The sequence below is a fragment of the Vicugna pacos genome, chromosome 9, assembly GCF_048564905.1.
Source record: "Vicugna pacos chromosome 9, VicPac4, whole genome shotgun sequence".
In the NCBI taxonomy this organism is placed as follows: Eukaryota; Metazoa; Chordata; class Mammalia; order Artiodactyla; family Camelidae; genus Vicugna; species Vicugna pacos.
Window position 1 is genome coordinate 25,680,767 of NC_132995.1, and position 65,853 is coordinate 25,746,619.

The 65,853-nt window shown below is 42.3% G+C and overlaps 1 long non-coding RNA gene across 1 annotated transcript; it reads right to left on the reverse strand.

The window, feature by feature from the left end:
• Positions 1-14,338: 14,338 nt before the first annotated feature.
• LOC140698453 (uncharacterized) lies at positions 14,339-25,865 on the reverse strand. Its single transcript, XR_012076241.1, has 3 exons — positions 25,796-25,865; positions 17,674-17,791; positions 14,339-14,404 (listed from the first exon to the last, which is right to left on the reverse strand). It is a non-coding gene; the product is annotated as an uncharacterized lncRNA (long non-coding RNA).
• Between the last annotated feature and the right edge of the window lie 39,988 nt (positions 25,866-65,853).

Below are 65,853 nucleotides of genomic sequence, written 5' to 3' on the forward strand. Positions count from 1 at the left end.
AGTGCTTTGAAAATGGAAGGGAAAAGGGAACCCAAAGTAGATGTTCAAAAAAGTCCATAGTTATCTTCTTTCTTCTCTGATGGGAGAGGGGGAAATTTAAATCACAGGAGAATCAAATCACTGTTTTCCCACCTTGGGACTTCCCACTGGAGATCATCGTAGGTTGGATGGACAGGTCCCACTTCCTTTTTCACCCTTAAGAAAAAGTAGCGTCTGTGTCTTTCATTTCTATTCACAAATATCTGGGGAAATAAACTCTATCCTGATGTTACTGTCCGAACTCCGTCTCCCACCCTCATTCATATGTTGAAGTCCTAACCCCCAGTAGCTCAGAATGTGACTGTATTTGAAGACAGGGTCTTCAGAGAGGTGATTAAGTCAAAACGAACTCATTAGGGTGCATACTATTCCAATATGACTCATGTCCTTATAGGAAGAGGAAATTTGGACGCATATGCACAGAGAGAAGACGTGGGGAAAAGACAGCTACCTCCAAGACAAGGAGAGAGATCTCAGAGAGACTCAGGTCTCATCCTGCCGACACCTTGACCTCAAACTTCTACAGCCCAGGACTGTGAGAAAATACATTTGTGCTGTTTAAGCCACCAGGCTGTGGTGCTTCGTTACGGCAACCCTAACAAGCAAATATGCCTGATTTAAGGGTTAAAGACTCTTTTGACCAAACCCTAAACTTAACTGTTTGCCTTTTCTTGAGAGATGATCAGGAAGCTTAAAGATTTCCCATGTAGATGAGTTCATTAGTGTCTCTCTCTCTCTCTTTTTTTTTTTTAGATTCTACATATGAGTGTTAGCATATGGTATTTTTCTTTCTCTTTCTGGCTTCCTTCACGTAGAACGATGATCTCCAGATCCATCCCTGTTGCTGCAAATGGCATTATTTTATTCTGTTTTATGGCTGAGTAGTATTCCATTGTATAAATATATCCCAACTTCCTTGTCCAGCCCTCTGTCAATGGACATTTAGGTTGTTTCTCCATCTTGGCTATTGTACATAGTGCTGTCATGAACATTGGGGTGCATGTATATTTTCAAATAAGAGTTCCCTTTGGATATATTCCCAGGAGTGGGATTGCTGGATCATATGCTAAGTCTATTTTTAGGTTTTTGAGGAATCTCCAAACTGTTTTCCATAATGGCTGCATGTGTATGTACATGTATGTCTGAAATATTATGCTGTACACCAGAAATTGACACATTGGAACTGACTATACTTCAATTTAAAAAAAAAGATTTCCCATGTAGTCCTACAACGAAAGACACCCTTCACACCCAGTCGTGTTGGAAAAGAGAGTAAGAAAGGGTAACAAATTATCAGGAAACATTTGTGACTTTCTGTTTAGACAGTGTTTTCAAGATAATTTCCTCCTAATAGCCTCACTGAAGGAAATATTTATAGATATTCCCCGAGTGGGCAAACCCGTGGGACATCTTTGGCAGTGTTTGGACATCTTTGCAGCTCCATGGTAATGTTTCATTTTCCTCCAACAATCACCTCATCTACTTTTCTTTAGGAAATGTTTGCTGAGGGAGAGAAAAAAAGTCTTCCTCCTGGAACTAAAATGATTTAGTGTTTGGGATGCAAGCCTATTAAATGTGACTCTAAGAATAGAGTTAACCTTGGAAATGCTTTTATTTCAAATAGAACACAGCCCTAGGGCGAGAGGGTGACTTACCGCCCCCAGAAATGCTATGCTGGTCTATATCCTGTTCATTCATTCAACAAATATTTATTGGGTTCCTTCGCACATACCAGGCCCTGTGTTAGCTGAGCACTATTCAGTGGCAGGTAATGTGGTGTCCACGGGGAAAAGAGATGACTAAGTGGACAATTATAATCCTGTGTGATGGGGGCTACAGTGGAGGAAATCATAGCGTCTGGACGATGAAGGGAGAATTTTGGAGGAAGTGATGTCTCAGCTGACCTTAAGGATTGGTAGGAGTTAGCAGGTTAAGAGGGACGGGGAGAGCATGGCAGATAGAGCTATGCAAATAAGCAGGCTCGTTCGGAGAACTCAGGGAGGAGCCCAGTGGCCGAATGTGATGTGCTCACATCCCATCCTGGATGCCGAGTGGGGAGAATCTCTGTGTTCAAGGTCAAGTCTGAATTTCTAGTAAAAAACCTTATGTATCTAAGGGAATGGCCGAGATACTTATCTTCTTTCTTCTAATTTTTAAAAGTCTTCTCTACCCCTCATCATTTTCAGTCTGGAGCCTGGGGCTCCCTGCTGCTTTCGCTGCACTTTGGAACTTTGGGTACAGATGGTTTCAAGTCACCAAGCTGTATCAATAATGGAGTCGACCTCAGAAAGAAACAATTTTCCAAGATGAAGCTGAGCTTCATTTCATTGTCTCCCATTCATCCTTCACCTTGTAAGACTCTGAAACAAGGATTTTCCTTACCAAGGAACAGCCTGTGGTTAAGAATTCTCATCGTTTTCCTTCTTCTTTTCTATGCCCAAGGCGGTTTCCTATGAAAGCGTGTGCACAAAGGAAAACGGACATCTTGCTGCCTAACTCAGAGGCCGTGGGTTTTATTCCTAACATTCAAAAAGAACCAAGCGCAGTGGGGTTCCCGAGAGCCAGCGCATGAAGCTCCAAAAGCATCCGAGGGTAGAGGTACCGCGTGTTAATATTAATAGGCTATAGCTGGCTCTCTAGAGGAATTTTCAAAGGGCTCGTTTCCCTGCCTCCTTTCTCTTCCCTAGCCCTCACTGATTATTTTTTTTTTAAAGTTTGGATTGCTTAAATCAAATATAGAAAAAGCAAATTCATTTCTGGGAGGACAGTTTGCATTTCTCAAATTTTTCAGGTCCTCCTGGATTGGTGTTGCCACGAGGGCACGTTCCAGCATTTCTTTTCTTGCTTCTTCTCTGTGGGAAGAGTCTGTGTGAAGGGCAGATAGAGTCGGAGAGTCAGACTGGGCGTTTCGTGAGGAGGTGGGCATGTCCCCACAAGGTCCCTTTGCAATGTGGAAGGAGAGGGTTTCTCCCAGATTAGATCTGATGTCGAAGGTCTATCAGAAATCTCAGAGTATTCGCCACTGAGGCCCCAATGTTTCTGAGACTGCTGTTTGAATTCTTTACATTCTGGGTCTTCTACATTATTTAAGACCAGAGCATAGCTTATGTAATGTGGTGAAATAAATCACAGAGGGGCCACAACTTTGTAGAGAAAATTCAGAGTGTATTCAGAAAAAGCTGAGCGATTCCTACAGGGCAAGGTTTTTGAGGGACGTCCAAATCGCAAGATTGTCTGAGCTTCCTGCAAGATAAGCTCAGAGATTCAATATATTGTCATTCGACGAACATTTATTGAGCACTTATTTTGTGCAATAGTTTGCAGGTGATTTAACTACCTACTCAGAAAATTCAAGAGAATAAGCCAAGTAACTATGAATTCTCAAAAGTGTTTAGTAGCAACACGGCCAAGTACCAAAGTCACGAACGTGTTAATTAATGATTCTATATATCGTTAATAACCAATTAGGAACATAAAGCGGATAGGATCCCAGCCACAGCGCAAGAACAAAGCTGAAAGAAGCACGAGACCTGTGACATAAAAGAAAAGCACTAACCTTCAGTGGACAGAAATGCTGCAGCATTGGCCTGTTTACTTGCCCTTTGGCTAGACCCTCAGTGCCTTCAGGGCAGGACTCAAGCCGCCCTGCTTACTACTGCATCCCCAGTTCTGATCGCAGCGCCTGCTCTGGTGTGTGGCGGTCCCCGTGAACAGTTGGTGAATGAAAAAATTGGAGGAGGGGACCCAGAGCCCTGGGGGAAGGGTTTCGGGAAAGCGGAGCTTGAACAATACCTGCCAGACATCAAGATGGGAAAGCCCTCTTGGGACGGAACGACTGGAAACTCATTGCTGACTTTGGAAAGTAGTTTCAGGGAAGTGCCGGGGTCGGGGAGGCAGATGTCAGGCTGCAGTGGGATGAGCAGTGAGCAGTGAGTGAAAGACGCTTTTTGATTCTCCATAGGGGAAGGTTAGGTGGTGGGTTATATAAGCCGTGTATCAGGAAAGGAGGCTTTCGAATGATGGGAGAGATTCCAACATGCTTATAGGCTAAAGGAAAAGGGCTTGCCGAGAGGGAGAGACTGAATATAGGTGCAAGAGAGGGGGTGGCTGAGAGAGGGAGAAACGCTGGGAAGTGGGGCAGGGTGAGACGCAGGGCACTGGCAGGGAGATGCGTGTCTGCGAACATTTGCCGTGTCTGGGATGCTCTGCTTCTACCCAGTCCTCCCGCGCTGGAGGGAAGCTCCACCGAGTGTGGTCTTGGAGGAGACAGTGCTCTGCCCAGGCTGCGGAAGCTGAGGGCCACGCATTTCCTCTTCCCTCCAGCTGGCTCCCAGCACCTGAGCTCGGCAATCAGACCCTCCCAGCTGACTTTGTATCTCGGCAGCAGGACACACATCTGTGTGGTCCGTTAAGACTCTTTCATGGCAGTGATGGCTGCATCCTGCCAGAAAATCGTGTGCTTCCTCTTTTTGGTCCTCAGGACCTGCCCTAAGTAGAAAGAAGCTTCTCTTGGTTCTGGGAGTGCTCATTTTCCTTTTAGTAATTTTGTTTTCTTTCTGTTTTCTTGATCTGTTGCTGTTGGTGGTTGTTTCTGGTTAAGCTAGTACCCATTTCTGTTACCTGCACCCAAGTATCCTTAGCAGAAGAAGGAGGAGGCAGGTGTTGTTGGGACTGGAAAGGGGATGTTCTGTGGACCACGGAGTCTAGCTGGTGAGGGGTAGGATCAGGAAGTGGGGAGAGGCTCATGCCAGGCTCTGACTCCTGTTCACCCTGGTCGACCTCTGTCATGTGAAACTGAATAGATTAATGGAACCCATAAGAATTGTTTTTAACCAGTGTTTTCCAACCTTCAGTCCTTTATATACCACCTTCCCAATGTTTGCCATGTCCACACAGCACCCTATGTGTAAATGCATTTTTATGTGCTACCATAGAATATTTTCTTTAAATTGATTAGATTTTCGTTTAACTACATTGATTTAAAAAAATCATGATTTCAAGTGCAAAAAATCATTTGCTTTAATTAAAAATAGATACAATAAAACAAAATACTGTCATTAAATTCTAGATGGATATTAATGCATGATGAGGGTTCTCATCTAGAACTCTTCCGTTGTTTAAAAAAAAAGATTAGCAAATGTTGTAGTGGTTAAGGACATGTGAACACCTACCTAGACTTCCCTTTGGACTTAACCAGAGACACTGAAGCAGCAGCAAGCTGGGAGTGACTTTCTTACTCTGTGATTTAATGTTATTTAAGGTGGAGTCAGTGTACCCTTAAATTATCTCACATCTCATCACTGGGGTGCATTTCCTGCTACGGGAAAGCAGGGTGAAGCAATATGGTAAGTGCATGGAGGATGCCAAAGGGAGGCACCAGAGCGTTCGTGCTGCAGGAGTATCAGGGAAGGCTTTGGGGAGGAGGTAGAGCCTGAATTCTGAAAGACAGAGAGGAGAGCAGAGGTCATTTCCAGCAGGAAAACACAGAAATATGGGGGTGAAAGTTAACAGTAGGGTTATGGGACAACGATGGACAGCCTGGCTAGAGGGCAGAGTTTGTGCTGGACCTGAGCTCACAAAAGGCTGTTACCCCTTCCCATCCCCCACTCCACCCTTTGTGGGCAGGATCTTTGACTTTGTCCTCTCTTATTGTGACTTATCTCTGTAGCCTGCCCCTGCCCTTCGCTAGGTCTCGGCAGCCTGCGGGCCCTCCGCTGGCTTCCCGCCGTGCGGGGCTGACTCCACTCTCTGGGTCGGCACAGCAAGTCCCAAGCTGCCGGGAATGAGACTGCATGAATTTTGCGATCTCTGTGCCCAACATGCACTGTTAATAATTCCTCAGTAATGAAAGCGACTCCTTTTGTAAAGGCATAAATAGGTGGACTTTCAAAAGACATTTCATGTCACTATTATAAATGCAAAACCAGCATCAGTTGCTATAAACATGAGACACCACTCTAAGATAAACGCATGAATGTTAAACAATGCTTTCCAAGTGCCATGTAAAATCCCTGGTGAGGCGTTTATCCCGCCTCAGGAAAGCACTGGGCTAGACCTATTTTTGCTGGAAAGGGGAGAAGCTTTGAACCTCACAGCCTAGGAAGGGGCTTAGGAAGGATCTAGGCAGTGATTTGAGAGAATTTTTTTTTTTCTACCACTGAAGCCCTTTTGCCACCCCACCCTTTATATTTTAAGCTGAAATGATACATAAAGCAGCAAAAAGCAGGGCTGCTTTGGCTGAACCCTTTCACAGACCCTCCCTTGTTCCCTGGGGAAACCGAACCTCCCCAGATACCCAATCCGGAAACCTCTCCGCAAGTCCCTTCCTCCTTTGGTCCCCTGCCTGCCTTTCCCCAGGGAGCAGGGTGACCGTCCTCCCGGCCCCATCAGCAGCCCACAACAGGCGCATGTGGGTCCCAGGCCACGCTCTGGGGGCGGGGTGGGGGGCTGTGGAGAGCCAACTCTGCTCAGTGACGCCAGTGCACCCCCACATCGGATAGCACCCCAGGCCTTCATCAAACGTTGACTGCTGTGGGTGAGAAGCTTGCAAATAACACCCAGGAGCCGCCAGCATCCTTTCAGAGGCACATCAGGCCGAGTCTCTGTTCTCTTTGATGCCAAGCACTGGGGAGGCTTTAAAGAGCGGCTGCTGCCTTTCTCTGCGTGCGCACTCAGGCCTCGCTGCATCTTACCCTCCCCACAGCCTCCCTGACGCTCCTTTCCTGAATATCATTTCATTCTCTTTCAGCAGCACACAAAAGCTTAATGCAGAGTTCATTCTGTGAGCCTGACCTTTCGCTTCCCCCTTTGGCTGTGGCTCAAACACCACTTGCAAAAAATGTACATCTCAGCCGGGCCGAGGGCAATTTATTCTCCCCCTTCCCAAGGTCCTGCTTGGCTCTGAGCCACTGTCCAGCTCTGTGCGAGGGCTCAAAGCTCATCAGGCCTTGGAGAAGCTACTGGTTGGGCTGAAACTCATCGCCTGGGCAAAGTCTTCAGAGGCAAACCTAGCCCGATCCAACGGGGAGTAAGACCCCAGTTCCAGTCCTGCCACTCACTGCAAGACCACTTGGAAGCTCGGATTGACCTCCCTTATAGAGAAACAACTGCTCTTGGCAAATTGGCACGGGGTTGTGGTGAGGGCCAAATGGGGAAGGAGCCTTGTCAACCTGAAAATGCTGTGACAGCGAGGGCTCTTTTCGTTAGGCACTTGGAAGCCCTTCCCAAGGGGTTGAGCAGTTTCATCTCTGGTGGGGAAGGGGGATGTTTTGAAAATTGGCTGATTCTCCCCTCTCTCCAGACCTCCAAATGCCAGCAGGTGATTTTTGTGGAGGTAGGAGGTAATGTTTATGCAAATTGTGTCCTGATTAGATGCAGAAAGAAAAAAAAGGTAATGATTGTTGACTGCTTTTGGAAAGTTCATTTTCATCTGAGGGTTTTGTTTGCACATGAGATACACACAGGGTGATTTCCATCACTTGCTTCACCCTGTCTTATTTGCCTTAATGTAATTGTCTGTTCAGATCCACTGATGGTGAAAATTGCATTTGTCCTTATCAGTGAAGATATTCTAAAAATGAGAAGTTCAAAGAAGGCAGAGGCTTTAATACAGGGAAAGTGTGTTTATTTTCTTAGCTCTTTTGAAAGAGTCTGATCCCCTGGAACAGGATAATCTCTTTGCAGAACACCTAAATGGACGGATCGCCGTAACCCCTAATCAGGGAAGTTGCTAAAAAAGCGGCCTGATTCAGAGCTTCCCCGTCAGTTCAGCAGGGTTCTTGGGTAACCTTGGAAAATCTGGGAATGTTCTGAGAAATTCACAGTGTGTGCCCTGCCTTGAATGCAGACGTAACTCCGAGCTCTTCCTTTACCGGGATGCTCGTGGTCGGGAATGTCCCTCAGCTGGGGGGGCAGATAGGAAGACACAGAGTTTAGATGTGGGGAAGGGGGAAGCCCCTCGGTTTCCCAACCCCTTCCACACCCGTGGCCTCATCTGACCTTGACACAAATGAGTAGGGTGGGCAGGACAGGGAGTGTGACTCTCCTCTGGCCAAGGAGGCCCCATGGCTAGTTAGTGCCCACCTGGAGCTGCTTTCTCAATGCCTCCCATCTGGGTGTGGGTTTCCCTGAACAGGCTGCAGCTGCCACGAGAGAGGCGCGCTCGCCCGTCTGGCTCCCCTGGCACCGAGAGCATGCAGGCGCGCAGTGGGCACCACCGTTACCTTTTGAATGAGCGCACATCTGGCCCTCATCCCCTGACCATGGTCTCTGTAGAAGAACTGCAAGGTGGTTTGTGGGTACTTGGAGAATCATTTTTCTTAACACTGTCATTTTATTGTTCACATGGCAACTGTTAATCCTTTCTTTTTTAAAAAGCTGTTGAAAGGCTGTGACAGCAGAGTGTTCCCAGGGTAAGAGCTATTAGAGAGGTACCAACTGATGGTTGCCACTCGCCCCTGAGTGGGTGTCATCTCTGTATGGTGGGTGGAAAAGAGGGGAGAAAAGTCATCCTTCCAGAAGCCCCTGATCTAAGGCGGCCACGCCTGAGGTGGGCTCACCTGCAGGAGGTGGTAAGGGCACCAAACTATCAGTGGAAAGACAACTGAAGCCAGCAGAACTTTGTAGCAGCAAAGTCCTTCACCTTGAATTCTGCGTCTCAGGTGGGACAACTCTATGCAGGAACGTCTCTCAGAAAATGGGCTCTTCCCTGGAATTCCCTGAAGGCCTTGTGAGAGGACAGGAGGAGGGGCCTTTGGCAGGAAGGAACGAATGCTTTACTGATACCAGGCAGTGGCATCGTTACCACTGTACCGGATGCTGTAAACTGGGACCAGCAAATGAGTTTACATTGTCTGCAGTGGTTTTACATTTTCGAATTTGTTACTAACACATTTGAAAATAAAAGGATTTCAAATAAAATTTAGACTTGTAGTTTCTCTTGAACACTAAGTCCACCTTCTCGTGTGGCCAGTAATTGGTTGGAACTAAGTAGCTTTTGCAGTTTCTGGCAGTACAGTCACTTTCTGTGTGTGTGGCAGGCAATGTGGGTGCCCAGTCCACCTCCCCTAGGCCTGCCCATCCCCACACACCCCCGCCAGATGGCTTCTGCCCTCTCTGACCTGTGCTTCTTTCTCTTGGGGCTTTCTCTGGGCACTCGAACATTCCTAGCTCACCGGGAAGGTGGGAGAAATGTCAGGGAGCTGCGATGGATGGGAGTTGGTGGAAAAATCCCTCCACTGAGGCACAGTCTAAGTGGTCCCTGAGATCCTCAGCGGGACTGAACCCCAGGTGCCCCCGGGGGAACTGGTTACAGTAAACATGCCCTCATTGGCTCCTTTCCCTTCCCTTTCTGCCTGGATTTCCTGGGCTCACCTCCCAATAAGCCACTTGCACTGAAATCATCTCAGGATTTGCTTCTGGGGGAATCCCAACCTTAGACGATTTGCTTGACTCCATCCCCAAAACAAAGTAAAAGGAAGACCGTGTGGCTGAGTTGACTTGCCTGGTATTTCCTAGTTCAGTACCCTCCGAGATCACATTTCTGGTGATGCTCGAGAAGGCAGGTGGCAAACCTCTCTTCCAGGGCAGAATGGGCTTGGGCATCACTGAGCAGCATGAGGCTTGTCTCTGGGGTCTTTGTGCCTTTAGATGCTCCTCCCCGATGCCCTGGACCATCACATCTGGATGGTTTCCCTCGACTACCCTTTGGTCATCTCAGTGCTGGTGGTGAGGAGGGAAGCCGACAGCTGAGCACCCCCGGGCCACGTGTAAGTGCCAGCTGCATCCCTTTGTCTGGTCAGGGAGCCCCTCACCTTATTTGAGGAACCACTTCTCACCTGACTTCATTCTGTGGGGGCTGGGGCTGGGATTTGAACCCAGAGAAAGTCACCCCAAACTGAACAGACTGTATGCCTTATTTCCTTCCATTCCCCTTCCCGATCCCATGTGTGTGTGTGTGTGCGTGTGTATAGAACCACAACCCACTGAACGTGCTTCCTGAAGCTCAGCTAAGTGAGCTCCCTGCCAGGAACTTACGTGTGACCCGCCGGGAATTGAGGCATCAAATAATCCTTAATTTCACTTCTCTTGAAATCTTATTGAATTCCATTCCCAGTAACTTTTCTTTTTGACTCACTCTTTTTGAGGCAGTTCAAGTGGAAAAAGAAATCACTTAGATGCAAGTGAAAGAAGCTCATTCCAAAAAAAGAAAAAAAGTCTTTAGCTAAATTCAAGGGCCTGGTGATGTTTTTGTTTTGTTTTTTTCACGTGCGTTATTTAGCACAATGATTATCCTACATGTCCTTTTTTATTTTAGGAACTGCTTTCTCCATCCCCTCGGGAGAGAGTTTTGAGCTCCACGGAGCATGAATTTTTTCATTTATCTAGTGATTACTGGGTACAAAAATCTCCTTTGGTAAGAGATTTCACCTTTAATGGTCTCTTCAATGAGCAGTTTTCTGTAAATATTGCATAAGCTTATTCAGGGAAAAGTAGCGCTCTTGTCTCGGATCCTTTGCAACCCTGCTCTGATGACAGCACCTGCTGAGTCCCAGCTCTTGGGTCTCCAGGACTGACACAGATTCCAGTCCTGAGCATCTCTTCCTTGAGCTTCCTTTTTTTTTGCTTCAGTGGCATTTCTGTACGATCCTGGAACCAGACTCTGACATAAGTTTGCGTGTGTGACCTTGAACAAGTTATTTCTCTCTGGCTTATTTTCCTGATCTATTCAATGAAGATAATAGCAGAATCTACTTCATAAGGGTGTGGTGACAATTAAATGAATTAACACTCAAGAGTCTCCAACACATAGTAGGTCCTTTATATGTCAACTTATCATCATCACTCAACTCAAGTGGTTCTCAACTTCCAACATACACAAGCTGCCAAGGTGACAGTCCTAAATGTAATCCCCCTGTGTGGAATCCCTCTACGGCAGCCCAGATTGTGGCAGGCGGAGAATGTCCAAGGTGGAGTTTGCCTCCCACAGAGGAGGTATTCAAAAAATGCTAACTCTAAGTCTTACTAAAGAGCTCTTGCTTTCAGCTTAGCTCTTTAAAGAGTTTAAATATGCAAAGCAAAACCCAACAAATTCATTCCTTAAACAAACATGAGTGCCTTTTGTGTGTTGGGCACTGTTCTAACTGCAAGCAAAGGTAAAGTATTGAGTACCACAGACAAGGGACAAGGTTCTTACCCAGTCTCCTCTCATGGGAGGTGACTGAGAATGAACAAACAAATATCGTCGTCATGTGGTAACAAGTGCATGGAAAAAATGGAGAAGTATAAAGGGAAGGAGAGTAAAGGAGGTCAGGATAGGAGAGGGGGAGTGAAAACAAGTAGGATGAACTCGGAAAGCCTCTCTGTTGGGATGACATTTGAGCAGGGCCAGGGTGAAGTGAGGAAGTGGGGGGAAGACGGAGCCTTCTAAATGGAGAGAACAGTAAATGGAAAGGCAGAAGGCAGGCAAGATCTTCTTGACTATAAATCCCTTCCTTTCTCTCCATTATTTTCTCAAATTTCTCTCTAGCCTTGGAGGTAGAATTTCCCAAAGGCACGGCATTCAAAGAACAGATGGACTGGAGGGAATCCAGGGGTCAACTGCTTAAGACTTGAAGTCATTAGCAAACTCCCCGTCACTCACTGCCCAGGACCCGAAGGGGCAGATACCATTTCCCAATCCAGTGTCCTGTTTAGTTCCGAGGGTAGCCAGTCACAGTCTCGAAACTGCTGATTCGGCACATCAGCTAATTAAATTACTGCTCGTTGCTGCTTGCAAGGCTAAAGCCAGTGGAGTGATATGTTATGCTCTTGAAGAACGTGGGCAAAATAGCATTAGATTTGATTTTTCTAAAAAGTTGGGAGTGAAGTTATTTAATTAAGGTTGTGTCAAAGCTAGGCTCCATTTTCCCTTTGGTTCTTTTCTTTTCATTTCAGATATGAAAGGGTTCCTCTTGGAAAATAATGCAAAGAAACTAGTTTTCCTCCATTATCGCTAAAGTACAAGTTTTATTTAATCAACTTATTCCCAATCCATATTGTAAACTTGCTAGCAAGGCTCTTTTGTGCAGGAAAAGTCTAATCAAATATAATCCATACTAGGGTGTAACTGAGCTTCAGTTTATGCCAAAATCTCAAGGCAAGACCGTAGTCTGGGTAGAGACTTTGGATATAACGCTTCATTTATTTTTTCAACTCATCCATTCATTCCATGTTAACTGATCCTGATTTGTGCAAGATACTGTGCTTGGGGCTGAGTGTGCAATGAAAGAAAAGACAAAATTATAGTTCCTCTTGCTCAAAGTCCTTGAACAGTGGAAAACTATAAATAAAAGAAATGGCTTGGTGCCACCAAATGTCATTCGTTACTCCGTAGAGATAACCCCTCCTCCCCCTCGTCCAAACCTAATCTGGCCTTAAACTCTTGCTCAGCTCAAGTCTCTTCCATAAGGCCTTCCCTGAATACTCCATTTCTTACCTGGAATTCGTTTTTTGTTTTTTCCACCTGAGTTTTCTGTGAACAATCTGTACCACATAATTTATGTTTATGTTTAGTTATAGATTGTCTGATTTCTGAATTAGATTCAACTTTTTTGAGGACTTGAGTCACTTCTACTTCTTTGCCTCAAAACATCTACCACCTTTAAGTCTTGCATTGAAAAGGCACTCATTTAATTGGAAATAAGCAAACTTAATTTTCCTCAGATGACCTGATTTGACTGCAAGAGTCTGCTTACATCCACCATCCATCCATCTTCAACCATGTATCTACCTTCCATCCATCCATCCATCCATCCATCTTTAACCATGTGTCTACCTACCATCCGTCCATCCACCCACCCACCATCTGTCCCTCTGTCGATTCACCATCCATCCATCATCCATTCATTTTTCCATCCACCATCCACTCATCTAACTATCCATCCCCCATCCATCCATTCATTCATTTCCCCAGAAAAGTTTATTAAAAGTTAGTTCAACTATGGCAAAATCTATAGTTTTAAAATCCATTTACCTTATGACTAATATTGTCAGCTGTATCAAAGATGTCAAGAGGGAAAATCAGCACAGAGAGTGGGGATCGGAAATGGGAGCACGTGCAGATGACTGGCCTTGATGGCATGTGCTAGTTCCTCCTCCCCAGATATTCTCTTGTTCTTAGAATGCCTAGGGAGTCATCCTAGACACTTTCAGGCAGCAGAAATACTGCAGCAGTCTGGGCTGAGAATGACTTGCGTGCTTTCTCATGGTTAGTAGTCAATGGACATCTATAATTTAAGTCATCTAATTGCTTTCACATGCTTTGTTTTAGAAGCAAACAATTTATGCTAATATAATTGTGATATTAAAAATGGTACTAATTTAAGCTTTCTAAGGATACAGATGTACAGCTCATAACTGTTCTGTTATCATTAGTCACACACAAGAGAACATGACACAAAGTAGGTATTTTGTCTCTCGGCAACAAAAACAGCTTGAAAGAACAAAAGATGGCATATCTGTTCCCTGAGGGGAAATGCCAGCCAAATGGGGTGTATCCTATAAAACACTACTGACAAAAGGAAGATGGGACAGAAGGAGACAGAGACAGAGGAGGTGGGAAAGTGAGGGGAAGGGGAGGAGGGGGTGAAGGAAAAGGTTTTCTGAATGGCTAAGGAAATAAAAGAGAAAGAGAAAGAAGCACTGAGGGAAAGAGAGCTCGCCATGATCTCATGTGGGAGAGGCTGAGCTTCTGGCTGGAAGGAGGAAACCCACCGAGCCTCGTGGGCTCGCTCCGGCAGGACTGCCTTCTCCACACCCCATTCTATTCACACCTGGGCCACTTGGGCCACGGGCTCTCAGTACCTTCTCCACAAAACCACCTAATCCTCTTTCCCTCAGTCGGATGCCCTTTCCCCCAGCCATGCTTGCACTCCTCTGCTGGCTTACAGAACACAAGGCTGGCAGCAGCCAAACACCATTAACTGACTTAATGCCCTCCTCCACTGCCAAGCAGGTCTGGATGACAAAAAAGCTGTAGAAAAGCAATGTGACTATTCCATACACAGAAAAGAGGACCACTGGCATCTACGGCTGGAAGCTGCTGGCTTGAACTGTGTCAACAATTACTCCAGAACTTCCTTCCAAAAGAAAGCAAGAAAATGGTTTATCTGTTAGAAAGATAATGTTATTTATGCATTTATTTGAGAGGGAAAAGAAGATCTTGGTGGTATAGGACCACAAGCCCAAAAGAAAAAAACAAATTCTATTTTATTTTTTAAGGATTTGATTACCAGCCTTTGCAACTTTGAGGACAATGTTCCAGGAGACTCTGATAATTTGCTCAGAGGAGCAGGACATGTACTTGAGAGGCATTTGTGCAGCTTTTCTAAAAGAGAAAAGAAATGAAAAGGGAATGGTATGTTATTCTAAGAAGCCGAAATGCAAAAGAACTTAGACTACCTTGAAAAAGAAGAGAATGTTTGGCTTTTTGACTTGTTGTGTAATTATTTTAAAATATTTCAAATGATTACGTTGCTGAATCTCTTTTTCCTAGATGAGCTTGAGAAAAACATGTGAAAGTAATACTACTCTCTCTTGCTCCCCAATTTATATTTATTTTACTAAATATAACTGTGCTTAGAGAAAACCCAGGGTTCTCTTTGAAGTTGCAGCCAGAAGCTTGAAGCCTCTGAAATGGCACAGAGGGGAAAGAAAACATCTTTGGTGATGGATGTACCCACAGCAGTGTCTGTCTTCTCTCTTCTCACGTTCTCTCCCCAGAAAAAAGTTCGCTAGGGTAAAGCGACCCAGTTATTTCTTTCTTGTTCTTACGGGAGTATCAGCCAGTCCCCTCAAATTCCCTTTCTCCTCAGCCAAATGGGTAGACAATTATAAAAAATAGAATCAACTAGCAACAGCTCTGGGACTGAGACTGGAATCCCAGCTCTGATTTGCTGTGTGACCTTGGACAAGATAGCTAACTTCTCTGTGCCAGTTTCTTCAGTGACAAAACAGGGATAATCATTTTCATAATTCACAGGGCTCCTTGAATGTTGATGAAACCACTTGTTCACACAAACCACCCCCCCAAAACCCCAACAGTACCTGGTACACAGTTAACACCTGATAAACGTTGGCCATGATTGTCTCCCAAGCAGCAGTACCCAACCCCTAAATGCAGTGCCTCCTCCAGCATACAGATTTTGTACTAAACTCTCTATAAATTTCCTATTTCCAAAGTTGTTCATGTGTTTTCTTTATTATTCACATCACAAATGTTTTCTTTATAATTCACGTCACCATTTTCTGCAGCCATTGCTTAAGCACGAGTCAATTTATTTCTTGATAATCTTATTTGATGTAATTCTTATCAGCAGTCCCAGACAAAATCAAATTAAAAAAAAAGCTTCAACATCTACAGCTGCCTTATGTGAGATTTGCTTGCATTAGGTATTTTAGATCGTTCTCTCTAGCTTGGCATTTGGCACCTTCTGCTTAACTGTTTTTCACCCCCAGAGATTGACATCTTTGCATCCTTCTCTTCTCTCGGGGCTTTGAGTCTTGTTTCTCACATGGATACCCACCCCGTGTCAGCAATGAGGTATTGATTCTTCTTCTTGTCATTTAACATTCTCATGGAGACCCTGGCAGACCAATTTACAAATGATTGCAAAAGTGCTTTGGCAAATTGAGAATGTGTTTGACTGAGGAAAAAAAGTAGACTATGAAAATTTCGCACCTTTCAATTGAGCTCACTTAATGCCACGCAGGCTCTCTTAATGAGCATTTTCAATCATCACTAAAAATCATGTTTGCCTTCTTCGATCCTCTGATCCACAGAGCTCCCTCACTCGGGGAGGATGTCTCGTCTCTGCCCTTGGTGGGTTGGGGCTGATTCTTCCACGCCCGGGAGACCTTGCCTTGAGGCCCGCCCCTCTCTTGGAGGTTAGCCTTTCCCTAAGTAAGCACCACCATTGGGGCTACTTTGCAGGTCCTCCGCCCACCAGGCAGATACTACTTTTCTGACCCATCTGTCAGGTCCTGCAATTCATGGTCCTCCCCGGGGCAGAAGCCACGAGCCACAGAGCAAAGCCGCAGTCAGACTGGATATTTCAGGGTTATTTATTAGTCCGTGGCTTGGAAGTCTAGCCAGAAGATTCTCACTTGGGGTCTGTTTGCCTTATGCAGTCTGTCTCCAAAGTGCAATTCAGAAATATAGAGACGTCAGGGTAATTTTCCATCCTCTGGTGACAGTGTTATTATGGGGAAGGAAGGGTGAGAGCTGCTTGCTGCGCGAGTGACTGCTTCTCATTTCTTCCAGGAGCCCCAGGATGTAAACATGTAAACGACTGTCAAGGCCGAGTACCCTGAGAGCCTCACCTGGAGTTCCTCTCTGGGGAATTGAGGTTAATGGCTTTCTCTGCAAATCCCTGCCTACGCTTGTCTCATTGCAGGATTGCAGAACCCACTGTGTCTAGATGTGCCTGGGAGATTCTAGGATTTCCTCAGCTTGTTTTTTGCCCATTAATTTGCTGCCTCATCTGGAAGCTGCATCAGCAGTGTGGTGAGTGCTGGGGCAAAGGAGACGCCAAGATCAGGCCCTTAAATGTCTCTTTCTCCCTCCTTCAGTCCCCCACGCTGTCTCTGGACCACAGTCACACCAGCCCTCTCCAGGTTCTGCCCTCTCCTGAGCTGGGCAAAGCTCCCAGCCTCGACTGCACCTGCTTCCTTCACTTCATCTTCGTAATGCCTGCCCAACCTCTGTATGTCAATTATCAGAGAACCCCCTGTGCTTCCACCCCAGACTAGGTAAGGCCCCTGCTGGAAGCTCTTAGAATTTCTGGTTTGTGTCCTTCAGTGCCTTTCCATGTTTGCGACTTTGTGTGAGAATGTGCTTGACCTCGTCCCACGGACAAGCCTGCAGGCTCTCGAAAGCAAGAGTAGCCTGGCTTAGTTCCCTAGCCCTCCAGCACCAGGGAGAGCTCCTCACTCACCCCCGGAGTTGTTACTTTACCTATTAATCTTTATTTCATGAACGACTGTTAGGGACGAGCTTTGGGGTATTCAGGGAGGAGTTCTGGGTCACGGCTGGGGTGTATCATGTGTACTCACCTGAAAATGCTCTTTTCTCTTTCAGTTCGCCCCTGGGAAAAGGATGGGGAATGGAACCACACCATGGTGGCTTACATGGGTGTAGAAAGGAGAAAGGGCACAACACAAGTGATCCATGCCTAGTTTCCTCATCTTGACATCGTCTACGTGTGTGCGAATGGCTACCAGGAGTTAACTCAAAACTCAGCTAGATTTAAGGGATGTCATTTCCAATAGATCTTTGGACTGAACAGCAAGCTGATTGTCCATTTCAAAGTTAAAGTTCATGTGTGGGCACAGAGCTGTATGTAGAAAATGGAATTTTAAATATCAAAACAGACAAACACTGAAGCACTAGGGGAAAAAAAATCATATTTTTCTACGGAAAGGCATTGCCCCAAAAGGAGTACAGATTAAAACATCTTAATTTTTTTTTCATTCCCCTTTTTTGGTTGTAAAAAACCCCTTTATCCTCCATATTTATCTCTTCAGTGACCCAAACACCCAGGCATCCCAGGGATTTGGCAGAGCTGGAGTCCTAGCATTCGTTCAGAAAATACCCACCGGGCAGCAGCCGCATGCTGGGTGCTGTGACCGTGTTTCAGAACCACGTGGAACGCAGGCCCTGTCCTCAGAAGGGGTGGGAGGGTGCGAAGGGTTTCGGGTTGATGACCGTGCTGTCCTGAGTTGGAATCGCAAATCTAAAATTTACAAGCAGCCTCAATTTGGGCAAGATATTTCATCCCCCCATCCGCAATTCCTATATCTATAAAGTGAGGTTAATGCTGCTTCTCTCTTAAGGTCGTTTTAAGGATGAAATGAGACACAGTCATTTAAAAAGTAAATCAGATCATGGCATGCCCTCACTCAAAACCCCCCAAAGGGTTGTTATGAAATTTGGAATAGAGTCCAAAGGCCTTAGCATGGTGACGTCACCCACATCTCCATCCCCATCTCCTGATCCTCATTGCCTTACGCCTTGTGCTCCCGACACTCCCCACCCTGTTAGTCCAGCAGCTCAGACGCATTCGTACCTCTGTCTGGACCTCTGTGCTGGCTGCTCTCTCCGCCTGGAACGTCCTTCCTCCCCACAGTCACAAGCCTTGCTGCTGTCATCATTCAGATCTCGGCTCCAGGGCCACGTCCTCAGAGAGCCCTTTCCTGATTCCTAAACTAATATTATCCATCACTCCTACTTCTTTAATCTGTTCTATTTCTCTTCATAGCCATAATTCCTGACATTACATGGTCTTTTTCATTTGCTTACGGTCAGTCTCCGCTCGCTGGAATGGGTGCTTCATGCCAGCAGGGACTTTTATTTTTTTGTTGCTGACTTCCCAGTTCCTAGAACCGTGCCTGGGTCTCAAATATTTGCTGAGTGATTAAGTGATAGAAGTTGTCTCACCCAGCACTTGGCATGTAGGAACTCAATAAATGTCAGTTCTCTTCCTGCATTCTTCTCAGCAAGGAGCTTAAACTTTACAGCTGAAGATAAGACAGTAGGAGATGGATTTTTTTTGGATTTAGTTAAGCCACTTGGATCTTTTTACATCCCAATAACTACACACCGCAGAGCCTAACAGACAGTGAATCCGCCTTTTATGTTTTAATCAATTTGTTCCGCATAAAGTATGTCTAGGGTGATAAGAGCAACTGTTAGAAAAAAATAAAGCACTAGAACAATTGATGGAACTTGCTTATTCTTGTCCTGTGCAGCCCTGCTTGCCTTGAAAAGGGGAGCTGGCTAGAGAGAAAGAGCCACATTGCCTTTGCAGGAGGGAACATCACAATTAATAAAGTTTCCTTTAATGAATCCTGCTGGAACCTTGCTCTTGCAAAGATGCATCAGTGGAAACTGTTTCTATCTGTTGCCTTATGAATGAATTGTATGGAGATATTTCTTGGCCGAAGTAAAAACATCTCATGTGGAGCAGGTGCTCTGTGTTTCCTACTCCCTAACTGACTCATGTTTATGGAGGGCAGATTGCATGTCCTGGGCGGTGGGTGGATGAGCAGGTGGGGAAGAAACACACCGGCGAGTGCCGGGAAGAGGTGAAATGGGGGCCCAGATCAGGTGGGCAGGGGGAGGTCCAAGAAGACTTGGCAGACGAAGGGGTGTTTGAGTTGAGATTTCAAAATTAATAGGCATTGAGGAGGCAAGAAGGTGGTATGGGGAGGGTGGTGCAGAATGAAAGGCATTCTAAGCAGAGGGAAGGACAGTTTGGAAAACTGGATCCTGAGTTCTAATCTCTGCCACCATGGAGACCCATCCCCTTTCTGTGCCTCAGTTTCCCCAGATGTAATTCAAGAGGTTGGAGTAGATGATTTCTTAAGTTCTACCCAGAAAGGAATTCTGGAGCTCCCTCTTTCTCCTTCCCTCCCACTCCTGTGCCCTTCTTCTCCTACAGAGTACATTTCCTTTTCCCTTCCTTTTTTGACCCCTCCCCCCTTTTTTTCTTATTTGTCAAGTCACCAAGGGCAACAGAGAACATTATTTAAAATTTCTGATAACACTTGGGGCAGAAGGAATGGCAGATTGCTTTCCCATCTGGAAAAATCTCATTTATTCTCAATTTTACAGACAAAATATTAAGTGGGAACACTAAATCCCATGGTGGCAAAATGCAAAATTGAATTCTGTAGTAGCAACATTTGGGTAAAGAGAATTTCTTTATGGAATGGGTAGTCACTCTTTTTACTATTAATCACTGACCCTGGGCTGATAGGGCTCTTCCTATATTCCTGTGCAGGTAGAGAGAAATTATTACCCCCATTTAATGGGTGGGAAAACTGAGACTCCAAGAGGACACTCAGCAAGTGGCGGAGCAGGCTGGGATCTCTGGTAGCCAGATCCCAGAGTTGGTGCAGCTCTACACCACGTGGACTGATCGGTTCCCAGATCATGCAGATCATGTGACCCTGGCTCGGTCACCTCCTTTCTGGGCTTCAGCTGATCTCTACAAAGCCTCTACCAGCTTGAACCTCCTGATTTGGTCACAAACCCAGGTCCTTTCCCTGTGTCTGAAGTCACCAGGACACCAAGGGGGGAAAAACAGCAGGAGACTTGCTAGCCCTGTGGGAAATGTTCCGAACATTGATATATCAATGACTGGGAATGTATTTAACTCAAGAGCAAAGTGAAGGACAGGTTGAGTTTTGGCATAGTGGGATAGGTACAAAATAGGGCAAATTCAGATCGTATGACAAATTCTAGGACTGCAGAGGGAACAATAAAAGTCAGACTTTGCAGTGGGGAAAAGAAACCTCTCATTCCATCTGGGCCAGATTTACACCCAGGGAGTCGTTTTGGCAAGAGGAGAGCCTTGGTTTGTTAAATATTAAACAACAAAAAATTAATAATCTAGCTCATTCTTCATGCCTATCTCTGGTGGTTCAACCACCCCTAATTCATTTTTCTTCTTCGTTCTCTCTTAGTTAAGCTGATATTTGATTCTAGGAGAATTGATCTTATAGCTAATGGTAAGCCTTCCAAAGGTAGACTCCTGAGAACCATTCCTCCTTTCCTTGAGGAAGAAGCAGGTGGGGATGGGATGATACAAGGCACCCAGCTGCTTGGCATAAGAGCAGAAAGAGAGCGCAGCCCTTCTCTCTCCTAGGCACTGGCCTTCCCCTGTGACAGAAGGACACGCTGTCGGAATGCACACAGGCGGACCAGATTCAAGAGGACAGCTGCCTACATCATATCCAATGTTTCCAGGCTGGCCCTTCAGAGGAAGGAGAAATAGGCTCCATCACTCTCAAGTCCTACAAGATCAAAGTGATGGAGTGAAGGAGGTAATGGGAAATGTCAGATTCTGCCTGGAGAAACAAAGGGATAAGAAAGATCACTGGGAGAACAGACATGAAAGTGAATGAAGTTTAGCTTGAATCATGGCTCAAGAATGTGGCTAAAAGTTTCTGAAAGCCTGAGATTAGGGCATTTTAATAATATATAAAGATATCAGTGCCTGTCTGACTTATTTCCCACTCATATTTAAAATAGCCCAACCATCTCTCCTGTTGGAGAGAGCACAGTTTATAAAATGGGTAGAGCCCACATCCAGCATTTGTTGCCCCTTCAGATGTACTTTGACTGAATCCGCAGCCATATTTTGTTTCACGTTTCTTATAGACATGCTTGCAGAGTATCTCTAAACAAAGAAACCCTTAACTGATATTTTAAAACACAAACCACATGCCAAATAAAATAGCAGGATGTTAAGAGCCCTTTGATAAATGCATACCCTCTAAAGGCCTAAATGTACACACTCATTTCAAGTACATTTTGTAAATAATTTACTCTCAGTCTGTTTTGAATAATTGTATGAAAATAGTTCATAAGCATAATAAATCTTTAACATACCCTCTTCTTGCATGCTGTTCCTGAAAGTCTCAGTTTGAAGATTATACTTAATGAAATTGTCTGTCAATTTCGATCATTACCATCTGGGGCAGATGGCTCTTTGATTGTGCATTTAATATGCAGAAAAACCCTGTGCTGCTTCTGTTTTGAGTTAGCCTCCTGACGACTAGCATTGTGACGGGTCGCTTTCCGTTTAGCGACAACAGCGGACCTCATGTATCATTACAAGTAAAAATATGCAGAGGAAATGTTTTTCATCTCCTTTAAGTTGTTCACGTCACAGACTAGCGTTGGAAATGGCACTCACTGGGGTTTGTTACAAGATGCTCAGAGAGGGATATGTGAAGAGCTCCCACCAAAGCTAGAAGCACTAAGCAGCTGGACAACTCCTGGGAGCAGGATTTGGCCAAAGCAGGGACAAAGGCCCAGAGCCTGAGCTTGGGAAGCCACCTGACTTCTCTTGCCTTGCTCTGGGATTCTGGGGTCTCTCTGGGAAGCCGGGGTCCCCACTGGGTCAAGGGACCTCTGGCTCAAGTAGATGGGGCTTTTCCCTGGAATTCTGCCTGTGCTATTATTTTCATTTTTTTCCAGCATGCCTTCAAGGTGAGTGGAACAAAAGGAGCGCAGAGAACATGGCGTCGGAGTTCCCACCTGGGATGGGCACTGGACCGGACGGAAGACTTCAGTTGTGAAAATCAAAGACTTCGGTTGTGAAAATCATGGCTCCCGTTTTATCCCATATCCTGAGCAGCTATATTGCTCCCACAACTGTGTATATCATATAAACAGAGTAGAAACAGATCTAAGTGTAGAATAGTGTTGGTTTTTATCCTATGTTTATCAGTATCTTATGTGACTTTGTGACATAATAGCAAAAACACAGATTTCTGAATTACCAGACTCGGGTTTAAATTTTAATTTTTCTCCTTGGAAGGAGAGTTTAGGGTTAAGGCAGAGAAGGTGGCTGTGGGTCCATGGAGCTGGGTCTGATTCCCAGCTCCTCGGCTGCCAGCCATGTGGCTTTGCATGTGAACCTAAACTCTCCACATCTCTGTTTCCTCACCTGTAAGTGCAGGATGAGAATAAGGTTATTCTCACAAGGCAAGGCATCTAACGTTAAGAAACACTTAAAGAACGCTGGTCAAAGTAACAATTATATATCATTGGGCCTTACGCACTACCTGCCATTTTGTAGTTGTTCACGAAATAGTTGGTAAATCAATCAATGACTATGAAATACAAGATAAACAACATAAACCCCTTAGTATTTACTTGTGAACTGGAGGGAACCTCTGCCACGCATGTGCAGACCATATGCTGACCTCAGCTTGCCTAGCCGTGTGACCCTGGGCAATACACTTAACCTCGCAGCCCTCGGTTTCCCAGACAGAAGAAGGAAAGTAATGATATACCTACTTCATAGAGCTGTTGTGTTGAGGTACTACCAGCAAAGCACTTAGCATTTGAGATTAGTATTAAATTTAACAATTATCTGCATACTGCTAAAGAGTCTCTTGTTCGCCCAAAGCCCCCACTGCGCGGCTCTGAGATGGGCTCTCTCCCCTGGGCACACTTTCCTTATGGGCTGTCAGCTACCTGGCGGTGAGGGGAGGTAGGGTTCCAGGGAACTTTCCCCTGAGGCCCTGCCGATTAGAAACTATGACTCTTAGATGATCGTGTGAATCCAGAGGAGAGCCACATTTGATTCACAAAAATGTAATTTGCAACCAATATTTCATTATTGCGTGGAGCCGTCTGCACGCTCTCCAGCCCTGTGTGTGAACCACACATTATGTCACAGATGCATCTTCATTAGTGACCAGAGTGGTATTAGAAATGGGTAAATTGGATCATTTAATATCATTGCTTTTACCTCCAGAAAAAAAAACAAGACTATTTTTTCCCTCATTACAGTTAATAAGACTTGACAGGCTAAATTTTCATTAGGAAGGCAAAAACATTCTTATAAATTCTGTCTCTACAAAGAAGGGGTGAAGACAGAAAGCATGAAACCTGGCAGCCATGGTCAACATCTTCCCAGGGTGAAACCCTGTGGTCCCTGTGGACTTGCCCTCTGCTCTTTGCTGCTAGGTCTTTGGAAGTTGAAATCCCGCAGCTCTAAAGGGCTTTTTTGAATTGCCAATTCACATTCCTTTCCTCTGAAATTTAACTGAGCACTCACTTCCTCCAGGAAGCCCTCTCTGATTACCACAGAATGGTCAGGCTCTATATGCCCACCTCCCCATCGAAGCCACTTTTATTTTGTTTTATTTTATTTTATTGGAATATGAACGAGGTCATTTATTGGAAGTTAAAGTCAGAACTTGAAATTTTGTAATTATTTAGCAAGAATGAGAAGAAATGAACTCAGCCAAGTTGGTTATATAGGAGAATTATCTGTGGAGCTTGGTTAAATAAAATGCAAAATTCACAGAAGTCCTAATTGTCTACATCTGTGTTGTGGCATCTCTTAAAAAACTCTAATTCTAATGCAGGTAATCTTTCATCCACTCTTTGAGAAACTAAACATTCAAATCAAAACTCTTTTACCAAATGGAAAGGGTAAAACTAGCTGTAAGTAAAACTTTTTTTTTAAATTGAACTTTAGCCAATTTACAACGTTGTGTTAATTTCCAGTGTACAGCATAATGATCATATAAATATATGATCATATTTTCATATATGAATATTTTCATAGTCTTTTTCATTATAGGCCATTACAAGGTATTGAATATATTTCCCTGTGCTCTACAGTGGGTCCTTGCAGGACTATTTTCTATATAGTAGTTAGTATCTACAAATCCTGAACTCCTAATTTATCCCTCCCCTCCCCCTTCCACCCTAGTAACCATAAGTTTGTTTTCTATGTCTGTGAGTCTGTCTTTGTTTTGTAAATAAGTTCATTTGTGTCCTTTTTTTTTTTTAAGATTCCACATATAAGTGATGTCATACATTTGTCTTTCTCTGTCTGACTTACTTCACTTAGTATGATGGTCTCCAGGTCCATCCATGTTGCTGCAAATGGCATTATTTTATTCTTTCTTTATAGCTGAGTGGTATTCCATTATACACATATACCATAATGTCTTATGGACATTTAGGTTGCTTCCATGTTCAAGCCACTTTTAGACTCAGTGTCAAGTGATCCCCCAAGGCAGAGCCTGAGGCAAGGACTAGGGGCAGGTGCTTCATTTGGGAGCTGATCCTATGGAGTGGAGAAGAGGGGCAAGACAGGAGATGAGGAAAAGCCAGTCTGAGGATGTTTTAGTGAGGTCGCTGCTGTGTGCATTGGGGCTGGATGCCACCAGCATCTCTGAGAAGCTGGCAGAGCACCTTCCAGGGTTGTGGGTCTGGGGCACGGATGGAGGGAGCAATGACTGCTCCTGCCTCCAGTGGCCGTGGGTTGCCCCTGGGGGCACTAATGTCGCACTCAGGGGCACTTGCGTTCTGACCCAGTGGAATCACGGGGCATCAGAGAAGCCACTGGGACGGAAAGAAAATCTGCGAGTGCTTAAGGTGAGAGCCAGCAAGTGGCAAGTCAGGGCTGCGATGGGCGTGTAGGCCCAGCTGTGGCCGCAACTGGAGGGACACCGGGCGCCCCCTACAGGAGTAATAAAGGAAACGAACACTGGTTGGGTATTTGGGTATCTTTCACTCGTTGGCTAACAAACACTTACTGAGAGCCTGTTATTTGTCAGAGACCCTTCTAGGCTCTGAGGATACTAGAGTGAATGGTGCAAAATAAGTAAATGGCATAATTTCAGGTAGGGATAGTCTATCCAAAAAGGTAAAGCAGGGCAAGGGGTTAGAGTGTCAGGGATGTTACATGTTCATTTTAGATAAAGTGATGAAGGAAAGGCACAACTGAATAAAATCAGGGTGGGTGCGGTGGTGAGAGTAATCTGGATGGAAGAACCAAGCAGGGGCCTGAGGGAGGAGGAAGTCCTCTGTATCTGAGCAGGAACAAGCCAGTGTGCCCGCGGCTGAGTCAGCCAGGGGAGGAATAGGGTGAGGTTGTGTGAGCCCTGCAGTTGGGAGGTGTGGTTGTATCTGCCCCCTCTGTGAGAGGGTGCTGTTGAGGGCAGTGAGATGATTAAGCTTTTCAATAAGAGTTTTTAAATTAAGCATGTACCAAATAGTGCACTGTTCTAATTTGTGGTCCTTGTAACAACGCCACGAGGTTTTCCGGATGGAGGGCACACAGTGATCATGTAGAAACAGGGTCCGAAGCTAGAGAGCCTCACTCCGGAGCCCTGGATCTCATGCTGTTTGGTCCTCCATGTCCGCAAATCATTTCCCTCAGCCTGTGTACCCGATCCCTACCTGACCACACACTCTTCCAGATCAGAGGTGTTTTCTTTCCACCACTCAGTGCTGCTCGCACCTGCTGTTGCCTGGGCAACGGGGCGGCGTGAGTGCACAGCCTGGGGGCAGGGGGCACAGGCGCTGGTGGGGGTGACGGTGACGCTTTGTCCTGACTTGGTGCTGCTCCCCACCTTCTCTGGGGTTGATGTTTCTGCAGGTACGTGGCTGTTCTGGACCAGAGCGACCAGACCATGCCCGCTCGGTGGGTGAGGGCAGTTCATCCTGGAGGGTTCGGAGGCACCAGCTCGCAGCCCCTTGATGGATAAGTGAGCCACCTAGGCGGAGGGCGGAGGTAAAAGGGACTGACGTTTGGCAATTTTTCTACCTATAAAAAGAGATTCAAACTCCCTCAACAATTTGATTTGAGCCAGTGTTCTGACCTACGGGTGGCCTCTATCATTTAGTGTCTGTAAAGGAAGGTGTTAATTTTTCCACTGCATTCGGAAGAAGTTTCTTGGACCAGCAAGGACATTGGGTCAGCTCACCCTTTAAAGGAGGCAACTGCAATTTAGAAGATTTAAGTTTGGGGAAATGTGCTCTCTTCTAAAAGCCCAGGAGCAGAGTCGTAAAAAAAATCTCGCTCCCCAGTCCCACTGCCAGTGGTTTACGTGGGTTTGTTCTGGAAGCTGTCAAAGGGTGTCCACTGGCTGCAGGGCCCCCTGGCCTCAGAAGTCAGCAGGCAGCCAGCTTGTTGTGCCTCTGCTTTGAGGAAAAACAGCACCTGGTCAGACAGGGGTCTTGCTCAAGGCACAGGACAGCTAGTAACTACAGAGTTCCAGGAAGCTTGTTAATCAAGTCGGCAACGTCCGGGCTGCCTCACCTTGGTGCTTTCAGAGGTCAGTGACCGGGAGACCCAGATTCAATTAGAAATAAAGGCTAGAGGCCTGGTCAGCTTCTCTGCAATCCGGTCCTAGCTTCCTGAAGAGAGGGGCCGAATCTTACTTGCTGATTTTTAGAATACGAAGAGCAGACTTCCCTGATCCATGCTTCAAGCTTTAGAAGAAGAAGAAAAAGAAGACCAACCTCACCCAGTGTTGTCAGCCTAAGAAATGCAATGCCCCAAGAAGGCAGTTCTGACCACATAACCATAAATTACCTCCAGGAGGGCTGATATAAGGGAATGGGGAGCAACTTCCTTTGCAATTTGGTTGCCAGGAGGAGAATCACTATGACATGATAACCCCATCAGAGGGACAGCAGGCCCCAGAAAGAAATACTGGTCTCTTTAATGTTTGCTGTAAGTTGCTGTGGTTTTGTAAGCAGGTAGGGTAGGGGATCCTGGGAGAAAAAGAACCAGGCATGGCTTGCTTGACATGAGAAGCCACTTTTTACTCTAAGCCATGTTGTGATCTAAGCCTGGCCACAGTGCTTGCCACTGATCCGGTTTCAGTAATTAATGATCTTAGGGGAACAGAAGAATGCAGAAACAAATGACTGTTACTGATGCAGGAAAAATGGATGTGGAGCGTGAGGAGACATATGGGGTGTGTCCCAGGTCTTGGTGGTGCCCTGGGACGTGCCCCACCAGGTGTGGGTCCTTGGCTTTGAGCAGGAAAGAATTCAAGAGTGAGCCACAGTTGAGTAAAGGTAGATTTATTTAGAGAGATACATACTACCTAGAGTGTAGGCTATTTTAAAAGGCAAGAGAAAGGCCACGAGGTGTGGGGTTTGGATGCTCAGATTAGAGTAAAAGTAGGTACACACTCCACAGACACAGTGTGGGCCGTCTCCGAAGAGGTGGGAGAGAGAGAGGCTGCCACGAGGTGCCGTGTTGCCAATTTTCATGGGCTCAGTAGCTTCATATGTTAATTAGTGGAAAGACCAGTCTAACTGACCTGGGGAAGGGGCTGAGATTCCCAGGAAGTTGGCCATTTCCCACTTTGACCTTTTGTGGTTAGCCCTGGGACTATCATGGCGCCTGTGGGCATGTTATTTACCATGCTAATATGTTACAATGAGCATATAATGGAGCTCAAGTTCTGCTAAAGTCAAATCTCCCACCATCTTGAGCCTCAAGGCCTACTAGGGGTTGAATCTTTCACCATTCTGGTGTTAATTGCTGTGTTATTCCTTGAATGGCTGTGCCCTGCCCGCTTCCTGTCTCAGTGGGGTCTGGAAAATGCCTGACTCCTGAGACCAGAGCATTTGGTGACGATGCCACACATACAGTCTTCCTTGGTGGGGAACAGAAATGTGAGAAATCTTAAACTATTTGAATGTGGACTTGAGAATAGGGGTCGCTGGGGTTTGTCTTTAAGTCACTGCATTCCTCTAAGCATGGTTTTACTGTCTGTTCATCTGTCTTTACTCTGTTTGAACCTTGGACTTTTCTTGAAAGAATTTCTGTGTGCATTATATTTGTTTGGGGAAGAAAATGCATTGGTTGTGGCAGGAGAAGAAGTGGGAAAACCAGAGTTCCATCCAATAGTGAGCTGAGCAAGATCAAGACCCATGAAATCCCTGGAAGGTGATTCACCTCCTCTTCCCCAAACCCAGGTCAAGACATGGTCCCAATCCTCTGAAGAATCTGTCCTTCAAGTCAGCCAGACCTGTTTGGGGAACAGAAAGGCCTAGATAACCCCTTAATATTTGAGAAAAAAATCTGTAATTTGATTAAGACATTTTATATGCTTGGTAGCAGTTCACCTGTAGAAATGATTTGAGATTTGGGGTAAATTGCTACATTGAAAGAGTTTCTGAGCAGTGAGAAAGGACAATGTGAGCAACACTTAATTAGAAGTACAAGCTAATGGAATTGAGAGGGAGGTGGACTGAATTCATTACATTAATAATAACCTGAACTTAGGGAAAGGGAAGCAGATGGAAAGAAAGGAATGCGTGATGCATTATGTTGCATTTCTTCGGAATAAAGTGTAGTGTGCTGAAATGTACCGAGATTATCCATCCTCTCCATCTGCTTTCATCTAAATAAATTCAGGTTTTTCACAAATGTAATGAATTTTCAGCTTGTAATTTGCTGTCTCTGGTGTACATGATGCTGGGAAACCTGTTTACTGGGAGCCCCAGGCCTGGGACCTCCACTGAGCTCCAGGGCCTCACAGAGCAGCAGTGAGGAGGTTCAAGGTCGTCCCCCTCGAAGCATGGGTGGGATGTTCTGTCACAGTAATACAGGGGAAAAATGGGGTGCGTAAGGGGGATGACCGTGTCCCAGGTTTCAGTTGAGTCCTTGGGATGGGCCCTGCCAAGAGAAGTGCCTTGGCTTCACACAGGAAAGAATTCAAGAGTGAGCCACAGTTGAGTAAAAGCAGACTTCTTAGGAGAGGGGTACACTCCATAGACAGAGTGGGGGCCATCTCAGAAAGCAAAAGAGAGAGAGCGCTCGACTATGAGGTGTGGTGCTGCTAGTTTTTGTATGCTAACGCATGAGAGGATTATTCCAACTGCTTTGGGGAAGGGTTGGGGATTCCCAGGAACTGGGCCACCACCCTCTCTTTGACCTTTGACGGTTAGCCTCAGAACTGTTATGGCGCCTGTGGGAGTGCCATTCACCAGGCCAGTGCATTACAAAGTGTATAGTGAAGCACTGGAGGCCGAATCTCTCACCATCTTGGGCCTCAGGGTCTATTGGGAGTTGACTTTTCTGTTGACTTGGTGCTAATTGCTGTGTCATTTCTTTAATGACTGTGCCCTGCCCTCTTCCCTCCTGTCTCAACAGCAGTGGCCCAGGAGGGTTGTACGTCATAGGCTGGCAGAGAAGGACAGCGGTCTGGATTAGGGGTGAGGGTAGTGTGGTGGGAGGGATCTCTTCATCTGCTAACTTTGAGAGTGACATTGACGCAGGAAAAATGGATGTGGGGTGTGAAGAGGACCATGTCCCAGGCTTCTGCTGAGCCCCTGGGATGTGCCCCTGCCAAGTGTGTGTTCTTGGCTTCATGCAGGAAAGAATTCAAGAGTGAGCCACAGTTGAGTAAAGGTAGATTTATTTAGAGAGATACATCAAAAGGCAAGAGAAAGGGCATGAAGTAAGGGGGTTGGGTGCTCTGATTAGAGTAAAAGTAGGCACACGCTCCACAGACAAAGTGCAGGCCTTAAACGGGGAGGTGAGAGAGAGAGAGGCAGCAGCCTCGAGGCACTGTGTTGCCAGTTTTTATGGGCTTGGTGGCTTCATATGGTTATAAGTGGAAGGACCAGTCTAACTAGCCTGGGGAGGGGGCTGGGATTCCCAGGAAGTTGGCCACTTCCCACTCTTTGACCTTTTGTGGCTAGCCTTGGGACTGTCACGGTGCCTGTGGGCGTTATTCTCCATGTTAATGTATTACAGTGAGCATAGAATGAAGCTCAAGCTCTGCGAAAGTCAAATCTCCCACCATCTTGAGCCTCGAGGCCTACTGGGGGTTGAATCTTCCACCGTTTTGATGTTAATTGCTGTATCATTCTTTGAATGGCTGTGCCCTGGCCCCTTCCTGTCTCAAGATGACAATTTGCTCCCTCCTCATTTATCACACATTTACTTGCATGTCTTTATTTGAGAGGTTTTCTCCGCCAGGAATTCCATCTCTCCTATTCTCCTATTCTTCAAATCTATTACTTTTAAAAACTCACTTATTTCAGTGTCTTCTTCAATTGCTCTAGAACATACAGATTTATTTCTCCTCTCCCTGAGCTCATGTTGCTTTTTTACTTGGTGAATTCAACTTTACACTTGGTTATTTAATTCCCTGCATTGTTTCTCCTGAATAAGACTGTAAGTTCCTCCTCTTTCCTGCCTCTAACACATGTTTGTTGAATATCTTCCGTTTGCTGGTTACTTCACAGGCACTGGGGATTGAGTGGTGAGCAAAGTAGCCATGCTCTTGGTCTCATGGAGCTTGAGATCTAATAAGGAATCCATGTTAAACAGTATTCACCCTAGAGAGTAGATAATTATTGTGATGGTTAATTTTATGTATTAACTTGACTGGTCTAAGGGGTGCTCTGTAACTGGTAAAACCCTATTTCTGGGTGTGTCTGTGAGGGTGTTTCCAGAAGACATTAGCATTTGAGTTGATGAATTAAATAGAGCAGAATGCCCTCCCCAGTGTGGGTGCAACTTAGCCTGTCCGATGAGGACCTGAATAGGATAAGGAAGTGAAAGAAGATATATTCTCCTCTTTCTCCGCTTGAGCTGAGACATCTATCTTCTGTTCTTAGACTTCTGCTCACTTGTTTCCAGGCCTTCAGACTCAGAGCAGTTCTTATACCATCTGCTCCCCAGTTCTCAGAACTCAGGACTCTGACCGAATTACCCCACCAGCTTTCCTGGGTCTCTAGCTTGCAGATGGCAGGTCATGGACTTCTCATCCTCCAGGACCACATGAGACAACTCTTGAATGAAATCTCCTCTTATGCTTATCTCTCTTTAAATAGCCTATTTGTTCTGTTTCTCCAGAGAACCGTTGACTAATACAATCACAGAATTTAGTAAGTGTCAAATTTAAGTCAATGTTATTGAGGTATAATTTTATACAATAAAATTCACACATTTTAAGTGTACAAATCAATGACTTCTGACAAATGTAGCCACCAACCCAATTAAAATTTAGGACATTTCCATCTCCCCCAAAGTTTCCTTATACCTCTTCCCAAACTCCTTCTGCCCAAATCCTAACCACCAACCTACCACCACTGATCTGATATCTATCACTCAAGGTTATTTTTACCTTCTCTAGAATTTCACAGAAATGGAGTAATGTAGTGTATGCTCTTCTGTGTCTGGTGTCTTTTACTTAGCCTAATATCTGTGAGATTTTTCAATGTTGTGTTTTGTTCAAAAGTAATTTTGAACATGTAATTTGTTCCTTTATATTGCAGAATATATATATAATTACATATGTATGAATGAAGATATATAAATAGTTTATTTATCAATTATTGATGGATATTTGGGCTGTTTATAGTTTTTGGCTCTTATGAATAAAGCTGCTATGAATATTTGTATTCAAGATTTTCTGTGGCATTTATTTTTATTATTATTGAATAAATACCTCAGAGTGGAATTTCTAGGTTATATGGAAAGTGTGTGTTTAAATTTATAAGAAACTACCAAGCGTTTTTTAAATGGATCATAGACTTAAACATAAAAGTTAAAACTATAAAAATTCTAGAAGAAAACGTAGGGGAAACTCTTCATAACTTGAAATAGACAAAGATTTCTTATATATGTTATGCTTTTACACAAACTATTTTTTAAAACCTCACAAACTGGACTTCATCAAAAGTTAAAAATGTCTGTTCTTCAAAAAAGAAAATTCCCTTAGGAATTAAGACAACTCACACATCAAGAGAAAATATATGTAAAATATATTTGGCAAAGCAGTTGCATTCAGAATATGTAAGCAATTCTCATGTTGCCTGGAAAAAAAATGCAAAACCTGTAAGTTGTGAATTATGTTTTATTTGGTGGACTTGCTGGGGACTTAAGCCTGGGACGTGGCCTCCCAGATAGCTCTGAGGGGCTGCTCTGAAGAGGTAAAGAAGGAGCCAGGATATATAGGAGTTCAAACAAACAAACAAACAAACAAAAAACAGATAGTTGAACATCAAAAGATGCTAATTAAAGAAAACCAGACATCACAGGTTAATGAATTTAGCGCCTTTCTATGTATCGGAAGATGCAAGAATCTGGGCTCATTGAAATCATTCCTTTGATATGCACCTTAACTATCTAGGGCCAATATCCTGTTTTTCTCCATCCTAAATCCCCTCAAAGTGCGCTGTTGTAGGGGAGGGTGGCTGCATTGGTTGATGGCTTGATGGCCACAACATCCTTTGTTTACTGATACGGCAGGTGACATTCTTCATCTATACTTGCAATTCAGTAATAAGGAGACATGACCGAAAAAAAAAAAAAGGCAAAATATTTGAATGAACCCTATATAGGAATGACCAATAACCACATAAAAATATGCTCAATATCATTAGTCTTCAGGGAAATGCAAATTAAATCTACAGGATATACCTCTTCACATTCACTAGAAGGTGTTAAAAAGAATGAAAACCCCCAGGATTAGTGAGGATACAGAACAACAGAGTAGTGCAAACACATTGAAAACCAGCTGAGCGATATTCTGTAAAGTTAAACATGCACTTACAGTATGACCTAGTGATTCCCCAGTCAGATAACTAACTACCCAAGAGAAATAAAAACCTAATTTTCCCTTAAAGAGGGAAATGCTCAGTAGCTTTATTTATAATAGCCCAAACTGGAATGTTCATCATCCACTGAATGGGTAAACAAATTGTGATATATCCACATTACAGAGGAACAACACTCAGCAACAAAAAAGGAGTCAGCTTCATAGACATTATGTCAAGTGGAAAAAAAATGCAAAAGAATATGTGTGATATGGTTTCATTTATATGAAACTTATATCTGAAGAGGGAAATCTAATTTATAGCAATAGATACAAGTCCATGACTTTCTTGGGCTGTGGCTTTCAAAGGGTTAACTGCAAAGAGGTAGAAGGGAACTTTCCGGGGTGATGTCAATGAACTATATCCTGATTGTGTGGTTAGATGTATATTTGGCAAATATACATTTGTCGGAGTTATTGACCTCAGTTCTTAAAATAGATGCCATCTTTCGAGTGTACATTATACCTCAATAGCATTGATCAAAACAAACAGGCATGGATGTGCTGGTCATGGCTGTCGCTAAGTGACTCTTCTCTCTCCCTCTCTGTCCTCCCGGGGAGAAAATGGATTCAGTAAGCTCAGCATGCATCTTTCTGTAGAGACTCGATTTCATCCTGGGGGAGCATGTTAGAGGTCTGCTGGGGTGCTGGTGATTTAGTTCTACACTATGCTGCAGAAAATGAAACAATAAGTGGATTCCATGTGACACTTGCATTTATTAGCAGAGAAACAATGGATCTGCTAAGAAAAGTGACACTCTATTATGTGGATGTCACTTCTGATTGTCAAGTTGCAGAAAACATTCAGCTAAGTCTTCAGCTTGTTAAACCTGAAAGAGCTATTTATGTGTTTTGTATTTTCCTCATGTGTACCATTAAGCATTCCATTTAATTTACAAAGGCAGAACAGGTTTTCTTGATGGCTTGACTCCTTTGGGATGAATGCTGAGAACTGCACTCAACATTAGTATCTATGGATCTGGGCTTCTCCATTAAGACAGTTTAAATCTTAAGCTGGAGGCCCCTAGAGTACCAGGGGCTGCAGCATAGCCAGGTTACGGTGACATGTCCCCTCACAGGGTGTCACCACTGGACTGATGGCCCCTCCCCACAGCCGTCATTTCTCCCCTGAAAGGGATCGTGAGAGAGCTCAGCGTGCCGCCCCTTCTTTGTAGCAGATACTTGACTGTGAGCAAAGGTCTGTTTCCATGACCACCCATGCCTTTATGCCGGGGTCAGCTGTTTGGACATATGGGGAAAAGGGGAGAAATCTCAGAGGGCTGCAACTGCTGTTGGTGACTGAAAGTTGTATAATGAGCAGAGAAAGGGGCAGCAGAATAATCCACTGAATGTCCTGGGTATCTTGGAGTCCAGAAATTTCCATCTCATAGATAGTATTAATGGACAAAACATTACTTGTAACCCATAGAAAGGTCAACTCCTTGACTTTGGAAGGGGCCCAACCTGCTTAGAGAAGGCTCAAGGGGTCCTGCCCTCTAAATGGGGTTCAGACACTGAATGATGTCAGATAAGCCACTTAGCTTTTCTGATGAAGTTTCTTCACTTATAAATTAAGCTGACTCAATGCTGGATAAAGAAGTTGTGGTATATTTATATAATGGAATACTACTCTGCCATAAAAATGCCATTTGCAGCAACATGGATGGACCTAGAGATGGTCATTCTAAGTAAAATAAGCCAGAAAGAGAAAGAAAAATATCATATGATGTCACTCTTATGTGGAATCTAAAAGAAAAAAAGAGGACACTAATGAACTCATCTACAAAAGAGAAACAGACTCACAGACATAGTAAACAATCTTATGGTTACTGGGGGAAAGTGGGTGGGAAGGGATAAATTGGGAGATTTGCAAATGTTAGCCACTATACATAAAAACAGATTTAAAAAACACAAATTTATTCTGTATAGCACAGGGAATTATATTCAATATCTTGTAATAACCTTTAATGAAAAAGAATATGAAAATGAATATACATATGTATATGCCTGACTGGGCTGTTGTGCTGTGCATCAGAAATTAACACATTGTAACTGACTATACTTCAATTAAAAAAAAACACAATGCTTATAATCAGTGGCAGCTATTTCCTCATCCTTCAGTTTGCCCATTTTGAGATGTCTCTGTCTTTGCTGACTACCGGAATAGAAATAAAACGTAAGTATCCCCAAAGAACCCACTCTCATGAAGAGTGTAAATGAGCAGTGCCAGATTCACCAAAGATGTGGTAAGAAGGAGAAAAGGGTATCATTGCACTTCCCACACCAAGGAACTGGGTATATTTGAGTGAGTATAGGTGTGAGTGTATGTGTGTTTAAAGGTCCTTGCTCTTCCTTCCTGCAGTACCCAGAATCCTCACTTCTCTTCCTCCTTCTGGTGTTCCTCCCAGAATTTCCCACTTCTCTGTCCTCCAACAAGCAAAGCAATTCAGCCTACCCCCTAGCTTGTGTATCCAGACCCTTCTAGGCACTCAACAAACTGAATAACCTCCGTGGGACTTTCTCCTTCAGACAATGGCTTGGGGACCATCTTTCATAGTTGCACATGATTTGGTGTTTCCCTCCTTTCCCATCAAATAACTTATACAAATCTCTATATTTCATCAACTTTAGGACCGAGATTCTTTCATATTTTACATATTTTAATGTCTGTAAAATTGGAATGCTCCTTACAATAGAAGACATCTTAACAATTATAAATGACAATGTTTTTCTTTCTTAGCATTTTCAATTTAATTAAATATGGCATTTCCTCTAGCTGAACATAGGGCTATTTCTCTCCAAGAGCAATTATTATAAGCTTATTATGTAAAATTTTCTCTAACTCAAAACAAAAGAATTTCTCAAAGTGCATGAGGTTCCAAGGTCTGGTTAACAAATTATGTGCCCAGATGTGCCCATCCCTGCTCTTGACTCATTCGTTCTTTCATGGTGGAAAGGATAGAGCCTGACAGCTAGGAATAAGGATGGGAAATGGTCTATTTATTTGTATTAACTGGGATATTGTTCAGTAGGAAGAAGTCATCAGTGGAACTGGGGACTTACCTAAAAAAGAGATGATTCTCAAAGTGTGGGCCAAAGGCTAACTACACTAAAATCACCTGACAGATTTGTTAAAAAGTGTAACTTTTGGACCACATTTCAGGTCACCCTAGTCACATCTCTGGGGGTGGTGCCCTCAAATATGTATTAGCAACAAGCTCCCCAGTGATGGGGGAGGTTAATTCAAAACTGAATTACTACTTTTGGGGAAAGCTGCATACATGTCGTAGACCAGGAATTTCCATTTCAATTCCTATGATTTAAAACTCTCAAAGGCCTTTGAAAGATGGGCACTATGTTAGCAGTAGGTAAACTGAGGCACAAAGAGCTTAAGTAACTTCCCAAGTCATCACCTAGGAAGTGGTGGATATGAACCTTACCTATTCAACTGTAAGGCTTTCTGAGCCCCACCTTGTTTGCATTGAACACAGAACATAATTTACACAACCTTTTTGGAACAATTTGACAAAATCTATTGAGTTAACATGCCTATTCCCTTTACCCAGAAATTCCATATGAAGGGTTTATACTACAGAAATACTCAAGCATTAGCACACAGACACTCTCACACACACATACACACACAAGTATTCAATGCAGCATTACTTGTAATTATAAAAAAAATTCAGAAATAAACTATAGGCCCATCAATAGGGAGAAAGTCAAATTATAATACTTCCTTTCTATGAAATACTATGTAGCAGTAAAAAAAATAATGTACTTCTACATATAACAGTATGGAAAGGTCTTTAGGACATACGATTCATATAAAAAGTAAATTTAGGTACAAAAATGTAGAGGAGAATGCTATTTCTGTAAAACAGGAAGGACTTTTATATGTTTATATTACAAATGTGAAGACTAAGAAAAATACCTTGAAAGTTCTATACTAAATTACAAATAGTGGTTATCTGGTAGGTAACCATTTGAAGTGGATGGGGGTGGAATGTAGGGTTGAAGGTCACTTTTAACATTTATTCTTATTTCTACATTGTATTAATTTTTACCATGAGAATTCGGGTGATACATAAAATTTTAAATTAAAAAGAAGGCAAAACGTATGGTCAGCTGCTTATACACTCCTTTTCAACCCTGAGGTTGAAAAGTGTACAAAAATGGCTGAGGCTGTAGGTTCTGCAAAATCTTTGTTGTTTCTTGCTATGAATTATGTACTCTGCCTAATGGGTAGTTTTTTTTAATCTTAAATTGGAACTGTGAAGTATAAAAATATAACTCAGCAAAATCTGTAAGTGTAACCTGTGTTATAGAAACACGGCTATTAACGGTGATGTTGGGCTTGTTGGAAACTAGTCATATTTCATTTTACGCATAGTCGCTCCCAAGTTTTAATAAAGAGCCCATAATATCTGCTATTTACCAAGGGAATTTCAGAAAGCTCATCAAAATGTATACAGAAGAACAAAGATGAACTGCATGCAATGAACTGCCACGTTCTTCTTGGTGTATTAATGAAAAATGACAACTTTACTGAAAATCACTGTCCCTTGTGTCTTTTTTCTGTTTTGAAAAGCCAAAATTGGCTCATAGCAGAGTGTTTTCAATACAGGTGCCATTAGTCTTGAAGAGGGCTTTAAAAGATGCCTATAATTGCAGGCTTTGTGGTATAAATCACTGAATTCTCAATAAAGGTAGGCTTACTGAGGGAATGTGGCAGGGATGACTTACCCTGGGCAAGCAGATGAGCCATGGGTTTTCGTTATTTTCAACACTAATAACTCATCTGGTCCTCCTCCATGGGTTGTCTCACTGGTTTTATTCCTTTACCATATCGTCCAGTTGGATCAGCTGACTACAGGCAATGGGATATACTCACTAACAAGCTGTGTGACACTGAATCGGTCATGCACTCACTTTGAATCTCATTTCCACATTTGTAAAATGAAAGAGTTGCCCAAGATAATCAAGCATGTCTTCATTCTAAATTTGAGAATTTGTAGCTTCTCCTGTACAGTAATCCATGGTAAAGGTCTTTTCCCATGTCTCTGGGTCTGCCTGGCCCTTAGTCTTGCTTTAACAAATAGAATGTGATGGAACTGACATTGTGCTAGCTCTAAGCCTAAGTCTCAAGAAATCCTGCATGCTTCCACTGTGTCTTTTGGAACCCTGCTAGCTTCCATGAGGACAAGCCCAAGGTAGTCCCCAGGAGGATGAGAGACCACATGGAGCAGAGATGAGTCAACCTAGCATGGCCTACATAAACAAGCTCACCCAGCATAGAAGAACCACCCAGCTGAGCACATCTTAAATGGCCAGTCTGCTGAACTATGAGTTAATAAATGGTTATTGTTTTCAGCCGATATATTAGGGATTGTTTGTTACGCAGCAAAAATTAATTACTGCAATGGTGGATGTAGAAACAAATAGAAATAGTGTGAAGATACTGGGGGAAGGTCATATTCTATGGTTTTTCAGTGCAGGGAATAGTAATTTCTAACATTTATCAAGTAGAAAACTGTCAGAATAAAAAGAAGGCTCCCTGAAGATCAAAAAAACAGATGAGAAAATGTTTTTGATGAGGAGGTGATAAAATATACACTCATACATTTTTGTGGGGCTTATCAATTGGTATGACATCTTTGGAGGATAATATGGCAATACCCACCCCTTTCAATGCATATACCAATTTCTCCAGCAATTACTAGGAATTTATCCCACAGATATAGTTCACAAGTGATAAATGTGAAAACATGTTTAATGAAGCAAAAAAATTAGAAACAATGTAAATTTAAGAAAGATGTGGTTAAATAAATCATGCACTATTTATATAGTGAAATAGTAACCAAATGTTAAAATACATACATACTGATACAAAAAAATGATTAATCTGTGTTTTGGACTGAATGTTTGTGTCTGCCTAGATTTCATATGTTGAAATCTAATCCCCATTGTGATGGTTTGGAGTTGAGGGTTTTGGGAGGTAATTAGGTCATGAGGGTGGAGCCCACATGATGGGATTAATGCCCTTATAAGAAGAGATTCCAAAGAGTTTGTTTCCTTTCTCTCTGCCCTCTGCCATGTGCAGATACAAGGAGAAGACAGCCATCTTCAAACCTGGAAGTGGGCTCTCACCAGACACTGAATCTTCTGGCACCTTGATCTTGAACTTCCCGGTCTCCAGAACTGTGAGAAATTAATGTTTGTTGCTTAAGCCGCCTAATCTATGGTGCATTTGTTACAGCGTATCAAATTGACTTAGGGCAATCTGTAAGGTATATTGTTGGATGAAAAACAAGTTGAACACTGTAGTTTGTTCCCAGATAAGTCAACATTCATATATGTACACACAAGTATAAAGAGGAATTTACCCCATGAAATAGTGGGGTAGAGTCCTGGAGTTGGAATTTCCTTTAACATTTAAGTCTAATTCACCATCTGGTGGAGACATTAACACTGTGACCTTCTGTCATTCATCCTGGTCTAGCAGAATATCTTATTGATGAATTGCTGTGTACTAAGGGTACCTCAAAAGAGCTGTTCCAGAATCCTCTCCTAAAACTCAAGAACTCCTGGCATGGGGAAAATGTTAAGTTGTCATCAGCAAAAGACTTTCATCTACCCAAGAGCAAGGGACTTGGGATGGATGCCTAAGAAGGACAGGGTATCCACATCACGTCCACTTGGCCCACATATGATTTCAGCTCTAATTCTGGTGGTCAGATCTATACACACAGACAACATTTCCCTCAAAGGCCAGCTGAATCAATCTATCAGCTTCCTTGCCTTGAGGGTCTCCTCCAAAGCTGGGGGCCCCCTCTCAGCTCACAAGTAGGTACAGCCCGGAAGTGCAGGGGATTAATGCCCATCCTTTGAATGCACGATACTGATGCACCTTCTACATAGCAACTCAAAGACTCTCCAGCAGGATTGAACCCAGTTGCCTGCAGCAGAAACTGGCTCAATAACATGCTTTGTGCTAGCTCTACCCTCCTTCCTTGAATCGCTTTCCCCTCTCCCTCACTCCCATTTACTAGAATCACCTTGAAATAAATTACCTGCACTCAAGTCTTTGCTTCAGGTTCTAATTTGGAGACAAACCAATACACTTATTAAACTTTTCTGAGCTTTGATTTTTTTTTTATTAGTAAGGGAAATGTGTATATATACACATACACAGTATACACACACACACACACACACACACATATATATGTATACGCATTACTGTGTGAAATTAAATATCTATCCATTCAACATCTGTCTGTCTATCTGGCACATTGTAAATGTTCAACAAATAGTGACTAGTTCCCAGCCAGGAAACATCCTTCCCTCAATCCTGACCCAAATTCTTCAGCTCTTTCTGAGTTTGTGAGTCTCTGCTCTTTTGTCCTGGAGCTCTGCCTCATTTAAGCAGAGGCACTGTGGAATACAGAAGTTTAGTTAGTAAAGCATGTCTTAGCACTTGGAATTTATCACTTGACCTTCAGCCTTCTGTCTGCTGTGCCTTGCAAGTTTAATTTATGTGAAGAACAGCACACTTTCCAAAAAATGCTTGGGGAGCAGAGGCAATGTGCCCAGCTTCACCATGTCATCCTGACTTTTAGGGAAAAACCTGCTCAGCTCTTCAATTAGCAGCCCTGCTGGTAGCTCAGGCAATGTTTTTCACAAATCAGCAGCAGGAAATCTGATGAGAAGTCACTGTTTATGTAGCAGAATAAAGGATCCTAGTTGTCTGTCTATGAACAGTGACCCTGGCAGGTAGAATTGAATTCATGTTGACCACACTGTGCTTAGTTTAGAATATCTTTTTTCCTTTGGAATGGCCCATACATCTTAATATATTTCTTCGGAGAAAACAGATTTCTTCAATGGAGCAGCCATTTCCCAGGTTGTAATGTACTATGCTAATCACTTGGTATGTGTAGGGGGCGGGAGGGAGGGAGGAATGGAAGGAAAGAGGAGAGAATGGTTCATCAGCCACTTTTCACCTCTAGGCTCTTGGACCTGTGGTCCTTCGGTCAGGAACATTTTGGGGCGATGATTCCCAAACCATATTTTTGGAACTTCAATAGTTTTAAATGATTTTAAATGACTTTGTATCAGAATTATCTGCAAACTGAATGAGATCTCAGGAGAGAAGTTATTCTGATATTTATTCCCCCATGCTCCAGCCACTCCTCCCTTGCTCCAGCGCCTGACTCTATTTGCCCAGAAGAAAAAGAAAAAGAAAGAAATGTCTTTTCTTTGGCTGTTCTCTCTCTCTGAGTGTGAGACCAGGTCAGTTGCTATCATCCCACTGGATGGATGTGGTGATAGGAGAGAGACACTTGCCCTGGGCCCTGCATCTAGTCAGAGTCTTAAGGTTATAGAGGAGAGGAGTTGGTCTCTCCACTGAATATGTCACGATGGAGGAGATCTGTGACCAAATACGGTCTGTGCCTTCGCTCATTTGGAAGGGAAACAGTTCATCCTGGAGTATGAGAGAGAGAGATCTTGCTGACTCAGGATACAGTGTAGGTGTGTAGTTTAAAAATGGAGCACCTCAGACTCTCTGATTTGATCCAAAGCAAGTTTCAAATGTCAGGCCTTCTGGGTGGGTGTGGGTCGAAGCTTTCCCCTGACATCCTGATGACAGCATCATGATCAGATACACCCTGACTGTCACTGCTGATGGGGCAAACTTGAGTATGGGAGGCAGTAAAGAAACATTATGCAAAATCAGCTCTAACCCTTTATTATCTGCAGCTGTGGCAGTGCTGCCCTAAGGGGACTCTGAATTACCAGTATGGACACCGGAGTTCAAGTTCTCAGCTCCCAGTCCTTCTTCTGCAAATGTGAACATTTGTGCGTGGATGGAGGACTGTGACGTCCCCTCTAGCTCTGCTGTTTTATGAATGTAAGGAGGAGGTCTGTCTAGCTCCCATGTCTCTCCTGCTATGGGGCGGGAATTGCTAGGAGAGAGATGGTTTGTTTCACTTGTCAGGTAGCGTGGCGATGGCTCCAATTAGTGTGCACGCTCTCTCTGGGCAACACCCAACTCCCCCTTTTACACAGCGAATGATCCAGATTATGGGTGTTTCGGGGATTAGATTTCTCCTTGTTTTCCTTCTCAATATTTTAAGGACATTTTTAAGCCAAGCATTTATGGTGGCCTAATAGCAGAAACATGAGAGGGAAAAAAACTTGATGGTCCGCGAATCACATTTTCTGTGCAATTAGCCTCTGTAGTAAGTTACTTCATTACAAATTGCCAGTAGGAAAACCAGCCTTCTGGACAGAGAATTATACAATTATAGTCGACGACAGGAATATCTCTTGAGAAATCTGCTAGCATGACCCCAGATATTAGGCAGAGAAGATGTATTCCTTTCATAGATGAAGAACTGATACTGGATTATGAAGTCAAGAGAACAGAGAAAGTGGCTTTTCTTGGTTTGCCTCTGTAGAAAAGATTTGTCTTGAACACAAGAACCCATGGTTATGAAATGATAATGTAGGAAGATGGGTGGAAATTTGTATTTTCCTGATTTCTGCTTTCTATTCCATACCCAGACTAACTCCCTAAGACATTTGTAGATTGTAGTGTTACGTTGCTATAAAATCACTGTTTTTCCCCCAGCAAATAGTCTTTGAGTAGATTTTGTGTGCTAAGCACTGTGCTACCCAATTTAAAAAGAGTGATGAACAAAAAGTTAGAGTGTTTTTCCTTACAGAGTTAGGGAGATAGATATTAAATAAACACAGAAATAAACATATCATCATTGTGAATATGGTAAATGACATGGAAGAAGAGAAACAGGGTACATACAGTCACTTTGGAGGACAGTTTGGCTGTTTCTTATGAAACTCAGTACACTCTTTCTATAGGATATAGCAGTTATGCTTCTTGGTATTTACCCTAGAGTTGAAAACTAACGTCCACACAAAAACCTGCACATGGATGATTATAGTAGCTTTATTCACAACAACCAAAACTTGGAAGCAACCAAGATGTCCTTCAGTGGGTGAGTGAATAAATAAATTGTGGTCCATCCAGATAATGGAATGTTATTCAATGCTGAAAAGAAATGAGCTATCAAGCCATAAAAAGACATAAAGGAGTCTTAAATGCATTTCACTAAGTGACAAGAGGCTAATCTGAGAAGTCTATATACTTTTTGATTCCAACAATATGACCTTCTGGAAAAGGTAAAACTATGGAGACATTAAAAAGATCAATGCTCGGTTGGGAGAGGCAGGAGTTAGGTGAATAGGCAGGGAACAGAGGATTTCTAGGGTAATGAAAATACTCTGTATGATATCATAATAATAGGTATACGTCATTTGTTCAAACCCATAGAATGTACAACACCAAGAGTGAACCATGGACATGGGTGATTATGATGTGTCAATGTAAATTCATCCTTGGTAAAAATTAATATAGGATAACATTTCTTTTTTAAACTAGGTTTTAATTTTTAGAATAGTTCTAGATTCAGAGCATAATTAAGTGGAAGGTGCACAGATTCCCCATATATAGCCTGTCCCCATATAGGCACAGCCTTCCCCAATATTAAAATATTGCAAGAGAATGGCATATTTGTTAAAACTGATGGAACTGCATTGGCACATTATCATCTAAACACCATAGTTTACATTAGGGTTCATTTTGATGCTGAACATTCTATGGGTTTAACAAATGTATGACATGTAGCCACCATTACAGTATCATCCAGAGTGATTTCACTGCCCTAAAAATTCTCTGTGCTCTGCCTATTCATCTAACTCCCATCCCTCAGCACTGATCTTTTTACTGTCTTTATAGTTTTACCTTTTCCAGAGGGTCATATAGTTGGAATCATGCAGTATGTGGACTTTTCAGATAGGCCCCTTTTCATTTAGTGATATGTATTCAAGAGTTCTTCATGTCTTTTCATGGCTTGATAGCTCATTTCTTTTTAATATTTAGTTGTCTGAATGTATTACAGTTTATTCATTCACTCACCTCCAGAAGGACATCTTGGTTGCTTTGAAGTTTTGGCAATTATGAATAAAACTGCTATAAACATCCTTGTGCAAGTTGTGTGGACATAAGTTTTCAAGTCGTTTGGGTAAATACCAAGGAGCTTAGTTGCTATATCATATGGTAAGAGTATGTTTAGTGGTATAAGAAACTTCCAAAATGTCCGCCAAGGAATGAATGGAAGTTCCTGTTGTCCTGCATCCTTCTACCATTTGGCATTTCAGTGCTCTGGGTTTTGGCTATTCTAATAGAGTTGTGCAGTGGAATTTCATTGTTTCAATTTGAATTTTCCTAATCACATATGATGTGGAGCATCTTTTCATATGCTTATTTACTATCTGTAGTTCTTTGGTGAAGTGTTTGTTCAGGTTTTTTTCCCATTTTTAAATTGGATTGTTCTTTTTTTCATTGTTGGGTTTGAAGTGTTCTTTACAGTTTGAATAACAGTTCTTTATCAGAAATGTCTTTTACAAATATTTTCTCCCAGTCTAAGTCTTGTCTTCTTATATTCCAGTTGTTGTTTTCTGCAGAGTAGAAGTTTTTAATTACAATGAAGTCTAGCTTATCAATTTTTTCTTTCACAGATCATGCCTTTGGTGTTGTATCCAAAAATTCATTTCCAAACTCAAGGTCATCTAGACTTTATCTTATGCTATCCTCTAGGAGTTCTATAGATTTGCTTTTTACATTTAGGTTTGTGATCCATTTTGGGTTAATTTTTGTGATGGGTATAAAGTCTAATGAAGGGTGTAAGTTGTCTAGATTCTTTTCTTTTTTTTTAACACGTGGATGTCCATTTGTTCAGGCACCATTTATTGAAAAGTCTATCTTTTCTTCAATGCCTTTATACCTTTGTCAAACGTCAGTTGAATGTGGTTCCATTTCAGATCTCTCCATTCTGTTTCATTGATCTATTTGTCTATTTTTAAACTAATACCACACTGTGATTTTGTAACATTATAGTAAGTCTTGAAGTCAAGTAGTGTCAGTTCTATGACTTTGTTCTTCTCCTTCAAAATTGTGTTGGTTATTCTGGTTTGTTGTTTTTTTTTTTTTTTTTTTTTTTTTGCCTTTCCAAATAAACTTTAGAATCAGTTTCTCAATATTTACAAAACTTGATGGAGTTTTGATTGTGATTACATTGAATCTATAAAGCAAGTTGGGAAGAACTGACATCTTGACAATACTGAGTTTTCCTATCCATGAACATGGAATATCTCTCCATTTATTTAGTTCTTTGATTTCTTCCATCAGAGTTTATAATTTTCCTTATATAGATCTTGTACATGTTTTGTTAGATGTATCTCTAAATACTTCATTTGGGGGAGAGTTAATATAAATGACAACATATTTTTAATTTCAAAGTCCTCTTACTCATTGCTGGTGTATCAGAAAGTGATTGCCTTTCACATATTGACCTTGTTTCCTGCAATCTTGCTATAATTGCTTATTACATCCAGGTTTTTTTTTTTATCAACTATCTCTACAAATAATCATAGATGATTATGTTTTCCATGAATAAAGAGTTTTATTTCCTCCTTACAAATCAGTATACCTTTTATCTTCTTTCTTGTCTTTGTTGTGTTAGCTAGGACTTCCAGTATGATGTTGAAAGAGAATGGTGAAAGGGGAAATTATTTTTTATTTTAGTGGGAGAGCTTCTAGTTTATCACCATTAAGTATAATGTTAGCTGTAGGTTTTCGTAGATGTTCGTTATCCAGCTGAAGAAGCTCCTCTCTATTCCTAGTTTACTGGGAGTTTTCATTATGAATGGATATTGAATTTTGTCAAGTGCATTTTCTGCATCTATTTATATAATTATGTAATTAAACTGGATTACATTAATCAGTTTCCAGTTTCCAGCATACCTGGGGTAAATTCCACTTGTTTGTGGTGTATAAATCTTTTTATGTATTGTTGGATTCAATTTGCTAATGTTTTGTTGAAGATTTTTGCATCTATGACTATGGGAGATATTTATTTGTAGTTTTCTTATAATCTTTGTCTGGTTTTAGTATTAGGGTAGTACTGGCTTCATAGAATGGGTTAGGAAGTATTTTGTCTACTTCAATCTGGAAGAAACTATAGAAAATTAATATAATTTTTCCCTTTAATATTTCTAGAGCTCATCTTGGCCTGGTGCATTCTGTGTTGGAATTTTGTTAATTATTGACTCAATTTCTTTAATACATATAGGTATATTTAGATTGTCTTTTTGTGTGTGTGAGTTTTTTGTTTTGCTTTATTTTGTTTTGTTTTTACAGCTTGTGTCTTTCAAGAAATTGATCCGTTTCATCTAGGATATCAAATTTAAGGTCTTAGGACTGATCATAATATTCCTTTATTATCCTTTGTCCATAGGATCTATAGTAATATCTTTCTTCATTTCTGTTATCAGTAACTTGTATGTTTTCTTTTTTTTTCAGCTAGCCTAGATAAAGACTTATTGATTTTGTTAATCTTTTCAAAGAACCAGCTTTAGATTTGTTGATTTTCTTTATTGATTTCCTGTTTTCAATTTCATTGATTTCTTTTTTTAATATATATATATATATATTTATTGAAGTATAGTCAGTTTACAATGTTGTGTCAATTTCTGGTGTACAGCACAATGCTTCAGTCATATATGAACATACATATATTGTTTTTGTATTCTTTTTCACCATAAGTTACAAGATATTGAATATAGTTCCTTGTGCTATACAGTATAAACTTGTTGTTTATCTATTTTATATATAAAATATTAAAAAAATATATAAAATATATATAATATATCTTGTTGTGTCTACAAATCTCGTACTACCAATTTATCCCTTCTCACCTCCTTCCCTTTCCCCCAGTAACCATAAGTTTGTTTTCTATATCTGAGAGTTTGTTTTGTAAATAAGTTTGCTTGTCTTTTTTTTTTTTTTTCAGATTCCACATATGAAAGATATCATATGGTATTTTCCTTTCTCTTTCTGGCTTACTTCACTTAGAATGACATTCTCCAGGAACATCCATGTATGTTTGATAGAATTCCCCAATGAAGTCATCTGGTCCTGGACTGTTGTTTGCAGGGAGGTTTTCTTTTTATTGCTGATTCTGTTTTACTTCTAGTGATTGGTCTGTTCAAATGATCTATTTTTTCTTGATTCAGTTTTGGTGGGCTGTATGTTTCTAGAAACTTATCCGTTTCTCCTAAGTTGTCCAATTTATTGCCATATAGTTCTTCATAGTATTCCCTTATGATTTTTGTACTTCTGTGGTGTTGGTTGTAATCTCACCATTTGCATTTCTTATTTTATTTATTTGTGTGCTCTCTCTTTTCTTCTTGGTGAGTCTGGCCAGAGGTTTGTCAATTTGGTTTACTTTTTCAAAAAACCAGCTCTTGGTTTGATTAATTTTTTCTATTTTTTTTTAAATCTTTATTTTATTTATTTCCTCCTTGAACTTGATTATTTCTTTCCTTCTACTGACTTTGGATTTTGTTTGTTCTTCCTTTTCTAATTCTTTTAGATGGTAGGTTAGGTTGTTTATCTGTGATTGTTCTTTTCTGAGAAAGGCCGGCCTGTATTGCTTTGAACTTCCCTCTTAGGACTGCTTTTGCTGCATCCCATAGATTTCATGTGGTTGTGTTTCCATAGTCATTTGTCTCAAAGTATTTTTAAATTTCTTCTTTGATGTCATCATGGACCCATTTATTTTTTATTTTTTTATTTTTTATTTTTTTAACATTTTTTTATTGATTTATAGTCATTTTACAATGTGTCAAATTCCAGTGTAGAAAACAATTTTTCAGTTATACATCAACATATATATATATATTCATTGTCACATGTTTTTCTCTGTGAGCTACCATAAGATGTTGTATATATTTCTCTGTGCTATACAGTATAATCTTGCTTATCTATTCTACAATTTTGAAATCCCAGTCTATTCCTTCCCACCCCCCACCCCCTTGGCAACCACAAGTTTGTATTCTATGTCTGTGAGTCTATTTCTGTTTTGTATTTTATGTTTTATTTGTTTTGTTTTGTTTTGTTTTGTTTTTTAGATTCCGCATATGAGTGGTCTCATATGGTATTTTTCTTTCTCTTTCTGGCTTACTTCACTTAGAATGACATTCTCCAGTAGCAACCATGTTGCTGCAAATGGTGTTATGTTGTCGGTTTTTATGGCTGAGTAGTATTCCATCATATAAATATACCACATCTTCTTTATCCAGTCATCTGTTGATGGACATTTAGGCTGTTTCCATGTCTTGGCTATCGTAAACAGTGCTGCTATGAACATTGGGGTGCAGGTGTCATTTTGAAGTAGGGTTTCTTCTGGATATATGCACAGGAGCAGGATTCCTGGGTCATATGGTAAGCCTATTCCTAGTCTTTTGAGGAATCTCCATACCGTTTTCCACAATGGCTGCACCAAACTGCCTTCCCACCAGCAGTGAAGGAGGGTTCCCTTTTCTCCACAGCCTCTCCAGCATTTGTCATTTGTGGATTTTTGAATGATGGCCATTCTGACTGGTGTGAGGTGATACCTCATTGTAGTTTTGATTTGCATTTCTCTGATAATTACTGATACTGAGCATTTTTTCATGTGCCTATTGATAATTTGTATGTCTTCCTTGGAGAATTGCTTGTTTAGGTCTTTTACCCATTTTTGGATTGGGTTGTTTGTTTTTTTCTGATTAAGTTGTATGAGCTGCTCATGTATTCTGGAGATCAAGCCTTTGTCGGTTTTATCTGCAAAATTTTTTTCCCATTCCATAGGTTGTCTTTTTGTTTTACTTCTGGCTTCCTTTGCTGTGCAGAAGCTTGTAAGTTTCATTAGGTCCCATTTGTTTATTCTTGCTTTTATTTCTATTGCTTGGCTAGACTGTTCTAGGAGAACATTTTTGAGATGTATGTCAGATAATGTTTTGCCTATATTTTCCTCTAAGAGGTTTATTGTATCTTGTCTTATGTTTAAGTCTTTGATCCATTTTGAGTTTATTTTTGTGTGCGGTGTAAGGGAGTGTTCTAGCTTCATTGTTTTACATGCTGCTGTCCAGTTTCCCAACACCATTTGCTGAAGAGACTGTCTTTATTCCATTGTACGTTCTTGCCTCCTTTGTCGAAGATTAGTTGACCAAAAGTTTGTGGGTTCATTTCTGGGCTCTCTATTCTGTTCCATTGGTCTATATGTCTGTTTTTGTACCAATACCATGCTGTTTTGATTACTGTAGCTCTATAGTATTGCCTGAAGTCTGGGAGAGTTATTCTTCCAGCCTCTTTCTTTCTCTTCAGTAATGCTTTGGCAATTCTAGGTCTTTGATGGTTCCATATAAATTTTATTGTGATTTGTTCTAGTTCTGTGAAATATGTCCTGGGTAATTTGATAGGGATTGCATTAAATCTGTAGATTGCCTTGGGCAGTGTGACCATTGTAACAATATTGATTCTACCAATCCAAGAGCATTGGATATCTTTCCATTTTTTAAAGTCTTCTATAATTTCCTTCATCAATGGTTTATAGTTGTCTGTGTATAATTATGTCACCTCCTTGGTTAGATTTATTCCTCAGTATTTTATTACTTTGGGTGCCATTTTAACGGGGATTGTTTCTTTACTTTCTTTTTCTGTTGATTCATCATTAGTGTAAAGAAATGCAACTAATTTTTGAACGTTAATCTTGTAACCTGCTACCTTGCTGAATTCTTCGATCAGCTCTAGTAGTTTTTGTGTGGACCTTTTAGGGTTTTCTATATATAGTAACATGCTGTCAGCATATAGTGACATTTTTACCTCTTCTTTTCCAATTTGGATCCCTTTTATTTCTCTCTCTTGTCTGATTGCTGTGGCTAGGACTTCCAAGACTATGTTGAATAATAGTGGTGTTAGTGGGCAGCCTTGTCTTGTCCCAGATTTTACTGGGAAGCTTTTGAGTTTTTCACCATGCTGGCTGTAGGTATGTCATATATAGCTTTTATTATGTTGAGATATGTTCCCTCTATACCCACTTTGGTGAGAGTTTTTATCGTAAATCGGTGTTGAATTTTATCAAAAGCTTTTCCTGCATCTATTGAGATGATCATGTAGTTTTTGTCCTTTCTCTTGTTGATGTGATGTATTACATTGATTGATTTGCATATGTTGAACCACCCTCGTGTCCCTGGGATGAATCCCACTTGGTCATGTTGTATAATCTTTTTTATGTGTTGTTGGATTCTATTTGCTAATATTTTGGTGAGGATTTTGGCGATTATGTTCATCAGTGATATTGGCCTATAATTCTCTTTTTCGGTAGTGTCTTTGCCTGGTTTTGGTATCAGGGTGATGGTGGCTTCATAGAATGAGTTTGGGAGTATTCCCTCCTTTTCAATCTTCTGGAAGAGTTTGAGAAGGACTGGTATGAGTTCTTCTTTGTATGTGTGGTAGAATTCCCCGGTGAAGCCGTCTGGTCCTGGACTTTTATTTGCAGGGAGGTTTTTTATTGCTGTTTCGATTTCATTTCTAGTGATCAGTTTGTTCAAGTGTTCAGATTCTTCTTGATTCAGTCTTGGTGGACAGTATGTTTCCAGAAACTTGTCCATCTCCTCTAGGTTATCCAGTTTGGTTCCATACAGTTTTTCATAATATTCTCATATGATATTCTGAATTTCTATGTTATTTGGTGTGCTTTCTCCATTTTCCTTTCTTATTTTGCTTATTTGTGCTCTCTCTTTTTTCTTCTTTGTGAGTTTGGCCAGAGGTTTGTTGATTTTATTTACTTAAAAAAAAACCAGCTTTAGGTTTGATTGATTTTTTTCTACTTGTTTTTTTTTAATCTCTATTTTATTTATTTCCTTCCTAATCTTTATAATTTCCTTCCTTCTGCTGCCTTTTGGGGTTTTTTGTTCTTCTTTTTCTAGTTCTCTCAGCTTAAATTGTTTATTTGAGATTGTTCTTCTTTTTTGAGGAAGGCCTGTATCACTATAAACTTCCCTCTTAGCACTGCCTTTGCTATGTCCCATAAATTTTGTGTGGTTGTGCTTTCAGACCCATTGATTTTTTAATAGTATGTTGTTTAGTCTCCATGCTGTCATTTTTTGCTTGTTTGTTTTTCTGTGGTTGGTTTCTAGTTTCATGCCTTTGTGGTCAGAGAAGATGCTTAGAATGATTTCTGTCTTCTTAAATTTGTTGAGGCTTCTTTTGTGTCCAAACATATGGTCTATCCTAGAGAATGCTCCATGAACACTTGAAAATAATGTATATTCTGTTTTTGGTGGATGTAATGTCCTAAAAACATCAACAAAATCTAACTGTTCTATTGTGTCATTTATTATCTCTGTTGCTTTACTGATTTTCTGTCTGGAAGACCTGTCCAATGATGTCAGTGGGGTGTTAAAGTCTCCTACTGTCATTGTATTCCCATTAATTTCTCCCTTTATGTCTGTTAGTATCTGTTTTATATATTTAAATGCTCCTATATTTGGTACATATATGTTAACAAGTATAATATCTTCATCTTGTATTGCTCCTTTGATCGTTATTTAGTACCCTTCTTTTTCTTTATGGTCTTTGTTTTAAAGTTTATTTTGTCTAACATGAGTATTGCTGCTCTTGCTTTCTTGTCATTTCCATTTGTATGAAATAACTTTTTCCAACTCTCACTTTCAATCTATGTGTGTCCTTCACTCTAAAGTGGTCTCTTGTAGGCAGCATATTGTAGACATTTGTTTTATTATCCAATCTGCCACTCTATGTCTTTTGATTGGAGCATTTAGTCCATTGACATTTATAGTAATTATTTATAGTTGTATGTTTATTGACATTTTGATCTTTGTTTTCCAGTTGATTTGGAATTTCTTCTTCGTTCCTTTCTTTTCCTTTTTGTCTTTCTTTTTGTGGGTTGATAATTTTCTTTTGTATTAGCTTGGTTTCTTTTGGTTTTTGTGACTCTATTGTATACTTTTGATTTGTGGTTACTTTGTTTTTCAAGTATGTCATCCCTTTACTATATCTGTTTTCTTTAGACTGATAGTCATGTGGGCTCAAACACATCCTAAAAAGAATGAAGAAAAAAAAAGAGAGGAAAAATCTATATTTTCTTGCTCCCCTCTCCAACCTTTTATGATTTTGATATTTGTTATTTTTATTATTTTTTTTACATATTCATGTTTATTCTCTTGCAATTCAGTGTAGTTATTGCATTTACAATTATGGTTTTCTCATTTCTATACCTTCATTTCTTTTCTATTTAGAGTAGACCTTTCAATATTCTTTTTAATATAGGTTTAGTATTGCTGAATTCTTTTAGTTTTTGCTTCTCTGTGAAATTCTTTATCTCTCCTTCTACTCTAAAGGATAATCTTGCCTGATAAAGTATCCTAGGTTGCAGCTTTTTCTCTTTCAGAACTTTGAATATATCTTGCCACCCCTTCTGGCCAGTAGTGTTTGTGTAGAGAAATCAACCGAAGGCCTTATGGGAGTTCACTTGTAACTAACTTTTTGTTTTACTCTTGCTGTCTTTGGAATTCTTTCTTTATCTTTAACTTTGGCCATCTTAATTATAATATGTCTTGATGGAGGTCTGTTTAGGTTCTTCTTGTTTGGGACCCTCTGTGCCTCTTGTACTTGGAAAGTTTTCAGTCATGATTTCTTCAAATACTTTTTTAATCCCCCTTTCTATTTTTTCTCCTTCTGGGACCCCTATTATGCATAGGTTGGCATGCTTTATATTATTTCATAGTTCCCTTATATTGCTTTCATTGATTTTTACTTGCTTTTTTGTCTGCTGTTCTTATTGGGTGACTTCTGTTATCCTGTCTTCTAAGTCACTTATTCATTTCTCTGTATTATCTAGTCGGCTTTTGACTGCCTTTACCTCAGCTCTTATCTCAGCAACTGAGTTTTTTTACTTGTCTCTTCCTTATAGTTTCAATTTCTTTTTCATCGCATTCTCTGTCTCTATTCATAGTCTCTCCTATTTCCTTCAGTGCTTTTATCAGTCCCTTTTTGAAGTCTTGATCTAGTAGACTGTTGAGGTGTATCTCATTGTTGTTCTTTCAGGGAACTTCTCTTGTTCTTTCAATTGAGAGTGGTTCTTTTGATTCTTCATCTTACTTATATTTCTCTGGCTCTATGGATTTAGGAGTATCAGTTATCTACTGTGGTCTTGAAAGGCTGTTTTATTTTTATTTAAAGTGAGACCATTCCTGTGTAGACTATGTGCATCTAATAGTTTTCTTGCAATGGCTGTTCTTAGTATGAATGGTTGCCATGTCTTTCTTCCATGAATATTGGCTGTTATCCCTTTGATTGAGGGTGTGGTTGGTGTTGTGGTGTTCAGAGCCTACCCTGATTGTTGTTGTTGAGTGGGGCCTCCTTTTTTTGTTCTGTGGTTGTCACAGCCTTCACAGGGGCTTGGTATGCTCCCTGTTGCTGGAATAGAAGCTTCTAGACCCATTTCTGAGCTGTTGTGTGTAGTAGGCAGGGTTGGAGTAATTCAGCTGGGAAGATTAGGCAGAAGATGTCCGCTGGGAAGTGCACTCTGTGGTGTTGTCTGTCACTTGTTATGCAGGCTTACAAAGTGCTCTTTGTTGACATTGCCTTTGTCCCTGCCTTAGCTGAGGGAATGTTGGCCACCTGCTGTGGTGTCCCCTAGGTTCTGAGCCCCAGGAATGACCAGTGCAGATCCACCAACATCAGGCACTATAGCTCACCATAGCAAGTGTACAGCCACCCACCTGAATTTGTGGTGCACCACAGGGTCAGCACAGACCCCAGCCCCATCTTCGCATACAGTATGGTACAGCAGCCTGTTGTAAATATTTGTACTCACCCCCACTGTGTGTCATAACTCTGCTTACTGCCTGTTTGTCCCAGAAGTGCGGGTTCACAAAGGGTCCAGAGAGAGCAAATCCAACCTCTCTGCCTGGGGCTGTAACAAGTCACAGTCCAGCCTGTGAAGTTGCAGGGCCACTGGGTATAGATTTAGCTTTCAGCCATGCCTCCGCACATCAGTGATGGCTATGACTAGGTCCCACCTCTCTTCTAGCAAGAATACACCAAAATGCAGCCAAGCAGAGAAAGCTTGAGCATTGTGGAGCTGTATTGTGCCCCTCCTCCTCCATACTAACAGTGGTGTTTTTTTATGGGGGTCCCAGGCTGTTCTGTTCCACACACAACCCCAGCCAGAGCTCACACCTCCCTCTAGTCCCCTGAGGCCGCCTCTGCACAGTGAGCCCCAGCCCTCTGCCTGAGCTCCTCACTCATCTCCAGCAGCCAGTCCTGGTTTATCCCTGCTGGCTTGCGTCTAGGGCTGGGGATTGCAGGGACCTTCCGCATCAGTTTCCCTTAGTTATGGCTGCCAAGAAGTTGCCACTTTCTCCTCTGAGCTCAGAAGCTCCACTTCTGTCCCCACTGACCTCCCGGCTGCAGAGGGAAGCATCCCAGCATGAGGTTGCCTTTCTTCCTATGCCACTCACTCTTTGCAGGACTGATCCTGCACTGATTTGTTCTTTTTCCTTTTTTTCTTACTGGATTTTGGGAGAATCCCCCTGTATTAAAAAGTGAGAGACACTCTTCCAGAGTTCAGTAGGGGTTCTGTGCAACTCAGTGGGTTTGTAGACGTAATTTCTGGTTTATTTGTGGGAGAGGACGAGCTGTGAGTCTCTCTACTCCACCATCTTGGCTCAACCCCCCAATTTCATTGATTTTTGCTCTAATTTTATTATTTCTTTTATTCTTCTTATTTTGAATTTAATTTCCTCTTTTTCTAATTTTTTAAGAAGGAAGCTTATTGATTGAATATCTTTTTCTTTCTTTTTTTAAACATTTTAATTGATTTATAATCATTTTACAATGTTGTGTCAAATTCCAGTGTAGAAAACAATTTTTCAGTTATACATGAACATATATATATATATATATATATATATATATATATATATATATTCATTGTCACATTTTTTTCTCTGTGAGCTACCATAAGATGTTGTATATATTTCCCTGTGCTATACAGTATAATCTTGCTTATCTATTTAACAATTTTGAAATCCCAGTCTATCCCTTCCCACCCCCCACCCCCTTGGCAACCACAAGTTTTATTCTAGGTCTATGAGTCTATTTCTGTTTTGTATTTATGCTTTGTTTGTTTGTTTGTATGTTTTTTAGATTCCACATATGAGTGATCTCACATGGTATTTTTCTTTCTCTTTCTGGCTTACTTCGCTTAGAATGACATTCTCCAGGAGCAACCATGTTGCTGCAAATGGCGTTATGTTGTCGGTTTTTATGGCTGAGTAGTATTCCATCGTATAAATATACCATATCTTCTTTATCCTGTCATCTGTCGATGGACATTTAGGCTGTTTCCATGTCTTGGCTATTGTAAATAATGCTGCTATGAACATTGGGATGCAAGTGTCATCCTGAAGTAGGGTTCCTTCTGGATATATGCACAGGAGCAGGATTCCTGGGTCATATGGTAAGCCTATTCCTAGTCTTTTGAGGAATCTCCATAGTGTTTTCCACAGTGGCTGCACCAAACTGCATTCCCACCAGCAGTGAAGGGGGGTTCCCTTTTCTCCACAGCCTCTCCAGCATTTGTCATTTGTAAATATCTTTTTTGCTTTTTTAATAAATGCATTAAATGCTATAGATTTTCTTTCCAGCACTGCTCTTGCTGCATCCTCAAATTTGTATGCTTTATTTTCATTTTCATGTAGTTAAAATATATTTAATTTTCTTTTGAGAATTTATTCTTTGACATATGTAATATTTAGAAGTATATTGTTTAATCTCTAAGTAGTTTTAGATTTTCCAGCTATCTTTCTGTTTTTGGTTTCTGATTTAATTCTGTTGAGGCCTGAAAACAGACATTGTATAATTTTTATTTCTTTTAATTTGTTAAGGTCTGATTTTTGCCCAGAATTTGGTCTATTTTGATGTTCTGTGTGAACTTGAGAGTATGTATTCTGCTGTTATTGGATTGAGTAGTTTATAGGTGTTTAATTATATACAGTCAATTGATGGTGTTGTTGAGTTCAACTATGTCCTTACTGATTTTCTGCTTGATGGATCTAGCCATTTCTGATAGAGGGGTGTTAAAATCTCCACCTATAATAGTGGATTTGTATACTCTCTTTGCAGCTCTATCTATCCATTTTTGTTTGTGTAATTTGATGCTCTGTTGTTAGGTGCATATACATTAAGGGTTTTTGCCTTCTTGAAGAATTGACTCCTTCATCATTATGTAAAGCCCTTTATCTCTGATAAAGGGATGATTTAATGGGAAATTCTGTCATTACTGTTTCAAATGTTCCCCTTTGTCTTTCTTCTTTCTCTTGTATTCCCCTTATACTTATGGTGCACCTGTCATAGTTGTTTCATAGTCCTTGGATATTCTACTCTATTTTCTTCAGTCTTTTCTTTTTCTCTTTGCTTTTTAGTTTTGGATGTTTTCATTGACATATCGTAAAACTGAGATTTTTTTCCTCAGCCATGTCCAGTCTATAATATGCCCATGAAAGAAGTTTTCATTTCTGTTATAATGCTTATGATCTCTGGCATTTAAAAATTCTTTCTTATAATTTCCATCTCTTTGATTACATTGCCTATCTGATCTTGCATGTTGTCTAGCATGTTGTCTACTTTTCCATTAGAGCCTTTAGCACATTCATGTTAGTTGTAAATTCCTGGTCTGTTAATTTCAACATCCCTGATACTTACTGTGAAGAATCTGGTCAAGCTCCTGGAGGCAAAACTCACAAAGTATGGGGACCCCCATGAATGCGTTCCCCTAGAGTTTTTAACTTTCAGACATGTCCACACTGAATATCCAGCAATTTGTCAGTTACAGTTTAAGTTTTCCTACCCAGGTACTGGTTCCCAAGAGTTTTCTTCTTCATTAAGCTGTGACTCCCTGTATTTGCTTCTCTGTCTCTCCAGTTTGAGAGGCTTTGGTTTGCCCTGTGACCTCAATTCTGTGAGAGAGCTAAGAGTTGTTCCTTTTTTATTTTATTCAGCTTTTTACTTATCATTGGAAAATAGTGACAACTTTCAAGAAGAGGACCACAAACTAGAAATCTAAAATTTCTTTTAAAAAATATATTTGTTTGCATTAAAAACTGGGTCTGAATATAAGGACAACATCATTGAAAATAGTGCAGTTGATATTATAATAGCTTGAGGTTGGGAAACACTTCTGTGACCCATGGCAGGTGGGGACAGAAACTATTTCTTTCTTTGTTTATCTCAGCTCTTTAACCTAATAACCACTTCAGGCTGTACATGCAGTTCCCTAACTACACAAAATCCACATGCGTGCTCCAGTGGCCATCTGTCTCTGAAACAAAAGGTGTGACAGCAGAGTGCCCCTGCCCTGACAGCTGTGATTTATGAGTTTGAAGGAACATCTAGTCCAGTCTGTGCTGACTCAGCACCCAGAGGGCAGCCTGCCCTGAAGTTTTAGCCTCTCCTGGGAGAACATGTGACTATGTAGTCACTGTCCAGACATGGACCCCCAGGAATGGTTTGTTTCTCACTCCTTGTCTACTTCATCTTCATCATTCCCCCCTTTTCCCCCTCTCTCTCTGGAGGAGACAGCCTCTTCTCCCAGCTCACCCCACATAGCCTTTCTACCTCTTCTCATCTGGGCTGGTCTGACCTGCCTTTGGTGTCCCTCTATATAATTGTGAGGCTCATCTGAGCACCCTATTATTCACTTCTTTTTTGGTGCCTTTGCCAACCATACCTCCCCCTCTCACTTTTCAGCAGTCTGTTCTAAAAAGGTGGACAGAAAGGAGGATCCAGAGCCAAAGACACAGTTTCAAGGTCTCATTCTTTACTTAAAGTGTGTGTGTGTATGTGTGCACATGTGTGTAGGAGAGAGAGAATGATCTTGAACAAGTAATTAAACATCTTGTAATCTCTATCCCTTGAGTGATCTTGTGGATTAGTAAACTGTCCTGAATCAAATCCCCCTTACCCCTGGTCTCCATTGGGAAATACCCATTGTATAGTTTTGAAGAAGGGCAGTTGGTATGCTCACCACTTACCAAAGAAACTGAGGGACACAAATCCTTTCTCTTCCTTCCATCTCTCCCCTACCCGAGTCAGGGGACAGGTAGCTGATGTAAGCTCAGACAGTCAGCTTCTCCATCTGATGACCTTGCCGATTGGTAAAAGCTGGAGTGACCATCTGGAGATCGGTTCCTTGTCCAACCTGGTAGGGAGTGTGGGCCAGACAGGTCCTGCTGCATGACCTTGGCTCCCACCCACCCCTTAGCCTGGTCCTCCAACCTCCTAGCGATTCTTTGAATTCCTGATATTCTTTCATCACATTCCTTTTTGCCTAAGAGAACCAGTCTGTTTCTGTTTTTTACAACAAACAGCCTGAGCTGCCTATAAAACAAGAACAATAATATCTACCCAATAGGGATTTTGTGATGATTAGATGAGAAGATATGCCAACACTCCTAGCTTGGTGCCTGGAATGTAAACATTAAGTTTACAGAAAACTTCATATGTGTCAAGCCCCGAGATGAGCAATATTAAAACCTTAGCTTATGGAATCCTCACAACGACCCCATCAAAGTATTACCATCTGCCGAGGCAGCAACTAAGGCATGGAGACATTGTTAAAAATCTATATCAACTTTCTTCTTTCCTCATTTCTATGTCCTCCTGCCCAGCTAAGCTATCTGTGTGGGTTTGGAAGTAAAACCAAAGGCAGCTGTAGGGACCATTAATTCAGGGCATAACTCTCAGAGTGAGGTATCCTCGGCACCACCTCTACTAACTCTGAGAGTAACGTCTCTGATGCACTGAGTGTAGCCATGGGCTCCTTGCTCTCCTGCTATGAAATAGCTCCTGAACACGAGGCTGTGAGCCAATGCAAAATTCAGCCCAGGGAGGCGTCCAGTGTTGTTTTGGGGCTCACAGGCTATGAGCCTTTTGAAAATGTGACTCAGGTGAGAGAACAAAGGCTAAAATGATTCACAAAGTATGAATCAATTGGAGCAAGTTCCCTGAAACATTTTTGAGGCTGATAGGTTATTTCCATGGCGAAGATTGGGGGACAAGGAGGGAGTGGGCGGGGAGGGATCCAGGAAGAGTCCGGGGTATGTGAGGCTGCAGCCTCTGCTCAGACCTCAGTCAACTGGCCTCTGAGAGGCCCCAGCTCAGTTCTGCAACATCCCTGGGGTCCCTGAAAGCCCCTCTAGCAGCACCAGGGCCCTGGAAATTCTGGTAGTTTTGTGGCATCTGTCTTGGTACCAGCCAGAACTTCTTCAGCTGTGAAAGTCAACTTAAAATTACCTTTTAAAAGATGAGCTCACAAGCCTGGCAATTGGGCAGTCCAGGGGATAAACTGCCATTGGGCTCAACTAGATCTAGATGCTCAAATCATGCCATCAGGACTCTTGGTCTTTCTCCTTTCAAGTAAGCTTTGCTTCTCCCTGTTGACTCCCTTCCACTCCTCCCCCATGATGGCAAACACAGCCCCCAGCAGCTCCAGGTCTGTTTCTCCAGCTTAGCAGTCACCACTGAAGGACAGCACTTCTCTGACGGCTCCCAGAGCAAATCCTGGGCCTGGTTCTTACTGGTCTGGTTTCTCAGGTGCACATCCATGCACCAGTCATCATGGTCAGAGGCATGGATTGCCCTGCCTGCCCTGCTGAGGAAAGAGAGTGCAACTGAGCAGGACCCTATTGTCATCAGTGGCCATATGGTGTTTGTAACTGCTTAATTGTATAATAGTTTAAATGGCTTTTCTCATGTTCTTGCAGCATTAGGTTGGAGAGGAGGGATGCTTGAGTGGTCTGCCCAACCCCCTTGTGGTGCTGCAGGTGGGGATCATGCTCAGCACCCTGCTTTTGCCCCCAGTGCCCTGCTTTTGCTCCCAATACCTCAGAAATAGCAGTTGGGGTTTTGTTTTCTGTATCCTGTTGTTCATAACTGGCTCCAACTGCAGTTATTTTGAGTCCCTTTTGGCTTCTTTGTATTCTGCTGTTGGAGGTGCATGTCCAGTTTGTGCAAACCCTGCAGCAAGAGGTCCCAGGCCTCAACCTGCCTAAAATGCTAAAAGCATTCATCAACCTGACTTTAAAATTGCTCAAGTTTTTCTCTAGAGCACTTCTCCACAGACCCCCTTCATAAGCACCATTTGCTCTAGGCATAAGAATATTAGGAGATTCCCAAAGCCAGATGAAAACATCATACCCAGCAGAAGGAAGAGAACCATTGCATCTGCAAAAGCAAGAACAACTTTGCAACAATTTGTTACTCTGTGTACAGTCTCTATGGAAACCAGCACTGCCTCTTGAACTCTTGAACTTTTACTGTAAAATCCCCTGACTTTTCTCCCTAGCAGGTTCAATGTCTTGGAGGCATTAGCCTACTGTGACCTCCTTTGTCTGGCAAAGAAATAAAGCTGCCTTTTCTACTTCATCCAAAACTTTATCCTCCAGTCTCAATTCAGTGAAGTGGGGTACAGAGGCAGAGTTGTAGCAACAAGAGGGAGCAGAAGGGTCAGCCCCATTCAAACTGTGATGTACTCAGCCTTCTGGCTTTGGGGTGAGTGCCTTTCTACCACTGAGGGAAAAGGAAGGCTGGTCTTCCCTCTCTGCTTCTTGTCTGGATTCTGCTGGAATCTGGAGAAAGGGAGAAGGAAGGCAGAAGACCCATATCAGATTTTCCTAGTGGCCCATTTTACTCTGGAAGCCTCTCTGTGTATCCCCGAGGATCAAGGCTGTCTCTGTTCTCTTTGTACCTCTTCCCCTCTCCCCCAGTGACTTGCACATAGTAGATACTCAGAAAAATGAATCTGATGGTAGAACATTGAGAGAAGAAAGCAAAGGAAGGCAGTCCATGCCATCCAACTTCCAGCTCCTTGTAAGAGCAGAGTGGACATTCGTCTCTCAGTCCCAGAACCCTGCATTTTCTTAGACAAGACTGTTGTCATGGTCACTTCCCGGCCTCACCCACATGGTTGACACTATGCAATGGCGAGAGGCAGAAGATGGAGGAGATTGGGTGTTGCTCTATCCTGAGAATCTGAGAGCGGTGGGGCTGTGCTTTCAGGGAGGTGGTCAAGTCCAAGGTCCTCCACGCCCTCCTCCTCAGCGAGGCTCTGGGCGGTGAGGCTGGCTGCAAGTGCTAATTGGGCACAGCTTAACTTGATGTGATGACATTAGTGCTGCTGTAATAATCCAAAGTGCAGAATGTGTACCGGATGCAAATTTATTGTGTAAAAGCTATATCTTAATCATATTAATTGAATTTTCAGAGCAGATGGGTTTTCTTTCCAAGCCACATTTTATTACATTTCATTAGCATCATGTTAATGGCAGCACAATAACAGAAACTCTGGACATTAAAAGAATTTTCTGATGGCTCAACTACATTTTCTGTGCCGTTAACTCGAATGCTAGCCTGGTTGGTCAGGATTTCTCTGCTGGTTGAAATATGCTTGCTCTCTTTGTGTCTGCAGAAATTCTAGAAGCAGCAGACAAACTCAGGTTACAACACTGAGACTGATTTTACCAAGCTAATGGTTTTTCTGGCTCCCGAAGAATCTTGGTCTAGAGGCATGGCCAGTCTAGGTACAGAATTCTGCCTGTCTCATTGCCTTTCTTCCCTCCTTTCCTACAATTCCAAAGTGGATTTGAAGTGGCTTATAAAATACATACAACAGAGTGAAATTAAATAAGATTGGTGTAAAGGCATGCTTGAATTCAAACCCTGATTCTGTCACTTCCTAACTGCGTGACCTCGGGATGTGACTTTCCCTCTCTGAGCCACAGTTTCCTCCTCTGTAAGATGATATCAGGGTCCACACGTGGGAGGGTTAAATGGAAGGTGCTTAGGTGGCCTGTGCAGCTGCAGGCAGAGAAGGTGGAGAGGGAGCTGGGGCTCAGCTCAGGCAAGTCCATTACGTCCATGGTAGGACCCAGCTTTTTCCTGCAGGAGGTGGAGTGCCACTGGAGGGCTGTGAGCTGAACAGAGCAGGGCCCTGGTCTGACTTCCACTGTGAGAAATGCCTCTGGTTGTTGCACAGAGACTAGACTATAGAGGGAGGAGGGAGGGTGGGGGGGGGAGGCGGGGACCAGTGAGGAGGCTGTTGTAACAGATGGCAGGCAGAGCCTTGAAGTGGCCATGAGTGGGATCCGTTTTGGTTGGGGATTCGAGAGAAAGGGAAAAGCCAAGGGTGAGTTGAGGGGTGGAGGAACATGGTAAGTGCTTACCCTGCCAGGCCCCAGTGTAGCCCTGAGGCTGGCGTTTCTGCTCCCCGGTCCAGTGTGCACCCCCTCTGCCCCATGGCCTGCTTTCTTACTAAAATGGATTCAGTCTCAGCTTTTGATGAGCAGGAGGCCCGAATCATACCAGACGTGTAAGGGGATAGTCGTGAAATTGCAAATGGACTGGGAAGATGCAGCTAATATCTTGAGCTTGTATATTGTTTTTCACATGCTCTAAAGTGCATTCACATAGCTTACCAAGTTTTTTTTTTCCCACGCCAACCCTGCACGTTAGATAGAGTGTCACATTATCATACTTTACAGAGAAGCAAACTGAAATCTGGAGAAGACAAGTGATACACCCAAAGGCATATGCTCAGCTATTCCCATGTGTGGACCCATGAAATCACCACATGAAAACTTTGGGTTCTTGTTGAAGAAGGGTGTCAGATAAACCCAAGACACTCTGCTTTCATGAAAATACATTTTTGTAAAAATCTAATAATGAAGCTTGAAACGTTTAAGTTTAAAATGTTTAATTTTAAAATCTTTAAATTTAAAGGAGAAGCAAGATGGCGGAGTAGAAGGACGCTTGTAGCTCACCCTCTCCCACAAATACACCAAAACTCACATCTACAGACTTACTCAGCCAACCAGAGCACCTGCCAAACTCCGACAACATCGTCCTCTTCAAAAGACAAAGACACCAAAAATCTGGTAGGAGAAAAGGAAAAAAGAAAGAAGAAAGAGCAAAACAGTGCAGGACCAATCCTGCAGGGAGGGAATGGCAAAGGAGGACTGGCGCTCATTCATTGGGTCTCCCCTCTCCAACGGAGAGGACAGCATGATGGAGGGGGAGCCCCCGAGGCTCAGATGTGCCCCGAGCACCACTTGACTGACAGAACTAAGTTAAACGGGCACAAAGGGTCCCCGCAACACCCATCCAGAGACACAAGCCAGCAGCTGGGGCCGGGACAGGCCGCCCAATCTGGGCAGAGGACTGTGGCGGCTGCACTGAGGTGGCCTGGGGGACTGCAGGGGGCTGTGCGCCATGGCTGGGAGGGGATATGAAGCAGAACAACCTTGGCCCCCGATAAATTGTTAAAAAAGCAAAGCAACACGGCTGTTGTGCCCTGGGGGAGGGGCGCCATAGCCTTTGTCTCCTCAGACCTGTGCCGCCAGTACTGGCGCTTCTTGCGAGAAGAGAGGCGGGGTGCAGCCACAGCCCCCATCTCCTCCTGTGCACAGTGCCTGGGCGGGGGTGGGGCTGAGCCCTGAATTGGCACCCGCAGGCTTCTCAACCTCCTAGGTAGGACTGAGACTTGTTTACAGCCCGAGGCAGATAGGATCTTTCTGCCCTGGGACCTCAGGGAGCTTGCACTGCCAAGACAAACAAGGAGCTGAGATCTGGCATGGAGCAGGGGCGGGGCTGTTCTGTGGTCTTCCCCACGCCCGCCTTCAGAGCACTGACCCGAGGCAGAGCGGGCAGCTGCACAGAGCAGTGGAGTGACTGGAGCCGGGAAAGGGTGGGCGGTCACCTGCCCTTCTGGCAGGAATGCAACACCTGACCACGGTGCTGGGAGGGGGTGAGATCCACCCACCTGCCTCCCCACAAGCACAGCATCTGACTGCGGCATCCGGAGGGGAAGTGACCTGCCCGCCCACTGGGTAAGAGCTCAGCTGATCCAGTGTTGGGAGCGGGTATGATCTGTTAACCAACAGCCACTGGGAGCAGCACAGACGAGGGCACCAACAGAGGGCCTCTGGAAACAGCAAGCTGAGTTTGCAAAACAGGGCAAAGACACAAAGACCTCTCAATAAAATCATTAAGAGCACACCGTCTCCAAGAGAACTAGATAACTGATACTCCTTAAGCCAGTGCCAGAGATATATGAACAATATGAAGAAGCAGAGGAACCACTCCCAATTAAAAGATCAAGAGAAGTTCCCTGAAAGAACGATTAAGGAAACAGACATTGATGGCCTACTAGATCAAGATTTCAAAAAAGGAGTGATCGAAGTACTCAAGGAACTAAAAGAAATAGTGTTTAGAGATATAAAATATGTCAAAAATGAAGTAGAAGCTATAAAGAAGAAACAAGTAGAATTAGTAAACTCATTTGCTGAGATGAGAGCTGACCTGAAGTCTGTACAAAGCAGGCTAGATAATGCAGAGGAACTAATAAGTAACCTAGAAGACAGGACAACAGAAAGCACCCAATCAGAACAGCTGAGAGAAAAACAAACAAAAAACAATGAGAACAATATAAGGGACCTATGGGATAATATGAAGCGTACCAATCTACACATAATAGGGGTTCCAGAAGGGGAAGAAAGAACAAAGGGAATTGAAAAGTATATGAAGAAATCATGGCTGAAAACTTCCCAAACATAAAGCAATCAGATATCCAAGTACAGGAGGCTCAGAGGGTCCCAAACAGGAAGAACCCAAACAGACCACACCAAGACATATTATAATCAAGATGGCCAGAGTCAAGGATAAAGAAATGATCCTAAAGGCAGCAAGAGAAAAACAAAGAGTGAGTTACAAGGGAACCCCCATAAGGCTCTCAGCTGATTTCTCTACACAAACAGTACAGGCCAGAAGGGAGTGGCAAGATATATTCAAAGTCCTGAATGAAAAAATGATACAGCCTAGGATATGCTATCCAGCAAGGCTATCCTTTAGAATAGGAGAGATAAAGAACTTCACAGACAAGCAAAACCTAAAGAGTTTAGCAACGCTAAACCCATGCTAAAGAAAACAGACAGGTCTACTCTAAATAGAAAAGGAGCAGGATGCTACAAAAATGAGAAACTCATAACTGGAAAGGAGATAGCTGCCATGAATTACAAAAAAAATAAACACAAAATTGTAAAAGAAGACATTTAAATCATTAAGAGTGGGAGAGGGAAGCAAGAAAGCCAGTGTGGAAAACAGTATGGAGATTCCTCAAAAGACTAGGAATAGATTTACCATAGAACCCAGGAATCCCGCTCCTGGGCATATATCCAGAAGGAACCCTACTTCAAAATGACACCTGCACCCCAATGTTCATAGAAGCACTATTTACAATAGCCAAGACATGGAAACAGCCTGAATGTCCATCAACAGATGACTGAATAAAGAAGAAGTGGTATATTTATACGATGGAATACTACTCAGCCACAAAAACTGACAACATAACGCGATTTGCAGCAACATGAATGTTCCTGGAGTACGTCATTCTGAGTGAAGTGAGCCAGAGAGAGAGAGAAAAATACCATGTGAGATTGCTCATATGAGGAATCTTAAAAAAAAAAACAACATAAATACAAAACAGAAACAGACTCATAGACATAGCGTACAAGCTTGTGGTTGCCCAGGGAGGAGGGGGGTAAGAAGGGACAGACTGGGATTTTAAAATGCAGAGTAGATAAACAAGATCATACTGTATAGCACAGGGAAATATATGCAGGATCTTGTGGTAGCTCACAACGAAAAAAAAATGTGACAATGAATATATGTATGTTCATGTATAGCTGAAAAATTGTGCTCTACATTGGAATTTGAGACAACATTGTAAAATGACTATTACTGAATAAAAATGTTTAAAAATCTTTAAATTTGAAATGTAATAAATGTAATTCTTCCCTCGCCTTTTGTTTAATGATTTGGAGATAAAATTTTCTAGA